The sequence below is a fragment of the Mytilus californianus genome, unplaced genomic scaffold, assembly GCF_021869535.1.
Source record: "Mytilus californianus isolate M0D057914Y unplaced genomic scaffold, xbMytCali1.0.p SCAF_3, whole genome shotgun sequence".
Taxonomy (NCBI): Eukaryota; Metazoa; Mollusca; class Bivalvia; order Mytilida; family Mytilidae; genus Mytilus; species Mytilus californianus.
In genome coordinates, this window is record NW_026262679.1 from 38870609 (window position 1) to 38942697 (window position 72089).

The following is a 72089-nucleotide window of genomic DNA, read 5'->3' on the forward strand; positions in this document are numbered from 1 at the left end:
CCTTTTAAAGCCGACTATACAGTATGGGTTTTTCTCATTGGTGAAGGCCGTACGGTTTCATATAATTGCTTACATCCACTTTATTTAAACTTTGATGGATAGTTGTCTCATTGGTTATCATACCTCATCTCATTATTTTTATATTGAAGATCAAAACCCAGTGAGAAATAAGAAAGTCGTTTTGGAAATATATAGAAGACATAATTACACAAAGTAGTAAAGCTGACAGCAGTTCTGACTGCATGACACAGTTTGGACCTATATAAAGCATAAAATTAGATTAGATTAGATGGGAGTAACATACCACGTTTATAAGAATAGCAGGATTACTATACACGTCGATTCATCAGACACAGATTATATCATAAATGCACAATTTAAATGCAACATGTCTGGTCACCATAAAACAGCAACTGCCGCCGGACTGCCTAATCAATTTTTTTTCAAGGCATTTGACAAGGTCATCCATAGTCTTCTTCTCCACAAGCTACATCACTGTGGAATGACAGGGAATACAAACAACTGGATCAAGAGTTTTCTTTAGGTTTCCCGTAGTTCGATTTTTATTAAACTGATTACTTTGTATAACAAAAATAAAGTAGGTCACTTGACAAGTATTATACTTTTGTCCAAATAACAACAATCATCACAATCATAATCATCAGAACATAGTTTTCATTCTCAAATTAATTATAAATAACTTTAACAAATTTTAGGTACACTCCATGTATGTTTATTGAATTTTTGTTTTTTTATTTATTCTTAAAGGTTATAAATATAACATTGTAATTAGAGTTTTGAATATTGTTTTTATCAGATCGCACATTGATTTTGTTATAAATAAATTAAAACATAACTTAATATTTATCCCTATACAGTTTTAACACTTATGATCTTATATCCAGCCGATACTTATATTTTGGTATTGCACAAGGTCATTTTTTTCTCGGATTGTTTTGACGTTTTACAATCAATCCAATGGATGTGTACTGATTGATTTTAATTGGGAAAACATGATTTATTTATACGTTGTAGTTAGCTTTTGAAATAGCTTTCAGTAACTGTGAAAACTCATAGATCTGTACTCTTTGTCTTTAGTGTTTCCTTTTTTTTCTGTTGTTGCTGCTTTGTGTCGATCTCATGAGTCGTTAAGCCTTTTTCAATTGATTTTTATAGTTTGTTCTTATGTTGTGCTCTTCGAAAGCGCTTACAAGCAAGTTTAACCCTGCTACATTCTGTATGCGCCTGTCCCAAGTCAGGAGCCTGTAATTTAGTGGTTGTCGTTAGCTTTCTCTACGAGTTTTGCACATCGTTGAAGGCCGTACAATTATCCGTAGTTGCTTACATCTACGTCTTTTGGTCTCTGGTGGATAGTTGTCTCATTGGCAATCATACCACATTTTCTTATTCTTATTTTGATAGTCAAACAACATTAAATTTCTGATTCATTCCTATACATATATTTGTAAAAAAATCTAAATTCATGCTAATAAAGTGATCAAATCTGTGTTAGAATGATTGGAAAAGTTGTGTGCATAATAATTTCATACCATATTTTAATCGTCTATTGAGATATGGCGGTGAACAAAAACATGATATATCGAGTTCGTTGCCAAGTTATTATGACGCAATCTTTTATCAAATAATCTGTTATCAGAGGTAACTGATAAAAATCAGTAACTATTATCATTGAAATATTCTACAGTTACGATTATCTTTCTAGTTATTGTCCATAAGTTACTATTATCTTTTTTTTGAAGTTACGATTATCTTCCTAAAATTTTCGATGGCTATTATTTTGGTAACGAGGCCATATATGATATTAATAACACACACACACGCACAACAAAACCGTATAGATCAACCTGGCGGCTGAGTAAATCTTGAAAACAGCACGTATACACGGGGAAATGATCAGAAAGCGATTTCACCTATTTCTACCTCCGCCATATTGGGATCGTGGTAACTGCAGTTACCACGATCAGTTTAACACCAGTGATATATAGTCCTCAAACTTTATTTAGCGAGATAACATCATGTATATATATAGTGGAACGTGAAGTTAAAGCTAGCTTCTTTTCACTCTTCGTAAGAAGCTCCTGTATGAAGTCAGCCTCATATGAATAAAGGAACAACTTCGGTAAGAAAAGGAGTCACAGTTGGTTCCCATGGTATTGCCGATTTTTGTTTAAAAATACGTCACCAAAACCGTTAACGTAACAAATATGCTGATAATCAAGAAATCAAGCATGTTGATACTAGTAAAGTCATTTCCAGAGAATATTTTGTTTGAATCAGAGTGATTTTTTTCCCTCCCTAAGACAAGAAGCTTGTTTCTAAATTGGCCCTTCCATTTTATAAAACAAAGCAGGTCCAGTCAGTCTTTCAATTCGTCCTTTAGTTTGGAATGGGGAATACTTGTGTACGGATATAAAAGTCAAATATTTTAATGCTTTTGCAAGACTGAGGAAAGAGACTTAGCCCGGTTGTATGTACTCTAACATACAGGTCTTTGGAATTTTTAAGTATCCATATCTGATTTGAGCCGCCTCAGTTATTCAATCACTTTGAAGCTCTGCTTTAATATAGCTGATAAAATTGAAGTTAATAATTTAGGAAGAAAATTCGTGAAGCACTTGGAAGACCCAGCAATATAACGTTGTTTGTCAGGACCACAGGCGCTAGGGTATATGATACATATATTTTTTGGGATTTTTTTGTTGTTGATTAAAATATTCAATTTTCTATATTTATACTACATATCTATCACTACTGCGCATGTCTCACCTAGTTTCGAGTGATTTTACCAACTCTGAGAGTGATAGATATGTAGTATAAATATAGAAAATTGAATGATTTTAATCAACAAAAAAAATTTTTTTTTAAAATATATATATCATATACCCAAGCGCCTGTGGTAAGGACACTTATGTAATTTTGAAAATTCCAATTAAGAAATAATTCACGGGACCTTGATTTTTTTGTGATTTTACCACGGGTTGCGGCCCTTTATGCTAAATATTTCACCACGAGCGACATATGAATATATTCGAATTTTACCACGGGTGTGTACTCAAAGCGTTTGAAGAACGTCAAATTAGAATTTGTATTAACGACCTCACAGCCTTAACCCATTCGAAAAGAGTATCTGCGTCTTCCGAGTTTTTCGCGTTTAGCCCATTGCCTGGCATAATCCTACACGTATTAAATGCAACCGTGTCATATTTTGATTACATATACGAGGAAAAAATTATGTGAACAAGCCAGTTAAATTAAATCACACAAAATATACATTCAATAGTTATTCAAACTGATGATGTCTAGAATAGCACAAACAGTACATATAACCTGGGACAATTATACTAATATATTATGTCCCAGATATAACTTTGGACGCATTCAAGTTAGAAAATAAGTGCGTTATCAGCGGTTCAAAAGCAAATGAATTTAACATATGTATATATGACTCTGGATTGGTATAAGTGCCTATTCCAAATTTCTAAACAGTTTTTCTTTTATTTCTTTTATAAGTTTTATTATATTTTTATATCTACATTTTCTGCATGAATTATTGTGCTGTTTCATTGGTGAACATGATCTGAACAGAACCTGTGACAGGTTACACAGACACTTGTTTCTGTCAATGGGGGGTTTACTATCCACACTTGTACGAAGTGTGGATTGTAAACACCCAATTGACAGAAACAAGCATGATTTGCCTTCCAAAAGTTTATTATTTTATTACTATACCAGTCGGAATTCAAATCCTGGCTAGTACAGTATTAATTTTGGAAGCCATATCATGCTCTCCAGTTACAACAGATATATCTAATATAGAAGACATATATGATCATATCTATATAGGAGAAATAACAACATAAATGAGATATCTATATAGGAGAAACAACAATATAGAAGACATAGTTATATAGATGACATATAAATATAGAAGACATATAGCAATATAGAAGTCGAGAATATCAATTATGGTCAATTATTTCCCACACTTATTATTGAAACCAGAAAGAAGGCCAAGTACTTGTTTCTGTCAATGGGGGGTTTACTATCCACACTTGTACGAAAATATTTTTTCGTACAAGTGTGGATAGTAAATTGTCGTACAAGTGTGGATAGTAAATTGTCGTACAAGTGTGGATAGTAAATTGTCGTACAAGCGTGGATAGTAAACCCCCTATTGACAGAAACAAGTGCCTGTGACAGGTTAACCTAAATAAAGGCAACAGTAGTATACCGCTGTTCAATAGTCATAATTCGATTAAGCAAAACAAATCCGGGTAACAAACTAAAACCTAAGTCATGTTTTCAAATGCACCTAAATTTTCATGAACTTAAGCGAACTTCAAAATCTGTGTCATGTGACGCTTGTATTTAAATTGAAAGTAAAAAATGTGTAGATGTTTGATGTTTTAAAACGTCTTAAACAAAAGTTGGCATGTAATGTATGTTTAGTTAAGTTGCTTATCAATGAACAGTTTGTATTGTGTTTTATGTCATTAAATGACATTACATGTGGAGACGTGACGGCCTTTTTTCTGGTTTCAATAATAAGTGTGGGAAATAATTGACCATAATTGATATTCTCGACTTCTATAAGCTATATGTCTTCTATATTTATATATCATCTATATAACTATGTCTTCTATATTGTTGTTTCTCCTATATAGATATCTCATTTATGTTGTTATTTCTCCTATGTAGATATGGTCATATATGTCTTAATTTATATTAAATATATCTATTGTAACTGGAGAGCATGATTTGGCTTCCAAAATTAATACTGTACTAGTCAGGATTTGAATCCTGGCTGGTATAGTAATAAATTTCGGAAGGCAAATCATGCTCTCTGGGTACAAAATTTGTGCCCAACGAAAATACCCATGATTTGAAGAAATACCTAGCCAGAGAAAGTATCAAAGATATCATCACAATTATATAATGACTCTTGAGGTGGGGTAAGTGTAGCAGTGCTTCCCCTTGCCTAGTAGATATATAACTACCCTCAATTAGCTGAGCTAGTGGAGTACTTCTATAGCTCAGTTGGTAGAGCGGTGGCTTACTGTGTCAGTGGTTCCCGGATCAGATCCCAGTTGGTTAAATTTTGGAGGGTAAATCATGCTCTCTTGTTACAAAATATTGTTATATGATATAACAACTTATATCTTCTATATTTCTATGTCTTCTTTATTACTTTATTATTGATATGTCTCCTATATTGTTATTCTTCTATATCGTTATGTCTTCTATACTGTTATGTCTTCTATATGGATACTGTAAATTCAGAAATTATTGCGATGTTTTTATTATTGCGAAAAATGCGACAGGGTTATAATCGCAATAATTTAAACTCGCATTTTGAAATTTTTTATATGAATTAAACAGGAATTTTCTCAATATCGCAAAAATTATAATCGCATTTTAGTCTAAAATGACAAAATCGCAATAATAAATGCACGCAATAATTTCTGAATTTACAGTATGTCTTCTACATTGTTATGTCTCCTATATTGATATGTCTTCTATATTGTTTTGTCTTCTATATTGATATGTCTTCTACATTGTTATGTCTCCTATATTGTATATTGATATGTCTTGTACAATGTTATTTTTCCTATATAGATATGTCTTCTATATTGTATTCATCGTTTTGCACACTCACACACACACACACACAAATCTGTTTCTTAAAACTAGGTAGAGGACCAGAACGCTTTGTTTGAAAAAATAGCAAGATACAAGAGGTTCAATACAAAAAAAATCCAATTAAACAAAAAAGAACAGACAAACCATGACAAAAATAAATTGATGAAAAGACAAAAAAGAACACAAAACATGACACTGAAAACTAAATACTGAGCATAATGCAATGCAATGAAATGTTAAAAAGTTGTTTTTTGTTAAAAATATTCATGCAGATTATAATCATGATAATCACACTAATGCTGGTTTAAGTAATTTTTATCTTAATTTTTTTTTTTCTTCAGAGTTTTCCAAAGACCTTCACAATGAAAACAACATTTGGACAAGTAGTGATAGGTCCACCAGGATGTGGTAAGACAACCTACTGTCATGGCATGTCACAATTCCTTACTCAGCTGGGTAGAGAGGTTGCTGTTATAAATTTAGATCCAGCAAATGATAGTCTCCCATACAACTGTGCTTTGGACATTTCAGATCTGATTACTTTATCAGATGTTATGGACACGTTAAAACTAGGTCCAAATGGTGGCCTGCTATACTGCATGGAATATCTTGAGAAGAATATAGACTGGTTTGAAAAAGAACTAAAGAAATTGGAGGGCAAATATTTAATTTTTGATTTTCCTGGACAAGTTGAATTATATACACATCACAATGCTGTGAGAAATGTTCTCCAAAAACTTCAGAAATGGGATTGTCGTCTGGTTGCAGTCCATCTGGTTGATTCACACTACTGCAGTGACCCATCAAAATTCATTTCAGTTTTATTAACATCATTATCCACCATGTTACAAATAGAACTACCTCATGTGAATGTTTTATCCAAGTGTGATCTGATAGAGAAGTTTGGAAAGCTATCATTTAACCTTGATTTTTACACTGAAGTCCTTGACCTTCATTACTTATTAGATGATTTTAAGGTTTGTATTTTATTGGAACATTCAGGTTAACATGGTCAAAGTTCAAACAGAATTGTTATGTTAAATTATAACTGACAATGCTTAAAAGATTTCATTTTTTTCCATAATAGAAAGCTTTTAATCAATTTGAAATATATAAGTTCACTATTGTACAATTTGTACATGAAATTGTAGCCATATAATTCAAAAATAAGTAATTCAAAAGATATATATATCTAATAGAATTAATATGAAGCTGGTATGTAAGACATTGCATAATGCTTTGAAAATTTTGGCATAGGGGTGATAATCAGTAGATATGTGGTTTTGCTTTTATTCATCTTTTTCTTTTATGTTTTTGTTTACAGTATTATTATAAGGATTAGTTTATTTATTTCAGGAAAGTCCAGATGTACAGAAATATAAGAAATTAAATTCAGCATTAATAGATATTATTGAGGAATATAGTCTGGTATCATTTGTACCATTGTTTGTAGAGGTAAGGGGAGATAACTGTAGTCTCATATCATTTGTACCATTGTTTGTAGAGGTAAAAGCTCATATCATTTGTACCATTGTATGTAGAGGTAAGGGGAGCTAACTATAGTCTTGTATCATTTGTACCATTGTTTGTAAAGGTTAGGGGAGATACTTATAGTCTGGTATTTTTTGTACCATTGTTTGTACAGGGAATGGGGATAAATAATTTTGAATAGTCTGGACTCATTAGCACCATTATTCGTACAGGTAAGGGGAGATGACTATAGTATGGTATCATTTGTACCGTTGTATTTTCAGGTAAGGGGAGATAACTATAGTCTGGTATTATTTTGTACTATTGTATGTACAGGTAAAAGGGGAGATGACTATAGTCTGGTATCATTTGTACCATTGTATGTAGAGATTAGGGGAGATAACTATAGTCTGGAATCATTTGTACCATTGTTTGTAGAGGTAAGGGGGATAGATATAATCTGGTATCATTTGTACTATTGTATGTACAGGTAAGGGGAGATAACTATAGTCTGGTTCCATTTGTACTGCACAACATTTGCAGAGGTATATAACAGTTAGTTTCAAATAAGTTATTTGTTATGTGCCAGTTAATTTCTGATTAGTTTATTCCTTTAAAAATTATAGTCAATGAAATTTTTAAAAAGTGGATGAATTCACCAGCATACATAAAGGCATCAGGTGCGGATCCAGGACTTTGAAAAAGGGGAGGGGAGGGGGGGGGGCTATAGAAAGCCAACTTTTCGAGTGATACTTGTAAAAAGTCTATGCATTTATCATATATGTAGCTCCATAAGGGGGGCCATGCCCCCTGCACCCCCTCCAAAATCTGCCTCTGTACATTACATGTATATCACACAATATGGAGAGATTGAATGTACCCTAATATTTCCTTTTCAGGAGAAGGAGAGTATGCTCCGTATGTTGAAACAAGTTGACAAAGCCAATGGATATGTATTTGGGGATACAGAAGAACGTAACATACAAACTCTATTGTCATGTGCTGTTGGAGCAGAGTTTGAATATGAAAAGATCAAAGACATAAGAGAGAAATACATGGACACTGAGATAGAATGTGATAGTAATGAACAAGATATAAATATTGATAGTTGATGTACATGTTTCATACTTGTTGAATTCACCACCCATTGCCAAAACAAAATGAGAAAATTGAACAATTCCTTTTTTCTTTGCCTGTAAAACATTAGGTACACATTTTTGTGATTTGTTTGAATTAAAGTAAACCAGAAACTATTAGTTTTTCTTATTTTCATAGTGTGTTGTGTGTTGTTGTATATTATATTTTGTTTTTATGCCCCCGTCGTACATACGTCTGTCCGTACGTCCCAAACTTGGTTTCCGTTATCTAACTTTAGTTTGTCTCTACCAAATGTTATGAAACTTATACACAATGCTAATTACCACAAAACACAGATCAAGATTGAATTTTGGTGGCATCACTTTAACTGTTCTAGAGTTATGGCCCTTTACAAATGGAAAAATTGCTGAATTTTTCGTTTCCATTCCCTTACTTTAGTTTGCCTCAACCAAATGTTATGAAACTTATACACAATGCTTATTACCACAAAATACAGATCAAGTTTGAATTTTGGTGGTGTCACTTTAACCGTTCTAGAGTTCTGCCTCTCTACAAATGAAAAAATTGCTGAATTTTTCGTTTCCGTTCTCTAACTTAAGTTAGCCTCATCCAAATGTTATGAAACTTATACACAATTCTTATTATCACAAAATACAGATCAAGTTTGAATTTTGGTGGTTTCACTTTAACCGTTCTAGAGTAATGCCCCTTTAAAAATCGAAAAACTGCTGAATTTTTTGTGTCCGTTCTGTAACTTAAGTTAGCCTACAACTTGTAACAAATTGTGGTAGAGTCACTTTTACCGTTTTTCAGTTATGTCCCTTTATAACTTTATATGATATGCAAGCGAGGGCATCATCTGTGTCCCATGGACACATTCCCCATTTATTGTTTATTGTTTTGTACATTAATCAGGCAGTTAGTTTTCTCTTTTGAATTGTTTGTCATTTCAGTGCCTTTTATAGCTTGCTATGAGGTAAGGGTTTTGCTCTTCGTTGAAGGCAACATATGGTGATCTATAGTTGTTAACTTCTACGTAATTTGGTAATTTGGTCTCAGGTGGAGAGTTGTCTCATTAGAAATCATACTTCATCTTCTTTTTTTTGATATGTCATATTTATATAAACAGCAAGTTAAGTCACAATATAGAACATATAAAGCACTTCTCAATTCTGCATGTAAATCATATCAGTATCTAAGGTTACAACATTTCAACAATCTTCCAGCAACACCTATATATGGAGTATATATCTCCCAGATAATACTACTATGGTATTCCATAGCATGATTTCCTTGTTAAGAGAGTTCTTGCTAACTTACAAGGAAGCTATTGAACCAAGGGTCCTAATTGGTAAAAATGAATTCATATTTTTGAAAGTTTTACGAACACCATCATGAGTTGATTCGCCGTTATGGAATATCTGTAATAGATGACCACATATATGTTTCAATTGTCATACCAACAATCCTGTCCTCTTTTCCTCAATTGTGAAGTCACCAACTGAGATTTATCATTGAATGTGTACTTACTATGGGCAACACAACAGGTGCCAGATGTGTAGCAGAATCTGCTTACCCAAAGAAAGCAACTGAGATCACAGCCTGTTTTTGTGGGGTTTGTGTTGCTTGCTTTTTAGCTCACCTGGCCTGAAAGGCCAAGTGAGCTTTTCTCATCACTTGGCGTCCGGCGTCGTCCGTTAACTTTTACAAAAATCTTTTCCTCTGAAACTACTGGGCCAAATTTATCCAAACTTGGCCACAATCATTATTGGGGTATCTAGTTTAAAAAATGTGTCCGATGACCCCGCCTGCTAACCAACATGGCTGCCATGGCTAAAAATAGAACATAGGGGTAAAATGCAGTATTTGGCTTATATCTCTGAAACTAAAGCATTTAGAATAAATCTGACATGTGTAAAAATGTTCATCAGGTTTTGATCTATCTGCCCTGAAATTTTCAGACGAATCAGACAACCCGTTGTTGGGTTGCTGCCCCTGAATTACTGTAAATTCAGTAATTATTGCAATTTTTGAAGAATGGACAAAAATGCGAGATTAATTATTGCGATGGCAGGAAACTCAGCATACAGATATATGTATAAGATATCAGAATGCAAGTTCTAATTATTGCAATACTCACCTAGTCGCATTATTCGCATTAATAAAAACCTCGCAATAATTTCTGAATTTACAGTAGTAATTTTAAGGAAATTTTGCAGTTTTTGGTTATTATCTTGAATATTATTATAGATAGAGATAAACTGTAAACAGCAATATTGTTCAGCAAAGTAAGATCTACAAATAAGTTAACATTACCAAAATTGTCAATTGACCCCTTAAGGAGTTATTGCCCTTTATAGTCAATTTTTAACAATTTTTAGTTTTGAATGTCCCTTTGGTATCTTCTGCCTCTTTTTTACAGCATACATATTTGAGGATGCTTTCAGTAACTGCTAGCTTTATTTCATATTGTATACTTTTATTATTTATGATATTATATTCTGTTCATTTCTTTGACTAGTTTTCTTTTTAATGTAGGTGTTGCTAATCTTCTAATTGAGATAAAAATTAAACTAGAGGCTCTAAAGAGCCTGTGCTGCTCACCTTGGTCTATGTGCATATTCAACAAAGGATACTCTCCAACATTGTAGACGAGAATAGACTTCATGACAAAAATCTCTATTTTGTTGATCCTGTATTCCTGATCATTTAGTCTGTTTAGTTTCTCTCTATCTTCTTAGTTTTTACTCAAAACACAAAAGAGGGTAAAAAAACTGAATCCTCATTTAAGGGCAATCACTCATATTAAGAGTGACAGTCTACTAACTATATCGGCAACATTTGACTTGTTAGTAGATCTTGCCTTGCTGATAATTTTTGTGATTTAAAGTGTCTATTTATCTATTATAAGTTTTACCATATAAGGCAAAACACACAAAAAATGGTAAAAATCGTCATTAAAGGGCAATACCTCCAATAAGAAGTCGTCGGACGATTTCCTCCATATTGTCTTAATTGTAGATCTTGTCTTACTGATAATTTTTGCTTTTAAAGTTTCTGTCTATCTTTTACAATTTTCAAGATATAAGGCTAAAACGCAAAAATTGGTAAAAATCGTCATCAAAGGGGAATAACTCTAATAAGAAGTCGTCTGATAGTTTTGACGTATATAGACAATTGGTAGAGCTCAACATTAGGAACATTTCTGCTCCTGACAGATTTCTCTATTTATAACGGTTTTCAAAATAATAATCATAACTGGCATTTTACCCCTATGTTCCATTTCGGCCATCTTGGTTGGCAGGCGGGGTCATCGGACACATTTTTTAAAACTAGATACCCTACTGATGATTGTGGCCAAGTTTGGTTATATTTGGCCCCAGTAGTTTCAGAAGAGAAGATTTTTGTAAAAGTTAACAGACGACGACGAATGACGCCAAGTGATGAGAAAAGCTCACTTTCCCTTTGAGCCAGGTGAGCTATAAAGGAGGATTTTTTTTTAGAATTTGGTTTTAATAGCAGATCTTTGATTGTTCTGTTTACTTTATTCATAGCTTTCACAGACTTGAGACGATTTAGACCTTGCCATACTAATAGTATGTTGCTATTTGGTAATTGATATAAATTGTCGCTAAACCTGCAACATGTACAATGTTTATGTAACATCATACTGAATAAAGTATGATAATCAAAACTCTGAATTTAAAAAAAAGTTGGACAATGCGGAATAAACATGGTCACCTTGCCTTATTTAGATAATCCATTAATCACAGTAAGTCAATTAGGGGAGGATTAAGTGCTCACAAAACATGTTTTGCCCTGCTATATTCTATATGTGCCTGTCCTAATTCAGGAGCTTTTAATTCAGTAGTGGAGGCATGCGTACTGAGCTACGTTTATGTCAAAACGCCCGGGCGTGCACATGAATTCTGAAGAAAAAAATATTTTAACCCAAATAAATTAAAAGAACTGATTAAAAGCACACGAGCCTTGTAATTCTTTCTTCAATGACTTATAATTGAAGATAAAAGATAAAAAAAGTGACGAACTTTTTAATCAAATGGGTTCATATTATTTTTAGGTACTTTTTGGTCATGTAGTTCTGCAACTGTTTCGGTTGTTATACATCCTCCGCTTTCAAATATTCAGCTCTGGGCGTTCCTGATGAAGGTAAATCCAGAAAAGCGCTTCATACGCATGGAATTAATAACGTGTTGTTTTCATTTTTTACAGCACTGGGTCGATACCTCTGCTGGTGGACTATCAGTCCCCGAGGGTATCATCAGCTCAATAGTCAATATAACGAACCTTTCTAAAATTGTCCGTTTATAAATTTTGAAATTATAAAAAAACTAAGGTTTCAACTCTCCCAGGCAAAGTTGACCTTAGATGAATTTGGTTGTTTTGGGTACTATTTGGTCATATAGCTCTGCAAATGAGTCGGTTCTTATACATCCTAGGCTTTCAAATATTCGACTTTGGGCGTTCCTGATGAAAGTAAATCCAGAAAAGCGCTTCAGACGCATGAAATTAATAACATGTTGTTTTCATTTTTTATATTATATATTTGTTCATTTTCTGTCAAAGCCTGAATCTACTGTGAATTCTACTAAGTTAACTATTGTTTAAAGCAATTCATTATCTGCTGAGATACGATGTGGCTTGCATTTGCATGTTACAGTTCGATCAATATATATTTTTACGTTACACCTGACCATCTATGAAAATTAATTAGGACATGTGTCCATTAACGAAACTTGAGTGTAAAAAAGTAAGTAAATAAGATAAAGTAAGAAAAAAATTGATAGAACAAAGAAGAACGTCAACATAGAAATGGAGACTTTCTTTTTTCTAGCTCTATAAAGTTTAGAATTTTTGTCGATTCATTGTTTGCCCAACATCTCCTGTTTTAAACATATTTTTAAGCAACTGGTTTGGACATTTTTCTCGTAAATAAATGACCATTAGATTCCAAATCAACACAATGAATAAATTTAAACGTATCATTAAAAAAAAAACAAATTAGACTCTAAAGGAGAGGCGAAAGATACCAAAGGGATATTCAAACTCATCAGTTGAAAACAAACTGACAATTCCATGGCAAAAAAACGGAAAACAATGAAAAGGCAAACAACAGTATACAAAACATAACATAGAAACAAAAGACTGAGCAACACGGACCCCACCAAAAACTGGGGGTGATCTCAGGTGCTACGGAAGGGTAAGCAAATTCTGCTCCACGTATGGCACCCTTCGTGTTACTGATGCAAGTACAAACCCAGTGATAAGTCTAATTCGGTAGGTCACATTCGACCAAAAGAGTACTGGATTGTGGGATATATACCCTGCCACGTCCTGTCTGTGTTTTTGTTTGATGTTTTTCTTTGTATCTGATGAGTTAAGCCTTTTCAACTGATTTTTATAGTTTGTTCTTATGTTGTCACAGTGCTGTTACACAACTGTCCCAGGTTAGGGGAGGGTTGAGAGCTCACAAACATGTTTAACCCCGCCACATTCTTTATATGCCTGTCCCAAGTCAGGAGCCAGTAGTTCAGTGGTTGTCGTTGGTTCATGTCTTATTTGTTTTTCGTAAATTGTTTTGTTATAAATTAGGCCGTTAGTTTTCTCAATGTAATTGGTTCATATTTTTAATGCCGGGGCCTTTTATAACCGACTATACGGTATGGGTTTTTCTCATTGTTGAAGGCCGTATGGTTGCCAATAATTGCTTACATCCACTTCATTTGAACTTTGGTGGATAGTTGTCTCATTGGCAATCATACCACATCTCCTTATTTTTATATTGCATATGTTTTTAACTTCAAGTGACATTTACATTTATTCTTTCTTTTGTTTTTAATTTTAAAATGTGTTGCATAATTGTTAGTTAAAACATTGAATATCAGTATATCTTATCCAAGCCGCGTTAGATTATTGAATGACATTTATATACAGGTGCTAGATATACATAAAAACATCTTTATAAAACATGTAAGAAATACCAAGTTTGATGCTTACAGTTAATATGGTCGAACACACATATCTAATATAACAAATTATTTAACCAATGACTTAAACTACATTATAAGTTGTCCATTAAAGTTGGAGTCTATGGTGCTAATCTTACTTTTGTAAATCCATTGTATGTTTGAGCCACATAATATTATTTTAATCGGGAAACGGACTAGTCTGTCTGTTAAACATTAATAAAAACTGAATTTTCTATAGAATCTGGTATACTTTAACAGTGCTAGTACTGTCCCTTTAATCACTATTTGACTTTTTAAAGTCATATTGTTATTTATAACATTCACATAACAGTGTTGTATGAATTTCAACTAACAGGTATCCAATGACGACAACAACAAAAAAAAAAAGACAGAAAAAAAAAAAGAATTCCAAACGCCAAGTAAGTAGATGGTTAGTTCAAGAAACCTAAATAACTGTTGTATTATACTTACATTTTACATGTACTGTTAAACAGTACTACAGTAGTACATATAGCTACACAATTTGTCCGAGCTAATAATAATACATGTTTGTCTTAGTACTGAGAGTTTGCTTTGAATAATTTCGAGCGTTTGTTTTTTTTAAAGTTACTGCAACAAAATAGTTTATAATCATCTATATGCAATTTCGTCCTGAATATGCATGACATATTTGCCACTGGACGTTTAGCAACCAACAATCAATCAATCTATATGCAATATATCACATATCATTAACGCGCAAATCTGTGAACACAAGAAGATGGATGGATGGATGGCTGTTAAACGTCCCGTTATAAATTAAAAGCATATTCAGGACGTGAATAGGATAATGTGATATAAGTACTAGATATCGTCCAGGGCAGTAATTAAGAGAGTTTGTACTAAACCGACATGCTGAGTCGGATTCTTTTACGAGCTATTTCACAAGGTTTCAGTCCGCAGGAAGGCGGACAGGCTACCACGAGCCCGATGAGACGGAACTTGACCAGTGTGAACTTCTATATAAGAAAACAGAGGATAAGTATAACTTGCTTTTCGCTTGGCACCCGTCGTATGTAGTCAATAGTTTGTAATATTCAGTAAAATTTGATTTAAAGTGTAAAGATGCCCGATTTCTTCTTTTTTTTTATGTTGCTTGCATACGTCTTTTATTCATTTGCTGAAAGTTAATATAATGAAAAATGTCTTAACTCGTGATGGTGACCATAAAATTTTTAAGAATTGCTTAAGCAGAGATACTCTGTTGGTATCAGTTTTTTTAAAAGTCAATTAAGCCACATATTTACCGAAACAAAAGCATTCATTGTTGTATTCTATGTATATGTAAGATAATGATAATCCCTTTCTTCGTGATAAAGTACGAGCTTTAACGAGTACTTATCGCGAAGAAAGGGATTATCATTCTCTTACAAACTTATAATATTGTAAAGTGCTCAAGGCTCAAATGATATCTTGATTGGTTATAATTATTCAAGAATTAGTTTCATTCTTAGTGCGATGTTTATAATAAATGCATGACTTCCCTCTTCAGTATTTCATTTATGAATTAGTTTTAGTGATGTAAGGTCTTTCTATAATTTTGGAAAATATAATAAATTGTGTTTTAGACATTAGATAACACAACAGTGCAATGAAATGGTAGGAATTGTATACTAGTATGTTTCCTGATAGTGAGTATGAAATTCAATGTAATTCATGTAATGTTTAAGTGAGGAATTATCGTTTTTGTTTATCTACAGTTCAAATCAATAAAATCAAAATTTAAGTTACGACTAAATTTTAGTTCACAGCCAATATCATAGTCCCGATCTTTACATCAAGTACTATTTCATTATTTCAGGGAAATGTTAAAAATAAAATGCCTTTAAAAAGTTTTAAATATATTCAAAAATTAACATTAATATTGGAAATTACTATTTTTACCAAACGCAAATCCAGTAATCCGAGTTTTGGTAACCGTAATAGCTAAAGATTTATGTTATATTTTATTTCAAAACTTTTATTTTATTTTTTTTTATTTTTTTGCTTTGCTTTGCTCTGGTTTAGTTTATTTTTTTAGTATTTTTTGTTTTAATATTCTGCTTGTTTGAAAATTAAAGTTTTTATTAGTCATTTTCAATCACAAATCCTTTCAAACTGATAAAAGTGATTCGGGGCAGTTGTAACTCATTTATAGAAACAGTTTGTTTTTGAACTGTAAACAGGCCTTAACAGTAGGAGTATCCCTTACTAAGAACATGATTTACATTCATTCTTCACAATTAAGAAACACTAAATTCGTCAATTTCATTGGTCGAGAACACTTTGCTATATTCTATATTCCGGGAGAAAACAATATATCTAATGACAATTATTTACCAAAAGCAAATTGAACATAACTTTTCTTCAGGCAAATATGTTGTTTTATTCAAAATCTAATGCATAAAGAAGAAAAAAAAACTACTAAAACGATACTGAATAATAAAATTCCATAGGGGTAAAAAAGTTATATTGACTACGACCAGCATAATAAAAACCACCACATTATAAATTGATTGTAGATAAAATATAAACAATATATCCAGTTAAAGTGGGTACGTACTGTTTGGCAGCGGAAAAGAACTTACGATATCAACTATATGGAAACAGACGAACGAACGAATGGATATATAGGTGATGGCTCACACTTGCCTTTGGCTGCGTATTAAACAAACATCGTGTAAAGGTGAGCAATACTCATGATACAACATTATGCATGATTCTAAGTTTGTCAGTGAATAAACTAAACAAAATGTCTTGTTTCATTTCAAAAATACAAACTCAGTAGGGTAATTGTTCGAGGAACATGTCACGTTGTAGATACGGTCAGTCGAAACCTTCTGCGTGGTTATGAATTATTAAAAGAGACAATAATATCCCTCTTACCAGTGACTTTAAACAATAATGCAAGCCTCTTGTCCTTTTTGGTTGCAAAACAGTCAATTACTTAATAAATGTCAATGGGCGTCTCCTTGTATGCGTGAAGGATACATAGACCCGAAAGTCGTTCTGTTGTCATCGTAGAACCACAGGCGCTTGGGTATATGATACAGATTTTTTTTTTTTTTTTTTAATAAAATATTCAATTTTCTATATTTATACTACATATCTATCACTACTGCGCATGTCTCACCTTGTTTCGAGTGATTTTACCAACTCTGAGACAAACCCCCATTTTACTATCCACACTAAGAAACCTTAGTGTGGATAGTAAAATGGGGGTTTGTGTGGATAGTAAAATGGGGGTTTGTCTCAGAGTTGGTAAAATCACTCGAAACAAGGTGAGACATGCGCAGTAGTGATAGATATGTAATATAAATATAGAAAATTGAATATTTTATTAAAAAAAAAAAAAAAAAAAAAAATCTGTATCATATACCCAAGCGCCTGTGATCAAAAACACACTAGTTTATTTGGTGGGCATATTGCATATAAAAATCGACTTCGTTTTACATGTAAGTGAAAGTGGGATATTTAACTATGAAAATCGGTTATAAATCTTCATGCTTCCACATAGTTATTACTGTATATATGATCATCAATCTTTTATCAACACTGTTAACAATTTAAATTCAAGGTGTTCATAAAACTATAAAATAGACACGCTTTCAAACGCATTCGGAAAACTTTGACTTTAAATTCTAAAACGAGCAATTTATCATTTTAGAAGCAATTTAATAATTTTTTAAATGCCAAACCATGAAGACTTCCTTGTAGTTCTTTTCCTTTCGTGGAAAACTCGGTAAAGTGCAAACCAGAACTTCCTAATGTCAATCCATTTAATTAAAGTAAGTAAATTATAATTGGGAATAATAATTTTTCCTTTTTATTTTAATTTTGAACCAATCCAACAAGATTTCAAAATTCCGAACTTGGCAATGTTTCAAAAAATATAATATTTAAATCATTGAACGACCTAATGGATCTATGTTTACCTCTATCAAATGAGAATGGACTTCTCGAATATTGTATTTTACCATTTCCTTTTCTTTTTCATGTCAGCGTATGCAGGTAAGTGCAAACATTAAACCATGATCTTATTTATAATGTTTGGTTTAAAAATTGTATAAATATTCCTACAAAGCATTTCCATCAAAATTCCAAATAAAATCTTTGAATATAAGAGTTAAACCGTTTGCAAATAATCGATCTTCATATTTTGAGAAATATACGTATTGTTATGATGTGTCGATGCTTATATACACAAAGAGATGCGCCTCATTTACAGATCCTTGTACTAGCCATTTTACGATACAAGACCAAGAGAAGCGCTCAGCTGTATATCAATACGAATTTGGCGTCGATACTCCAATCAATGATGTTATGCTGACAGATGGCTGGTATAGAATTATTAGCAGCAAAGGAGATGACATGCCTACAGACCCACCGGATGTAATGAAATGCGGAACATGGTATCCAATCTGGTTGAACGGTAATGGATTTGTTTATTTCGTATGCTTTTAGTTTTGCTGTTTGAAGGTTGTCTTTTAAATCTTAACATGAATATGTATTCTAATGCTCCCATGTTCCATGTCTGTATTTACTTTTAAAGTGATTAAAAAGGAGAAAAGCAAAACTAATGCGATTTTTGTAAATTATGTATTCATAATGATAGTGAAGATTTTATTTATTTAAAACTATGTAAAAAATAAAATAACAAAAATACCGAACTCCAAGGAAAATTCAAAACTGAAAGTCCTTTATCAAATGGCAAAACCAAAAGCTCAAACACAAAAAACGAATGTCGTATTCTTGACTTGGTACAGGCATTTCCTTGTGTAGAAAAATAAGCAATTATACTTAAGTTTTCTTTCATAAAGATATGGTTCATACATGTTAATGCTTTCTTTAAAAGTCAATTCATAACAAGCTAAAATATGTCTAGCTTATGAATATTAAACAGCAGTTTTCGTCACCGTACGTTATTTTAGATTTATTAAAATTGACAGACTTCATTCAAAATCCTGGAATTTCAGATTTTCGTTTCATCTTATTAAAAAAATTCTGACGCATATTTCTTCGATACTACTACCGGGATGTCTGGAAATAATGGTGAGGTAAGCAGGCACAAAACTTCTTTGCTTTTTAACAATTTTATGTAAGGAACACTCTATAAGTTAGATGCGTTTAAATTGCTCTTCATCAGATCGTTCAAACCCCCAAAAATTAAAAGCCAAAGATGTATAAATGTTTGAATATGCGAGGAGCAATATCACCAAAAGGGACTTAATCGAAAGCACCTAAATAGAGTAAATTGTTTTACACTAGTCATTTTGTCATTTTGGGGCCTTTTATAGCTTGCTGTTCGGTGTGAGCCAAGGCTCCGTGTTGAAGGCCGTACTTTGACCTATAATTGTTTACTTTTTACACATTGGGACTTGGATGGAGAGTTGTCTCATTGGCACTCATACCACATCTTCTTATTTCTATATACTTGAAATTAAATGTAAATTATGATATGTTATTCAACATGAACTATATTTGATATTGTAACCATGTGCCTAAAACGTGTTGTTTTCTGTGGAACAACTTAAGGATGTTCGCTCCGCCTCCTCTGTTTCAACTTGAATAACAAGCTTTTTAAACGACTGTTATAAATTGATAGTTTATAAATAACGGAAAATAAAAAACGGAAAACTAACGGAACATAAAAAGCGGAAAAAATGAAAAGTCCGTGTCTTTGCTTTTGAGATATAATCAATTGAAAATTTGGCGGGAAATGATTCTCTCTAGATTTTTCTCACATTAAACATTGGCACCTTTTTTCTTTCAAAAACATTGAAAAAATAACAAGGATTTTATAAGATTATCAAAAATGGCTTTTTAAACTATATGTTATAAAACTATGGAAAAAAAGTAGAGGTTAGCGGGAAAATATTTTATTGGCACTACATGGATAAATTTAGAGGATTTTGAATATCTGACCAAAAAAAAAAAGAAAAAAAAGTAGCGAACATCCTTAAGAAGCCAACTTTTACATAAATAATTTGGAGCATCAACTGCCGCACGCTCGGATATAAAACATAGCTGTAACTGGCTACCTCTGTCAAACACGGCAATACTACGTTCGATTTTTTAAACGAGAGAAACGACTGTATACTCTCTACATATTTTCTTCTTATTGTCCTTTTACAACAGGAGAATTTTTATGAATGATATTACGCATTGAAGTTTACAGTTTACCAATAGTAATATCGACCAAAATACAGTATTTAAAAATCAATATAAAGATCATTGATATCAAACGATTTATTATATAATATATTTATTGAAAGTATCAGTGCTCCTTTTTAGATACCTTGCCAGTGGTTAATGATGGTATAGTGAGTAAAAAAGTATGTGTGCGACATATCAACACCGAATGTTCAAACAGCTGGAACATTCAAATAAAAAACTGCGACAATTACTATGTGTACAACCTAGTTAGCAGCGACATAGAAAATTCTGCGTATTGTATTGGTAAGCATAAGTAATAATCATAAAATAATTATAATGTGGGTTGAAACAAATAAATTATTCAGTTAATACTTTCTCAAATGTATTCAGCAATGATTTCTATCCAAATATACAGACCACAGTGTATGCAACACGTGTTTCTGAGACGACATTCATCAGACACAGACCACATTAAAGACAAATCCTTAAACAAGTTTAAATATTTAAAAGCGTCAAACGAAAAAAAGAACTGAATTATGCAGAAATGCCAAATTCGTCTAAGGTTTTTGTCATATTGTGTTAAATAATCTTAGTTTTAAATACAATCAGCAGTTCATTTGTTCTCAACATGTCAAAAGCTTCGTTGAAGCTATTTATATGAAAAATTACAAAGTGTATTTTTCATTTTTTTTTATGTATAAATAAGAAGATGTGGTATGAGTGCCAATGAGACAACTCTCCATCCAAGTCACAATGTATAAAAAGTTAACAATTATAGTTCAAAGAACGGCCTTCAGTACGGAGCCTTGGCTCACACCGAACAGCAAGCCATAAAGGGCCTCAAAATGACTAGTGTAAAACAATTCAAACAAAAAACCAACGGTCTAATCTATATAAAAAACGAGAAACGAGAAACACCTATGAACCACACCAACAAACAACAACTACTGAACAACAGGCGCCTGACTAACATATGATATGACAAAAATGCAGAAACAAAACGACAAAAAAAAGGACATGGTCGTCATTGTATAAAAAATTCCAAAATTATAAGGCGTTATTATTTTATCATGTCAATGCCAAAGTATAAATATTGAACTGTACTTTTGATTTTATTTAAAGATCACATTGTATTATTTTCCCAAGTACACAATTTCTATATATTTCCAAATATAATTTTTAGGATCTATACCTGTTCCATGCCCATATGGATATTCTTCAGAAACAGGATTTTATCCGAATTGTACCAGTAAGTTTGAACTTCTTATATAAACCTCGTTTTCAAAAGAGTTTTGATGTATCTTAAGAAATTGTTTCTCTATGTGTGATATCTACACAGTGGTTTCCTATTGTTTTGAAATTAACTTCGAACCCAAAAAACAACGATATTAATGGCAAATTTATTTCGATGTGTAAACTTTATCTAGCAGCTATATAGAACAAGTGTTAGTTTTCAAATTCCCTGCAACAGTTTATATTCTTTGGAGTGAAACGTAACTATATATAGTTGGTGGAAAACAGACAAAATCATATAAGAAATTACATACAAATTTTACAAAAATATCTGATCACATCTGAAAGGAGACAATGAATGTATAATTATATATTTCCCTTTTTCTGTTTAAGTGGATTTCCCAGACAAAAGCATAACGACAGCAGAAGTTATTGTAGATTTAGTTCCTGGTCCTGTTATTTTACCATGGTTTGGATACAGTTTAGTAACAGAGTTTATGTGTAAATTTGACGAAGTATTTGGAGACGACGGGGGTGAATTTGTGTATGATGTATATTGGTTTATCAATGAACAAAGTGTAATTTCACATAATGGCATAGCTTTCAGCAACATTACAATTACAAATCTTACAGAGAGTGATTGGATCGGGAAACATAGACTCAACATGGTCGTAAGTTTAAAGGACTTAAGTCATTACAATTACAAATGAAATGTATGATTTATATATGATACAAGTTACAAACAAACATGCATGTGCCTGTCCCAAGTCAAGAGCTTTGTCAGCGCTTGTCTTTTGTTGTATTATGTATTTTTGTCTTTTTAGGAAATTTGGTGCTTGTGGTAGATCTTTTATAAGTCTGTAAGATTTATTTTTGATAAACACAAGGTAGAGCCTATCATACTGTTTAGGCACATGCCGTTTTGTTAACGACCGTATGGTGCCTTCTAGATGTCTTTTGGTTTTCTGTGTCGTTGGGTTGCTGTCTCATTGACAAATATCCCATAATTCTTTTTATTCGTATTAGCTCTGTTCAATGTATTGATAACCTCTAAATATACCCGTTCATGTCACATTATTTATTATTATACTGTATAAAATTGAGTTACCAGTCCTATAGATGTAACATTACAGCATATTAATCAGTATAATTCATAATTCTGAAATTGATGTTAAATATACCAAGATATATGAAGGAAAAGTCATGATATAAACAATGTGAGACACTTGTAATCCTATTTGTACTACAGATATTTCTTAATTTAATTACCATATCTTTAATTAAAGGTAAGATGCTCTGTACGATTGAGATATAATGTGGGATTGACACCAGGACATGAAGTGACTAGTCCAAGTTATTCTGCGGGAATATATGTAAGTTAAGAAGTAATTCATCTATTGTTTAAACCAATGTAAAAAAAAATATGCATGAACAGTGACTCAAGTTCATACCTCTGTGCCTCTGACTCAAGTCCATACCTCTGCGCCTCTGACTCAAGTCCATACCTCTGCGCCTCATAGCATTGTTTCCTGATGATACACTATAAAGTAGCTGACTGATTAGTCGTTAGAACGAATATTTGGTACACCTGTCCATATCACGTTATAATATGGTTGATTTTGATTTTGATTTTCTATACTTTTGATAGTGTATAAATCATTGAAAATATATATGAATCTCATGAAACATGGTTGTTTCTCGGTAATCAGGTTGTTTGATGCATGTCCCTCAGGTCAACTGAACAAAAATATCATCAAAACTTGACAAGTACAAAATATCCAGTAAAATAGTTCACAGAAAAAAAAGCATTTGAGAGATTATACCTTTGTGACGAGTGATTTCCTTTACGTCACATAACTCTCTTTTACTAAGCCTGTACTCACTGTGATCAAATGATGTTGAAAACGTTTTATGGTGAGTATTACTAAGTTTAGGAATTGTGTTCGAAGTATGTGAAAATACAAAATGAATCACTCTCTTTCTCTAAAGCTACAATAAAAAAAAATTAAGCTTCTATGCGTGAATTTTTCTCTCTCGGAACCACTTATTAAACAGTCAGTGATAAAGTAAAATACAAATTATAGGCCTTATCTTACTCATATTTATTTTGAAAATTTTCCCTCAAACAAAAGAAATAACCGTATTGATAGAAATTGTTTGATATCCCCAGAAATGATGGTTTGTTTTTATAAGGACACATATGATTGATCGCACATACCTACCACTAAATGATGACACTTTTAAATTGGAGATTTGAGAAGATTTTTGAATTATGCAAATGCAAGGACTTTTCCTTTCACGACTTTTTGTACATTTACAATCATTTAGAAAAATAACAATTTACTGAAATAAAGAATTAAGGTAATATTCTTTATACCATTAAAAAAAATAAAAGTCACAGTTTTGACGGAAGTAGATATTTGTTATTAGTTACGTTAGCCTTATCGCTAGGACACCAGATGGTTCATTGCCATCATGACCAATAGCTATCTCAATAACTTACCCTGCCTAATAACCGACTCGTTTCTTTTATAGCCTGAAAAATATGAGTACCAAGTGAAAGAGAATGAGGAGATAGAAGTCAGACTAAATAGTACAATGCCTGTAGGGTGTATTGGTCATACTGATAAAGACAAAAAAGGATGTGCATACAAACTAAGATTAGCTCAACCTAATTACCAACAATCTTGTGATCAGAACAATTGTGATATTTGTGATGGAAATGTACAACAAGGTGATTTGTCATTTAAAAGGGCCAAATGCTCCTACAACATCACATCTTCAACGTGGGACCAACCCCTTACCTTAAAAGTTACTGGATATGTCAATGGACAGTACGATAACGCTGACAGAACTGTATATCTAAAAGTTTTATCACAGCCCACAAATTATTATGCAGGTGCTGGTCTATTTGCTATGGATGATATACAGATACCAGAGATTAAGGTACTTAAGAAAGAATGGAATATAAAAGTTAAATTAGTCTAGCTTGGTAAATGAGAAATAAGTTTAGGAAAACGAAAAAAAAAAGCAAGCGCTCGGTGACGTGTACTGCACTCAACCATGTAAATAGCAATACAAAAGTCTGAATATTTGTGAAACTATATTGATAAAAATATATAGATATAAATACGATGATATAATATCGTATCGAAATATACACCAAATGGTCAATGAGACAATAACCGCACAAGGTTACCGTAACCAAAATTAGCACTTGTATATAAAAAGTAAGCAGATGATGTATGATTCAATTTGCCAATCAGACAACTAACACCAGAGTTCAAATGATAAAGATATATTAAGCAATTATAGGTCAACGTACGGCCTTTAACGATGAGAAAAACCATACCGTAAAGTCAGCTATAAAAGGCCCGACATGAAAAATGTGAAACAAGAAAACTAACGGCCTAATTTATTATACAATTCATGAAAAGCAAATATGACAGACATTATCCAACGACAACCACAGGCTCCTGTGTATCATGTAGTCTACAACGACGAAAAGCACACACATCATATCATGCTATATGAGATATTTTTGAAAAAACCCAAACTTTTATTTCGTCTATTATTGAAATTTCTGGTCCTTCTTTTTGCATAAAAAATAAAACTTAAAAAATTAAAAATTTTAGAAACCATCGAAATAAACAAACAAAAATCCGAACAAATTATTTCAATTCCAATCATCATAAAAGTCAAAATGAAACTAATATTGTAAGAGTATTCAAATGTTATAAACATTTAACCAGATTCGAGTGACTGATGATGAACATCAAATGGCTGGAAGAATGTGTCGGTCGTGGAACGACCCTCACTTCTTTACATCAGATGGATACCGATGGGATTATTACAAACCAGGGGAATATGTTCTTTACAAACATAAAACAAAACCATATCAGGTATGTTGTTTGTCATTTCTAGAATTTCAGAGAAAATAGACAAATTTCCTTTAAATAAACGTCATTTTGCGTCATATTTCATTTAGCATCCGAAACATTTGACATTGTGGGTCTCTGTATCCCAGTACCCACCACACAAAAATTTACGAATCATTCATTTAATTGGATGCTTCATTTATTGTAAATATTTAGTTATCTAGTTAGTTATCTAGTTATCTCTTTGTAGTTTGCCAATATGAAAGGTGACTACGTTCATTTAATTATCATTTAATTATCTATTTACTATATATATATATATCTTAATTGTTTATCTAGTTATAAGTGTTTATAATTGTGTAGTTTGTAATAAAGCTGTGGCCAAATACTGCCATTACCGTGTTTCTGATTATTGCGCATCAATAATAAACATAAACAACGCTATGTATTTATCCATTCCTGAAAATACATAGCGAAAACTAACTGGCAAAATTTAAGACATAAAAATTAATCGGGGTTTTTTTTCGTTGGAAATTTATAGGTAGGATCAAAAGAGGAACAATTTCTGTAGCTAACATTTACTTATATTATAGCTTAGAAACTAGCAGTGAAACAATTTAACATATTCAATACTTAATCATAACATTGATTAATGTTTTGAAAAGGCCGATATGAAAAGAAACTGTCACTTTCCTTTTAATAAAAAATAAATCGCTAAAACGTCTGTTCTGTCCATATTTTGTTATATATGGACAAAGAAAAAAAAAAAAAAAAAAAAAAAAATTATAGGGTTAATTTGATTAAGAAGCTGTTCCATGTGAATTATGTATCTCCGATATGAAATACAGCCAATATTTAACATAAAGAGATGTGGTATGATTGCCATTAAGTCAACTATCCACCAGAAACCAAAGTAAAAGGTTGTAAACAACATCGGTCGCCGTACGGCCTTCAAAAATAAACAAAACCCATACCACCACATAACAGACATAATCATGTACTTTTTGTTTCAGGTGAACGCTTTGTTTGGAGTTTGCAATGGTATTGCCAGTTGTAACTGTGGCATAGCAATAAGGAGTGGTAACTCCATGTTTGTTCTGAGAACTTGTGATGTTATAACACAATATGAAACACGCACACATATCCTCCTATAGCAGAAATGAGAAGTTGTGATGATTCATCGATGATCATTGAGGAAAATGGAGAAGATTATACGGTAACTGTATAATTTGAATGTATTTGAGACAATTTTATTAATTTGTAACTACTACTCCCTGTAGTTGAAATAGTAAAGGTTAACTACACAGTCCATATCAATGAATTGAAAACATACTGTCATATCAAATATTATCTAATCTCCAAAGATACTAGCTTCAGAACAAGGAGATTATTTTTTTTGTTCTTGGAGATTTAACCTAATATTAAAAAACCAGATCTGAAATGATATAATTGTGCGAGAAAATAACGTTCAGTTTGCCAAACTCTCCTTTCAAGTCTCTTCCCAAATGCCCATTATCTAATTTATATACTTTAGATATATAAATTTCATATTCATATTGGAAATATATGATTTACATATATTTTCCACTTTTATGTTAACATGAAATATCATTGATATGTTCATTTTCTGTAAATTTTCTGTAAATTTACTGTTTATAAATTATTAAATTATTCAAAACACCAAGATTTTTCTACCTCAGGCAGTGATTGCTTCAGCCGTATTGGACACAGTTTTACGGATTTAAAATTTTTTTTAATGCTCTTCAACTTCGTAGTTGATTTTGCATTTTGGTATTGTTTTGATTCGAGCGCCACTGGTGAGTCTTATGTAGACGAAACGCGCGTCTGAGGTTCGAAATCATAAGCTTGGTAGTTTTGATGAGTTTTTATAAGCCAATCGAAACCGGCATTCAGATCTATTGTGAAATTGCATCCTATAGGGGAAGAGTGTGAATAAGATGTTGATTCTAAATAATTTCCAAAGAGCTGTTAGAGTTCAAGAAATGAACCCCCGGCATTCACCAGTGCATCCATGGTAAACGTAATGAATTTTTCCAGCCTCGAATCATATAATGCATGTCTAACGTAGATACCCACACATATAGGAGTGGAAAAAAGCATTCTTGATTAAACTGCTCGGATTATAACTAATATACGTAGTTCTATAAAGTTCACATCATCGAGATGTGCGTATTTTAAAGATATCATATTTGTGATGTTTGGGAGACATTTTAAAGGTATTTCTATGGGGATCAACTGTCCTCCCTACCTTTCTATTTAATACGTTTGAGGCAAACTTAATGCATTGGTTTCTCAAGAAAAATAAAATCAAAGTACTGAAGTACTGAACATCGGATGACCACAAGTTCTTGAGGATGGTCAAAAGCACTTGTCTCAGAAAAAAACAACATATCTCTTTACCTAAAACTGAGGTTAATGTACAGAGATATATTTTTTTCTGAGACAAGTTCGTGCGTGGATGATGAATAAATGACAGGAAATTCAACTTCACCGTAATAACTATTATATTGTAGTGATACAAATCAGTATACACTGAGTTGTTGTTTATATTATATTAAAATAACAGTTACATATATATATGATTTGAATCCATTTGTATATCATTCTATTCTACTATTCTAAAAATAGTGCAATGCAAGTGCATGGTGGACACTTTTCTGTAAAAATTCGATTTTTCTAAGATTGGATACGAGTAGGCATTCATATTTTCCCGCAAAATCAATTACAGAGTTACCGGTCCTTGACGGTATTTTCACAAAACGTTCTTTGAGATATTCTTCCGCATGCTTTAACACAATTTTTCGGTACGTGTGCATTGATATTATCAATGATTTTTTACTTATATATATATATCTAACTACAAAACATTTTCATATTATTAATTTATGTTGTAAACAAAAATATTTTTATTAGTATTCATTGAAGAGATGTATTTATATCAAACGATAAGGAATGTTATTTTGCACTCGTTTATGTGCGCGTATTTATCATGTTTATAGATCGGTTACAAACCCAAAACTAATTTACATAATGGAAATCTAGGCGATAGCAATACATCGGGATGACCTCAAGGTCATCGCGATGTAAAAAGTACTTATGTTAAAATAAAATTTCTCACAATTTCCCTTCACCTTTTACTGATTAATTCAACGCTTTGTGACTAAGGCTATATTAATCTCGTCATCCGATTGAACTTTCCATTTAGAGAACATAAGACAGAGCTATAACTGCTTTATACCTTTACCTACCCCAAAACACAGAGAACAAGGACAGTTTTTTTTTGGACAAAATAGTTAAGTTCGATATTTAGCATTGTGAATTTCCGTGTTTTAGCAGCATTAGTGTAAGTAGATTGAGTACATAATTACCTTTAACTAATCCCAGAGCGTGAGTGGCCTATCCGAATTTTCTTAATAGAAGATTGCTGATTACAAATAATCTATAAATAGTAAAATCGTTTCTTCCAAAAATTGACGACTTGTTCACAGATGACAACGTATAAATTTCATTCAGCGTAGCCATAACTTTGTCTTCCTTTCATAGTTCATGACTAATCACCGATTTTACATATACTAAGCAACATGGCAGGTGTAACTATTGAAAGGTATATGCTTACCCTTCCGTTTGAATACATTCCTGTTTTTTTCTTTGCTTCGTGTTGCTCAGTCTTAAATTTTCTTTTTATTGCTTTGGAAACTGTTGTTTGTCTTTCCGACTTATCATTACCATAATGTTGTATGGCTTCCTGTGTTTACATGAGTACTCTTTGGTAACGAAATAAACCATAGAGAAGTCTATCTACAATGAAAGAATATGTAAAGAGGAAAGTAGTAATCAATTTTACGTATACAGGGTCTGCGAAATCTTATTTCCAACTCTAAATTTATGGCGAGCTCATCACATGTTGAAAGATTTAATGTAAAAATAAAGTAAAATCTCGGAAAAGATACCAGGCTAAGGATGTTTTACACCAGTCGCGCGTTTTGTCTACTCAAGACTATTTATAGACACTCGAATCGAAATAGTCGGAATCTGTAGTGAATTGGTGACATTTTTTATCTATATTGTTCACAGAAAATCTATATTTACAATTATTTGGATATAGGCGATGTTACCTTATCTATACAATTAGGGATTATGAGGAGGATTTTAAATGTAACCAGTTTTCCTGGTTTCGATAGGCTTAAAGCATTCATTATGTTGGCATGTCAGTAACTGCTAGTAGTCCTTTGTTAATTAATGTATCATTGCCATTTTTGCTTAGTTTCTTTTGTTACCTATTCTGACATCGGACTCGAACTTCTTTTAAACTGAGTTTTACTGTGCGTATATTGCTGTGTGTTTGTTTATTCCACATTGGCTAGAGGTATAGGGGGAGGGTTGAGATCTCACAAAACAAGTTTTTTGCGCCTGTCCCAAGTCAGGAGCCTATGGCCTTTGGTAGTCTTGTATGTGTTTTTTTAGTTCATTTATATGTTTTGAAGTTTAGTGTGACGTCCATTTTCATTGAACTAGTACACATTTTTGTTAAGGGGTTAGCTTATTTTCTCGCTGTGTTGAAGACCCATTGATGGCCTTCGGCTGTTTTCTGCTCTTTGATCGGGTTGTTATCTCTTTGACACATTCCCCATTTCCATTCTCAATTTTATCAATAAAATGTGACTCAATGCAAGTTTGACTCCATAAAGAAAAGTTGAAATCATAAATAAAACAAATAAAAAGAACGAATGATTAAAAGGGTAATTTAGAATTCCTTTGTGAAAATTGTTTAAACAATAGGTCTAGATTTTTGTATGGATGCATGTGTCGTGTGAATGTACAAAGTATAACAATATAAATTCGTATCAGCAAAAATTATTGCATAAGAAATGTTAACTCCTTTTTTTAAGGTGACCTTACCAATAGGGACTGAAATAAAATTTTCAACTTCATCGGGATGGGGACATAACAAGTTCATAGGTTATATACATGTTAAACCATCGATATTAGATGTTGAAAGTTCAGAAGGACTATGTGGATATGTTAGTGGTGGTTCCGTGAATACAAATGATGATTTCGCATTGAGAGATGGTACCACAATATCAACTACAATGGATAATTGGGAAACTTTTGCAGAAAACTGGAGGTATAAGTAATATGATTGTTTATGCAGAAAATTATATTTACAAGTATTGTATGTTTCATGTGTGCCTCTATTTGCCTTACCTTGATGCAATTATTACAATTAATGCAACTGATTTAGCTCGGTTAAAAAATGCTTAATGAAATTCAGCAGCATTTTTATTTTACTTTGAGTAAAAACAATAATAAAATTAAGGCATCGTATCTTTGATATGATACCCCACAGAAATGATAATTTGAACTTTCATACTTTAGTACCCTAATTTTGTTAGTGGAAACTTACGAATTTCATGGACATTGTTATGCAAGTTTTATTTCATCGTTAATGTAACAACAACACACACACATTTATAAAATAACAATGAAATAAAGTGATTATTATCCTGGTGTACAAACCATTATTTTTGTTTTACAAATATCAAAAATTTAGAATAAGGACAAGAGTTTTGTTTTAAGAAAGAACTTAAATCGTTAATAATGACCAGATTAAGAAAAAACCTTTAAGTCATTCAAAATGTTGTAAAAGTCGATTTATGAGGCCAGACAGCTGATTACTATTTCAGCTTTTTTGATAAATTGTACAGTAAATATAACAATTTATAAATTGTATGCGTACCCCCGGAGAGTGATAATCTACCCGCAGATGTACCAAATTTGAGAAACTAAAACGTACTATACCGATTTTCCTGTACGCGACAAGTATTTGCAGTTGTAAATAAAGATCTTCATTAGGCCGTTATATATTTATTTTGTTCTTTGTTTTTGTTTATCGTTTTATGCAGAAAGACTTATATAAACAAATCCATGTTACCTAATAAAGTGATAGGGCTATATAACACAACTATATACAACTGTATACAACTACGTATGTGTGCTTTTTCTCTTCAGAATATTTGTAAAGTGGAATGAATTGAGATCATTATATTCATTATTGTAATGTTTACAGTGTGTACGGTAGATAATGTTTTTAAAAATAAGCAATCATAATAACGAAAAGGACAAAAACCATAATTTTTATATGATTCCTAGGTCTCAAAATGAGAATCGATATTTTTTTTGTAAACCACCCCTTTCGTGTACTTAGTGATTACTAAAAATTCATACATGATCTGACTAGTCTTATGATATCTTTTCTTTTAGGGTACACGATGATGAAAGATTTTTTGTAGACTATCCTTTAGCCCTCAATCAAGATATCAATTTTCAACAATATTGTATTTGTGAAACGGAGGAAACGTCAGGAACGCCATTAGATGATTTTAGGTACAAGTGTGGTTTGGAAGGTCCTCTAAAAAACTGTTTATCACAATCAGCAAATGCTGCAAACTTTCATACAACATGTTCATCATCCAGGGAAAGAAGGGCGGTTGGTTTACATCATATAATAACAAAAAGCTTAACAGACAGTGATGACATAATTGACAACAGAGAAATTTACATAGCTCCTGATAGTGAGCTTTCTGCTGTTAACACAACACATGTAAGTATCCATTTCTTATTATTTCTAATATGATATGACAATCAACGGTGAAAGCATTTGTATAAGATGTGTAACACAATGTCTAAATTACCTTGAAACACAAAGCTTTTTTTCGAGGGAAATGTATTTAATTGTTGGAGAAAATGTACATTTGCATTGATAATCCTTATTTGTATAATAGTGATTGAAGATAGCTATACCCAATATCAATATAAACTGATGGTATGCTTAACTTTAAATTTATGTAAGGCTCAGTAAATAAATTCAGAATTAAGACAAACACTACAAATTATAGTAGTTGTTAATTTTTCTAATTCCCGAATATATTATTTCAAAAGTGTAGTTTTGGTTAAAGAAAAAATACATTATTCTAAATCCATTGTGAATGTATAGTTTAAGATCACTTTGTTAATTGTTATTACCATATCAATGACAAAATACTGCCACGTTTGAATTCCAACATTTTATTCGTTAAATTTGTAAGTATTTACTTTGAATGTCGAGCAGATAGATGAATGGCCTGAGGGTTGGACAGAAGCAAAAGCACAAGAAGTATGTGAGTCTAACATCATACAGGCAGTCTCCGAAGACATCTTGGAAGCATCGCATACAAGTACAGATGGCTATATCGAAACATGCAAGTTTGATATTAAGGTACTTCATTGCTTGTAGGATTCTTATAAAAATTATATACGATGGAATTGGAACGCTATTATTTTATTTTCTTTCATCTTATATCTTATCGGATCAAACAAATTTGAGACTGAACATGCATTGATAAATTAATGAATGGAACAACATTTTCTATACTTTTTTTATTAGGTTTTGGATTTTCCAATATTTCAGCCTCGAGCGTCACGGAAGAGACTTTAACTGTCGAAATGCGCATCTGGTGCCTTAAAATAGTACCGTTAATTTTATAAAACGTATCAATTGATAATGTATATTAATTTGAACACATGTTATATAAATGTGCATGTATCAATATGGCCAGCATATAGTTTTAATTGTTTATACTTTTCACTTATTTTGAACTTTGATATTTTGATATTTTCTTTTTTTCTAAGGTCGGAGGGAAGGCGTCTTTCGATCTAAAGACGGCTATTCTCTAAGAATGGAAATATTATAAAATTGCATGTGGTATTTTCAGAGTATGTTTCATTAATATCTCCCTTTGCAACCTAGGTATCAAGATATCTTTTAAAACATATCAAAGATAGCAGGTTTATGATTTTATAATAGTATATCAGAAGCTCGTTTCGTTTACAGTGGCGACCGAATGAAAAAAATAGGAACGCCCCCCCCCCCCCCCCCCCAAAAAAAAATAATTACGAAATTTTAGAGCATTTAAGCAAAAAAATAATACAGTAAAAATGTTAAACCAATTACAAATTTGAAGAACATTCAAAACAGAAATTCTGAAAACATATGCCAAATATGACTAAGTCAATCTATCCATGGGGCTAAAAAAAAATATTGAACAGAAAAAAGCCAAATTAAATACGAAGTTGAAGAGCATTAAAACCGAAAATTCCAAAACGTTGTGCCAAATATGGCTAAGGCAATCTATGCCAGGGGCTATGTAATATATATTTGTAATATTTTCACTGACATTCAGTAGATGATGAACTGATCGTTTAAAGGATATACCGTATTATACCAGCGGACAGTGCTTTTTGAAGACATGAACTATTTTATGATTGAAATATTGAAAAAGTTACAGGCAATTGAATTAAAATCCTTATTTCTTTAATTTGACATTTTTCTGGATAAGCGTTCATATTTTGGCGATTTAGAACTTTTTATCAGTCGTTTCATAAAGGAGCAAATCTATCTTCAGTTGGCTGGTGACACACGGTTCTTAGAGGCTACTATCAGTTCTTTGCAGGAGGTTGCAATATCTGAAATCTCAAGAAATCGTTCTTTATTCTTAAAAGAAAATGAGACTGAAACTACAAATACAAAGAAGTCATTAGGAGAGACACTACTGAACCGTCTGTGCAGAAATAACTGCAGTAACAATGGAGTATGCCAAGCTGGTAAATACTACATGTACATATAGATCGATTACAGGTTCTTGTCGTTTTATTTCAAATTTAAACGTTATGCTATTGCAGGAGTTTACGTGGATGTTTAAGAATAACTTTTGTCACTATATTGTACTTAAATTCAAAAGATGGTAAACTGGTTATCGCAAGAATATATTATAGCAGTTGACAGTGTTTCTCAACCATGAACTATTTATGCATTTAGATAAAGATTAAAAGTTTAACATTGCAAAAAAAAAAAATACATTCAGTTGCTGTTATGGTGAACTAACAAAGACATTCATTGTTAGAATCACGTAATTGCCAACATATGTAAGACATATACACTAACAGAAGCCTGATGTTCAAATAGCCAGAATTTTCTAAGAAATCCGTTTTAGAACTAATTCAGACAACCCGGCTATTAAAGGTTTTAACTCCATCCTTTCAGCGTTTCAATGAATTTGACTTATTCTATATAAAAATTATGAGATGTTGTATGATTGCCATTGAGACAACTATCATTTTGAACCAAAGGACAAATTGATGTGAACAAATATAGGTTATTGTATAGTCGTCAGCAATAATCAAAACCAATACCGTATAGTAAGTTATAAGATAAAAAGTGAAATAATGCGGTAGGAAAAACCAACGGACTGATTTATGTCAAAACAATAGACGAAAAACAATTATGGCATGTTTTTTTCATTCATTTTGTATGAAATATATATATTTACTTTGACATTTCATTCTGCTGTCTTTTTGTTTTGAAGGCGTCTGCAGCTGCAATATGGGTTTCGGAAAACAAGACTGTTCCGAACCTATATCATTTCCACCAAGAAACATAACTATTCCGATGAATGGTATCTGCGATCCAAGAGAAAGATTGTGTGCTAAAACAAATATACAAGGCGTTTTCTATTCTAGAAATATTACATGCCGTTTACGGCATTATGAGGTGAATAATTTCCCACATGATTTTTTGTTAAAACATTAGGATTTGCATGATTTGGTAATTATGCTTAAAAGAGCCGCTGATACCGACAACACGTGTTTTCAAAAAATATTCTCACGTATTCTTGAGACCTAAAGCTAAATACACACAAAGTGTGTATGAAAATCATATCGGTGCTAGCCTAGATAAATTATTTAATGACTACACAGGTTCATTTGCATCCGGCAAAACATGTTTTCTTTCAAATCCTTATCATCTTTAAAATAGAGGGAAAAACATGACGAAGGCACGCAAGTTGCATGGTTATTAGAAGACATATTTTGTGATCGCTTTCCTCCTGAGTACATAAAATCTAAACATGAGATACCATAGGGGCAATTAAGAATCATCGCAAAGACAGACAACATCAAGCTGAAAGGCAAGAAACAGTTAACAGAACAGTGTCATTCCGTAATGTTATCCGTATCTCGATATCTCACTGGTTGATACACTTTGATTTATAATAATTTAGGACTTTGAAGACGATGAATTAACATTTGTTAAGAGAGATATCTCAATAAAAAGCATGAAGAAACATTTGAAGGGATTACAATAACGAGACCCTGAAACAGAATTTCCAAAATATGTACCTTTTTCCAAAATACCTTTGAGAAAAAAAAGGAAGAAAAATAATGATATAGCATTCCGTTTGCTTTAAACTGCTGAAAGTTGATTCGAAATAATGTGCAGTCGTCAATATTTTATACGTTGGTAATTTGCAAGTATGAAATGTGTAATTTTTGTTCAAGACAATGTATTGTTTTTTAGAACTTAATTCAAATGATTTAATCACAACAAAAATGCTTTGATGTGTGATAAGTATGATGGTGAGATTTACGATTTTTGTTTTAATTACGCATAGACGGACTAAAGCAAACATACATTAGCCCTCTACTCTTATTCAGATGTTTTCCATAGAATAAATGGCTGAATATAAATTTATTCAATAAATAGATAAATTTATGTATGAACAAGATATCAAAATTAAAACATGATTTTTTGGTAATTAACCTTTAACAATAAGTCATACGGTCAAAATTGAAATAAAGAAATAAACACGGCAAATTACTATGCATTATTAATTAGAAAAATCTGATTTTGGACCCACAGCGCTTAAATGCCGCTTGTAAATCCAATATTTTCTTTAATTCATATGTAGAAAATAAGAATTGCATTTTGACCTAAAAGTAATATTTGAACAGTTATATTGCACACACTATACATTCAAAATTTTTTAAAAGAGAAGCGAAAGATACAAAGGGACATCCAAACTCATATAAGTTGAAAAAAACGGCCAAAAAACTAAAAGACAATCAACAGTATACAAAAACACAACATAAAAACTAAAGACTGAGCAACACAAATTCCTTCAAGAACCGGGGATGATCTCAAGTGCTATGGAAGGGTTAGCATTTCCTGCTCCATATGTGACACCTGTCGTGTTGTTCCTATAAAATACATTGATAACATATATTAAGAAATATATATTGAATTTGAATAAATTGATGATCTAAGAAAATAAACTTTTATTGTAATGGTATTATTCGAATTTATAAATTTTTTCAGATATTACAGACCGGAAATTGGAGATACACATCTGATTATCAGGCATATGAGGGGCAATATAGAAATTCCTTGTTGGTTTCTTGCGAATTACCATCAGCCCGAAGGAAAAAACGCTCAAACTCAGAGTCAATTATAGCTGATGGATATGAAATAAGTCTCTCTAATGACGGAACTAATTTTGGCGAAAACGTCAAAATACTGATTTACGACCAAGAGTGTTTTTCTTGTTATTTGGAAAACAATACATGCATTGAATTGGTAAGGGTCGACATTTTCAACAAAAGAACTTTAAAAGAACGGTTTAAAATGCTTTGATGTAGTCTGCGGTAAAGAAAAGAATTATTCTATACTGTATAAAATTGAAGTTATGTATTTTTGTTTTAAATAAACACACATTAATTTTTCGCAAAAGTTTAGAATATACTGCTCTGTTACAAAGAATAAATTATTTGGTTTTTTTTGGTCAAAGTGATTTAAAGATGAATTTCTGTTGTCTATTTTTTGTCAAATCCTTTTTGATGAAGTAGCAGTAACTTTTGTAATGATTATATGTTTATGAAATGTTTGGTTAAATGTCCATCTATAAGTTGTACAAGGTATTAGCAATAAACAGTCTTGTTATATGGTTAGTAAAGGAAGCCATTACTTATAAAACTTTTCTGTAACCGTAATATGTTGGATTTAAACTCAAATATTCGTAAATACATCATCTTGTGCGTAAATCTTTTGTAGGATGAATGTTCCGTAGGAACTACAACTGAAACTACAACAGAGCCTCCCACTAGAGTGAGTCAAACCTCAATGACATCTACAACCAAACCCATTACAGTTAATTCTGCAACATCGTCTATGTTGGTAGAATCAGAAACCACAAAATCAAGTTCAACTCTCCCAATGGCTTCAACCGAATCAACAACTGAAACCATTACAACCAGTCCTAAAACGCCAACAGTATCATCTGAGTCCACTACGAAAGCCAACAATGTCACAACTTCGAAAAGTAAGATTTGAAAATATAATACAGTAATTCAAGTCACTATGGATATTTTACAGAAATTTTTAGTAGTTGTCATAGATATTTATAGTTGCATGAGTTGAGAATCGTATTAAATTCGACTATCAAACCTGGGAACAGTATATCTAATATATATATATGTTCCTGATCAAACCTAGAAGGTGTTGATGCACAAGAATTTATTGAAAGATATTTTTGATTAGAATAATAAAGCTTTGATGTTTCTTTTCAGTTATATAATTAATATTATCAATGTCCTTGATATTATTTTATCAAAATAGATTTGTGACTCAGTTTAGAATTTATTCGTTTCGTCAATAATAAATCTTTGTTATTTGCTATGTATTTTACAGATGAAAACACCGAAACATCAATTGTTACTGTCATTTTAGCAGGAGTTATAGGAGTTTTATTTATAATAATCCTAGTTCTTAGTGGAATTTTATACTCTAAAATGAGTATAAAGAAAAATGGGTATGTACAACTCACTACACATATCTTATTTAACTGCTTAAGTGAACAAATTAGTAGGATGTTTAATTAAAAAAATCGTTAGAAAAAAGTAAAATAAAAAAAATACCGAACTCCAAGGAAAATTCAAAACGGAAAGTCCCTTATCAAATGACAAAGTCAAAAGCTCAAACACATCAAACGAATGGAAAACAAGTGTCATATTCCTGACTTGGTACAGGCATTTCCTTATGTAGAAAATGGTGGATTAAACCTGGTTTTATAGCTAGCTAAACCTCTCACTTGTATGACAGTCGCTTAATATTCCATCAAATTGACAATTTATAATAGATATTTGCAAATTCGTCTATACATCATTGTACATTAAGTGGATATAGTTATATTTTTAACACATATATTTTAGGAAAACCCCAGTTACAATGAGAATAATGATCCTTATATGTTCACTCAAATTCTTCTTATATGTATCGGCCATGTCTCTAGTCTAAATTGCATTATCACATCATTTTCAATGAAACCGTTTTCTTTATTTGCATTTGACATACACTGAATTTTATCTGTTGCTGTATGGATGATGTCTTTTTATAGGAAATAGTTAAGAGTAAATGAACTCCATAAGATCACGATTCCAATCATGCTTGTGTTATATAATACAATCAACAGCAAGTTCATGATTGCAAATTTGAAAAAGAAAGGCGGAAGATACCAAAGGGATACTCAAACTGACAACGCCATTGCAAAAAAAAAAAACGAAAAACAACAGTATACCAAACGCAATATAATAAACTAAAGACTTAGCAACACGAACTCAACTAAAAATATACATCGATATATCTAAGGCAAAGTATGCCTGAGCGAGCTGGAATCTTATTTTTTCTAAAATTAAGTTGTGGTTGAGATCGGTTTAAATATGACCGCATTTGCAAATTAGTTATGTTGAGTGTTCTCAATAGTTTTATCTTGTTTATATATCAAAAGTGTTTGAAAAATGATGTCTGTTTTGTTTTTTACATTACAAGTGTTCAAAACATAAGTATCTTGTTTTTACGGATGACGCCCGTATTGTTTGTCTGGATTGTATTGTAAATGCTTCCAAAAAGGTTCATTGGCGTTGAACATGGATGATTATCCATCAAGGTATCACTGTGATATGCATGGTTAAACTGTATTTTGTGCTGTTCTTTGAGTGTAAATATTGGATTGGTTCTTTTGTTTTCTCTGTCTATCGTTAGAGTATGGTAGCTTAGTACCCTTTTAAGTATCCTTCTTAAATTTGAACTTTAATGTTACGCCAACAATTCAACCAATTCGCATTGGGAATATATGTAAAAGTAGCCCTTCTCTATCAAGACATATGCTTTTTATATTGTGTTTGCTTAGACTAGCGAATAGATTAACATGAATGATATTTTGCTAAATGAAAAGTATATTTAGACTTTTTTTAAGGCCAAATTTACTTCCACGCGAGTTTGAATTTGCATGACAATTTTAGGGTACATATGTTATATCGTATATCCCTTGAAGGTTTTCCGCAAATCAGAAAGTTATTTTTAGTAGGAGGTGACTTCCTGAACGTCATGTTTCACTTCTCACCTTTAAAACATGTTTTTAAAATTGGCACATAGAAAGAAGAAACATGTACAATAAAGTCTATTTCTAAGTTAAATATATGGACAGCTGTGAAAATTGAAAATTTGGATGAATTTATCGGGGATTGAATTTGTGGTATGCCACATAACTTCTACCCAATTTCGGCGTTAATAGTGATTTCATAGCTACCAAAATATGTTTATAATTTTTACTGAGGTCACCTATTAAATTAACAGACATTTACCTCTGTTTGAAGGAAAACAAACGGTTATTCTTGACTTGAGGGTCCCATATATTGCTGGTACTATATATAATGTACTTGTCAACTTCATATATACTTTTATATCCTTTAAAATCGGATAGAATTGCTATTTTCACCTTGAAATATAAAATAATGAATGTAGTGTTAATGTCATTTTAAACTACCGGATATAAATTTAGATCATCTTATTTTTTAATTTTTCAGGCATATTGAAGACAATTTGGTCCATCAGTTTCAAAATCCTGCTGAAAATACAGGCACAAAGTCTCAATACACAGACAAATATTACAGAGGGAATAGTAATTCTTCTTTAGGAAATGTATCGCTAATAAATCTTGAAAACGACAACATATCAAAACCGAGAACACCTGCGGAACTTTTTTTCGTTTGAAATGATAACAAATAGATATTTTACTTCTTAAATTTTATTTACAGCATTATTGATATTTTATATGACAACGTCTGCATTTGGGAAGATAGTCTTTCAGAATTTGAAACCATAATATGTGCTCAATTGATTCATGATTGTTAAAGTCATATGATACGAGTTTCTTGAAATTATAATTTTAAGGAAATGTGAGCCAAGGCATGTACATATACAAAACTAAGTCCTCTATGCACGATTTCTTTTACATTTATTACGAACCTGTAACATAAAATCGACAAAAAAAAATCATCCATCTAAACCTTTGCTTGCTAATTAACTTTCGGGTTACCACAGTTTACGAAAGTTTACCGATCGTGACCTTAAGAAACAATCAACACAGAATCATTGAGCACGTAACAAATATGTGAGATGATAGAGATGCAATAGAGGAGTATAATTTGTACGCAAGACGCACGTTTTGACTACATAAGACTCGAATCAAAGAAGTCAGAAGGCCATAAGTCAATGTGTATGTTACTTCATCATTTTAATATCGTTAATACTTTTAGATTGAACATTTGAAACCTGTCTTATAGTCAAAAGTTTGTCAAATGATTTGCACACTAAAATAAGAATCAATACTGTCCTGCATGCGTTATTGAATTCATACATTTTAAAAAAGAAGAGTTGTTGAAACATAAGAAATAGTCATCAAACAATTAATACTTTGATCTTCAGCTTACTTGCAGAAAGCTTTTGTCAATTTATATATCTGTTATGTTTCTATTGTCGTTTTTATATTACTATACTAATAAATGTTTATGTTTAAAAGTTTATGAAATACTCTTTATATATTTTTACAATTGTCTATTTTTTTAATAAATAAAGAAATTAACTAACTTCTTGTTGTCAAATACCCATAAATAGCTAATAATATGATGTGTTCATTTTAGCCCTTTAAAGTGTCCAAAAATTATGTCAATTTTTATTTTGAATTGAGAAAATAATAACATTACAATATTATTGACATCGTGTACATTAACTATGTCATTCTACCTACCTGATGTATGTTTTATTCTAAAATAGGACCACATTTCTTAAAGTTCACATATTCGACTTCTGACTGTTGGAAAAAATAATTTTTGTTTATTGCTTTCCACTTTGACCTGGTTCTACTTACATGTTTTGCTTCGTTTATCCTTTTTGAATTTTAATGAGCAATTTATCAACCTTAATCATGTTAAAACATATTGTGGTGATTGTAATTATATAACGTCCATTTGTACACATTTTCAAATAGAAAGTATTTTGTGTAGCTTTACAATAGACTACACCAAAAAAGCACCTTTCATTATATAAAAATGACAAGAATTTTTATATTATTTCAATAGATAAGCTTCATCAATGTGGTTAATAAGTGTTCAGTGTCCTAAGGTATCTTGTATGTTTGGTATAGGGTCCTAACTTACAAGGATAAACAAGTTTTTTTTAACATACTATTGAGTCTTTCTGTAATTTAAAGGACGGCTCTTTCTTCTTTGAGCCTCGGTAAGGTTTAGTTTTACAACTCCATTACAAAATAGAAGCGAGGGTGTTATAACTTCAATCTTTTTGTGACCAAAAATTGTATGCTAGTGCCTTGTTCTGAATATTAACTGTCGAAACCCCCGTATTTGCCAATGGGCTCCCTGAGTCCTCTTATTGAAAGTGACAGATCCACCAATGCATGCAATAAATAAGGATTATCAAATATATTTTCATGTAATCACATTAACGGTACAAATTTTATTGCACACGATACGTATTGTGACAATTAATGTCATTACAGTGATGGTCGATGTCAAAATTGTGAAAAACCAAAACCTAAAACAAACGTTGAAGAGCTGTTAAAACCCAAATTGACATAAAGAATCGCCAAATCCGGACAAGGAATCAGAGCTGTACATGCGGAGATATATTCCTTATCTTGAAATGATAGTAAAAAATTTATAACAGCAAATTTTAATTAAACAATACCTGTATTGTCATGCCCGTGCCGAAGTTAAAAGGCTGACTTGTGTTTTAAAATGAAAATGATTTATTGTTTTTGATTGGTCGCTTTGTATCATTTTCTTCTTTTTACATAGTATTTCCTCTTATGTAGACCATCATTTCCACATTAATTGTCAAACATTTGTTTGAGGGTGAAAGAATAGGGAAGTTTTTCCAACAAAAGTGATGGGTTAAAACATGTTTTTCAAGACGCTAAATCTACCACTTGTATAACAGCCATTTCAGTTTCGATTAATTGTCCCCCCCCAAAAAAAAAATGTCTTTTGTTGCTCTGTCGTTAATGCATCACACATAACCAAACGGACATAGCTGTATGATTATGTTTATGTTTATATATATTCTGCAAAATCGAACGGCAGCCCTTTGGTCCTTGAAGATTGGCTTCGCGAGCTTTCGGCGTCCGAAGCAAGGCACACTCCAAAATAAACACGTAATTTAACATACCCAATTAGTTTCAACTTGCCAACGTAATAATACATACTGTAATGCCAAAAGGATGCCATTGACGAGAGTTGTTGAATGTCAAACCATTTCATGCAGAATATTAAATTCACATATTCAAAATATATACCTACATAATTTCGGATAACTTGCACAATAAATAACTAGAAAATTGTACAAATGAAATCAATCACACATTTTGAAAGCAATGATTTACCCCTCCATCCCCCCCCCCCCCCCCCCCCAAAAAAAAGAAATTGTACATAAAGAAATAATTAGTCTGAACGAAAGAAATTTGTAAGGAACATTTACAGCACTGGGTATATAACGCGGCTAGTGTTCTATCTGTCCCTTAGAGCTCAGTAGTAAATACTTCGTTACTGACATGATTCATAACAAACCTTTCTTAAATTGTCCCTTGATAAATTGAGAAATTATAAAGAAACTAGGGTTTCGACTCCATCAGGCAAAGATGACCTTAGATGGATTTGGCTATTTTTTTATGACCTTTTTGGTAATATAACTCCTCAAGTATTTCTGTTCTCACACTTCCTTGGTTTTCAAATATTCGGCTTTTAGTGTTTCTGATGAAGGTAAATTAAGAAAATCGCTCACGGCGCATGAAATTTATCATTGTTGCTTTTTTTCAAATGAAATTGGACTTTTAAAATATGCATTGTATATTTTCCCAGTCAGTGAATCATAGAAAATTGTTCGTCTATTATTTAATGTATTGAATTAATGTCAAAGAATTTCTTTGAATTACCAAATTGGAGGAGTGCGAATCATATGCGAATGCGAATATTCGCGAGTATTATGTGAAACTACATTCGCTTTCCCTACATTTTACATTCTTTTACAAAAGTATTACTCATCACAAACGTGTAGACAGCTTGGAAAAATAAGTCCAATTTTGTTAAATAAAAAAAGAAAGCCTATGGTAGACACAGATACCTTGTTTGAGGGATAGACAAATCATACTCTGTATAACATCAATTTAATTTTAAGATAGATTTATAAAAAAACTGACTTCAAGATGTGTTTTTCAAGACAAACAAAAAAATGGTAAACGTTTTCATCAATTGATATTTGTACAAAAACTCACAGACAAAAAGACAGAGCATCCTGTCAAGGTTTTTAATTTCCCGTTCAGATGTATTGATGGTGTCATTTCACGCAATAATCCACATGTAAGCGATTGTTTGCATCACTCATTTTCTAGTAAACTGAACATTATGGATACTGTGGAAACTAGAAGGTATACTTCATAGCTAAGGAGATTTTAAATTCTAGGCAATAGTATGTAAGCTATGTTAAATTCTCATAAAATATTTGAGAAAATACAAATCAATAAAGTCCAGAAAAAAAGAATCGCATGACATTTATAAGGTTCTAGACCGTTGCATCAATAGGACAAGCGTCTTGATATTCACAAATCACCCACAATGCAAATCGATAATAAATCAAAGGGCAATCAGGTTTAGGACACAACCAGTTAATTGATAGATCAGACGACCATTTTGTCGATTTCATTTTCCCGTTCATAGCTCTGTTGATGCAGTTTCGTGTCAATAACATCTCTTTTAATGAAGTCCCTGTAGTGTAAAAATACACAAGCGTAAAATATTGAATGAAATTTGTAAACTTTATTCGATTGGGCAGATATTTTGTTACTGCTGGATATCATCAATATATCTGAAAGTGAAATTAAAGAATTTTTCATGATGCTATTTCTTTTTGCCATTAAACAAGGATCTATGAAAAACGTCACATTTCAGTATCTCATCGTCAATCTAATATATTTCAGTAACGTAAACTCTGTCCCATTACCAATCCCAATTAATAGGAGAGTGCTGCTATGCAAAAACTGTTCGAGGTGTTAAAGAGTTTATCTATTTTGGTATTTGACTATCCATCCTACTAAATTCTGGTTTGATTATATCAACTGAAATGGGCGATGACACAGGAAGTGTGCATGTGGTTTAAGGACATTTGCCGAGCCCAACATTCAAAATATTTACTAATGCCACTATATTCCTCGTTCCTGTCAAGAACAAAAAGGCTAAATTGCCCAACCGATTTATAAACCACTACCGGTTGGGGAAAATTAATAAGAAATGAACATACATTGTTGTATTCTTCTTATACAATAGGCATAACATTGCGAAAAAGTTAAACAAGGTACCAAAACACAAACTGTAACACTTCATTATTTTATATTTTACAACAAAATATTTCAATTCATCCTTCGACTAATAAACTGAGACAGTGAATCATTTGACCAACAGCAGAGCACATGCGTAAAAATAAAAGAAATCACTTTCCGTAAAATATTCATGGTTTCAAATACTGAATTATTATTCAGTATACATCCAATAGATTTACACCGAAAGCGTTATTAACAGTCTGAGAAATGACCGACCTTGTGCGATGCCAAAATATAAACCGGAAATCGTTACGTGTGTCATAGTTTCTAGTTTGAATTTGTCAATCTGTGTCAATATATGCAAACGATCAAGATATGGCGCCGCCCTTCAGGTTTCAGTAAAAATAAAATTGAGAATGGAAATGGGGAATGTGTCAAAGAGACAACAACACGACCATAGAGCAGACAACAACCGAAGGCCACCAATGGGTCTTCAATGCAGCGAGAAACTCCCGCACCCGGAGGCGTCCTTCAGCTGGCCCCTAAGTAATTCATTTCACGTTCCCAGGAATATATAAGATGCAAGCACTCATTGAAATATCTGTTATATAGCAACTAGATGCTTTTTCTTGTAGTCCTCAAGAAGGTTTGGGATGCATTTTGTGGTCAAGCGTACAAAACAAAAGGAATGAAACTTTTGTTGAAAGAGAAATATATTTAGACCATTTTAAGCCACCATTTACCTGTCCATGAGTTTGCATTAAAAACTGAGGATTAATGCGCTCCATAGTATACTTATTTAAGATTTCCAGAAAACCAGGGGTTATTTTTAGCAGTACTTGTCTTCCGCACGTTAGTACTTTGCTAGAAAACTTTAAACATAGGTTGAAAATTGTCATGTAGAAAGGTGATACATGTACAATATAGGATATACCTGGTTTCTATGAAGTTAAACTTAAGGTAAAATATTTAGAAAGCTGTGAAAATTGCAAAATTTGGTTGAATAGATAGTGATTTTGAATTGGTGGTCTGACACCTATATATTGCTTTTCTAAGGAGGGTTTGGTACCCAGCATCAAGAAGGAAGAATTCCATCGTCCTTTACATCTTTATACCGAAGGAGAAAAGGACGAGTTTGTGATTTTATAATATCTCTTTTTCATAAATGATCAGGAAGTATAAGTAAGATTCTCAGATTTGCTGGGAATTCCATGTTCTTCTGTAAGGCAATCCAAAATAAAGATTTTTGCATATAAATCAATACTGTTTGAGACTTTCTTATCGGTAACCTTTATGAACATAATTCAAGGTATCTTTGTTGACTTTGTAAAATAACTTGGATTGTCTTTTATTGCTATGTTATTGCTCTTTCTATTTCTTTTGCGTACATTGTTTGCTCGTTCATAATTTTTAACTTTCTCATTCTGACATTGTCCTCTGAATTTTCGTGATTGATAATGTCTTCAATATTCTACTGTTTATAATTTGATACTGTGATTGCTTTGTATTTTTGTATTAAGTATACATTGGGGGAATAGAGTACGTGATAAGGTAACATACCATAAAATGAAGAGATAACATCACCGAGAAGAAAAGCACACTTCAGTCCAGAATAACATTATTTATTAATTAGTTGTTTTTGGGTTTGAACATTCAGCAACTCTGAGTTTTCTTAGATCGATAGTTTGTTTCTTTTATCTTTATGTAAGTAATTTGTAATGCTTCGTGCCGTCTGATGAGTCAAGTTATTTGCATTTGATTTTTAAAGTTTGTTCTTATGTTGTGCTGTTACACCAATGTCCCAGGTTATAGGGAAGTTCATGTTCATTTTTCAAACATTCTTAACCGATCACAAGTGTTAATTTCTCGATGTACGTGAACTTGAAAATTAAGTTATATTACTCGATGATGGAGCAATTTCATTGCGAATAGTAATGAAATTCTACTCCGTAACAAAGTTTTTTTTGTATGTGTATACGGGTAGTCAAGATTTAGGGGTCGCCGTTACGTTCCAAAATCACAGTAAAATAATACATTATGTATATTAGCATGACTTGAAGATGACAAAGTCACAAATAACAATATGAATAATTTAATGTATTATATATACTAACAGTATAAAATACATATAATCAATATCGGTAACAATGATATATTTCAAAACAAGTAATATGTTTATTTAAATATTACTTTTTAGACGGTATGTAACTGATGTAAAATTCGGACAAAATAACTAAATTTTCTTGACAATTTTCCTAAAATGTACTCAGAATTAGCAGATATAAAAAATGATGATAACACGTTGTAAGTTTTAACATGGTAAAAATACATTGAATCAACACTTATATGGAATAAACAAATAGTGAAAATAGAAACAGTATGTTATTTACAATGTAAAATTTGGACAGTAAATAAATATGTTAAAACTATGGTCATCATAGGTAAACACGTGTAAATGACAGAATTGTTCACTTTTACCTGAAAAATATATGCTATGTTTTTTTTCAGTCAATTAAATTTATTTCGAGTCCTTCACCATAAAAAATGTCTGCTGGTGTTAAGCTGGTTCTCGGCTGACTACTACACTTTGTTCATTGAGCATACTACTAGAGTAAATGCAAGTGGATTTCAGTTTATATTGGTGTTAGTTTCCTATCTGGAACAAAACTTCCGATGCTGGCGACTGATGGTTCCCTGCTCAGATATTGAGGTGGATTGTCATAACAAGTCCTAGACTGGAAATTTACATATGAAGGGTCACGTTTATATAACGGTGGACTGTTGCCAGTGTTGATGGTTTTTCCTGAAAATGTTATTCCAGTGCTGTAAAATTTAAATCAATCTTTTGAATGTCTATTGAAGTAATATTAAAATCAAAAACGAAAAAAAAAACAATAGAATGCTGACTGCTAGACGACATTGTGTACATTAATTCAAAAAGAATCTCATTCTATCATCTAAATAATAGGTAGAATACGATAGAAATCAAAACAAATAAATTTAAAAAACAAATCTGAACAGCAGCTTTTTGTCAGTTGTGAAAAACATTACTTCGTATCCGAGAGTACATGGTAGTTGTCCTCTTCAACAAAACAAATGTTCACATTCCTATGTAAACAGAAGTATTAAAAACAACAGCTGAATTATAAAAGGTCAATTCTAAAACAACATACCCGTTTATCTCTGATCTCTTACTTTTACGACAAAACACTACCAATAAAATGGACAGAATTACAATGACTGCAGATAGTACAACAATAAGTGCTATAATTGCATGGTCTGTAGTTTGTTCTTTCTTTTCATTTTCTGAATTTTCTGTAAATATATTACAAATTAACGACTACTAATAAATAATTATTAGGTATTTTAAAAATCGTTTGCATCTGTTCATTAGTTGGGTTGTTAATCTTTTTATTTAAACATATTTTATTTGATGACATTACAAACATAAATATGATTGCAGGCAGTTAGTACGCAAAGGGATTCGAAAACATTTATATTATATTCATACAGAAACTTTAATTTTTCAATATGTAAAATGAAAAAGGAAAATATAAAATAGTCGAACTAATTGCACGATACATATTGTCGGATCTTATCTATATCACCAACGGATGTATGAAGTATACTGCAGCTATTACTTAAGGACGAGAAGCTGCAAGTATATATTGATGCCTACCTATCATCGGTATTGTTAAAAATTGCAAAATCACTGTCTCTGTATTCCAACATTTCAAAGTTCTCTGGATACAATAGATTGAAAAGGAGTTTTTAAGACCATTAGAATATATGAATGTGTGTTAACAATATAAAAATAAACAGGTTCAATGAAGATCATATTCACTCATGCCTACTCGATCCAATATAAAAGTTACCTTTTGGGGGTTCAGATTCATCATCTCCTTTTTCTGCACACATCTCTAAAGTACCTTTATTAAAAAAAAAGCAATCACATATAATTACCCTTTTTTGGATCTTCTAATTATATAAAGCTGTTATATCTTATTTAATGAAAATAACATTAAAAATAATTTCGAGCGTCCGAGGCACCTTTCTGGATTGCTATTCATCAGGAACGCTAATTACCCCAAAAAAATAGAATATTTGTATTTGCTGAATACATATGAAACATATCTTGATATTGAAATTAATCTATTCTAAATCCTATAGTTAACAGATAAAATTCTAACAGGCCCCAACATCAAGGTGTAGTGTTATTCTGATTTTAAAATTCTTTAAGAAATGCAGGTTAGATTTTCTAGAACTAACAAGGACTAAATATGTCTTTACCAAGAAAATGTGTTGATGCATAGATTAAATTTATACTATGTAGCTATTGCTTATATTTTTTTTTAAAGCAGAGTATCTTTTTTGTTGAATATGAACGAGTTCATTCTTTAAAATAATATAAACTAAGTATTTTAAGCAATTGATAGAATTGTTATATATAATCATATACAGAAACAGCACGTGATTTCGACAATTGTCTAGTTATTCTTATTGAAAAATCTCACTGCTAAGAAAAAACATATCAATTTCTATAAGAATCCTCCAAATCAACCCAGCGGTTCAACAAGCTTACCGAAGCAGTAACCTGATAATGACGTCGTACTCGTCGTCAAATTGTATACAAAATAGTCTCCATCGCACAGCTTTATGTCTACATCCCACGAATATAAGCATTCATGAGTAAAACTTTGCATGCACATTGTCTGTCGTATCTGTTCTCCTTTAGCTGTAGGTAGTTGTCCTAAAAGATACATTTATCATTCATTTCTTATACTATAATGATAACATGCATGTTATAAAAATCCATGAAAATAGGGTTATATGTTTATATGTAATGGGCTATCATATGAATCTTGGCCAATAAATTAATAAAAAGTAGAAGCTCTAAAGAGCCTGTGTCGTTCACATAGTATCACATCAGGTATATGTGCATTTTTAACATTGTAGACTACAGTTTCTCTCTATCTTATTTTGTTTTTGCCCAAAACACAAAAGAGGGTAAACAAAATTGCCATTTAAGGGCAATCACTCCTATCTAATAACTTTAACGGCAGAATTTGACCTGATTGTAGATCTTGTCTTGCTGATCAATTTTGTTATATAAGTATCTATCTATCTTTTTTAGTTTTCAAGATAATAGGCAAAAACACCAAAAATTGGTAAAAATCGTCATTATAGAGTAATTACTTCATTAACCAGACAACTGAAGAATTCGGCCATAAGACATTTTTGTAAATCTTGTCTTGCTGATCACTTTTGGTGTTAAAGGTTTCTATCTATCTATTGTAACTTTTAAGATTAAAGGCAAACGCGCAAATAAAATGGTAAAAATCGTTGTTAAAGGGCAATAACTCTATTAAGAAGTCGACTGACGATTTCCGCTATTTGACTTATTTAAAGATCTTGTCTTGCTGATCAATTTTGCTGATGAAAGTGTCTCTCTATCTATTATTGTTTTCAAGATAATAGGCAAAAATGGAAAAAAGTAGTAAAATTCGTCATTTTAAGTCAATAACTCCCATAAGAAGTCATCTGACAGTTTTGACGTGTATAGACAATAGGTAGAGCTCAACATTTCTGTCCCTCTTTTCATAGCGGTTTTCAAAATAATAGACAAAACCTACATTTTACCCCTATGTTCTATTTTTCTATGTTCTATTTTTAGCCATGTCAGCTTGGTTGACAGGCGGGGTCATCGGACATATTTTTTAAACTAGATACCCCAATGGTGATTGTGGCCAAATTTGGTTAAATTTGGCTCAGTAGTTTCAGAGGAGAAGATCTTTGTAAAAGTTAACGGACGACGACAGACTATGGACGCCAAGTGGTGAGAAAAGCTCACCTGGCCCTTTGGGTCAGGTGTGCTAAAAAATGAATATCACACTATATAAATTGTATGCGTCCGAAGCGCTTTTCTGGATTTACCTTCATCGGGAAAGAGCCAAGGATGCATAAGAACCGAAACAGTTGGAGAGCTTTTTGACCAAAAAATACTTAGATATAATAGCCAATTCCATCTAAGGTCAACTTTACTTGAGGGTGTTTCAACCTTAGTTTCTCAATAAGTTGTGCATTTTATTATTCGTCAGATTTCGCCATTGGAACAAAATTGACTAAAAATAAGATTTTACTGTCATAATAACAAAGATTTACAGATAAGTGTTACAGACTACGTGAAGTGAACGCAACGCTCAATTACCCCCCCCCCCCCCCCCCCCCCCTCGTTTCATTCTATTTTTTATATTCATTTATTTATTTATTTATTTGTCTAAGAGCTTCAGAATAATTTTGTAGAGATAAAGCTTACTGTAAGTGATTTTCTTCGTTTATATGGTCAAACATTCAAATATTGTTATGGCGCAACTAAAGAAATTGAACCAAATTAGATGAGAATATTACCGTTTAACCAAATTGGATACCATGTTCCACAATGAAATGGTCCTGGTGCTGATGTAGGCATTTTCTCACATGTACTTTTTTCAACTCGGTACCACCCATTGTCAAGAAAATCATCACTGATTGCTGTTTCTTCTCCAAAGTTCAAAATTCTCGTAGCAGCTCGTCTGTCTGGATACTGTACTAGGTTGAAGTCATTACAAGGATCAACAGTGCCTTTTTACAATTTTTAAAAAGAATCTGAATTAAACATTTTTTCAAACCTCTACATTATTGAAGTTTACCAGAGACATGTATTTAGGGTACGATATATGTCTATGAGTTTATGTATACTTTCAATTTTATATAAATGGAAATTTCTCATCCTTTTCAGAAATACAAACTGCATTAAAACTAAAATGTAAATGAATGAATAATTTTGTTTAAAAATTTCTGTAAAAAAAGTTAAATATTAATATGTATTTAAATATACTCAAACTGTGGACGAGCGCGGAATACATGTATTATTTGTTTGAGATATATATATCTTCAAAAATGACTGTGATTAAAAATCTGATTTTTGAAGTACATATGATAGATGAAGGGTAATGGAGTAAGAATTCATTTAAAATATGTCAATTATGTCTAATATTAAAAGAATATCAAAAAGGTAAATGAAAGGTGATTGAGTGAACGATTGATAGCAAATGATCAGGTGGTATATTAATATTTCAAAACAACATAATTTAATCTGGGAAGAGTATATGCTAAAGTTTTTTTTTTCCTTTTGTATTTAAATAAATAGAACTGCTAAGGACAATTGAATGGCTGATGTAGTCACACGTTCTGTCGCTCTGTCTGTGTATGTTGGACTATGAAGAGTTCGTACTATTAAGATTACAAAATAATATGGGATATGAATTCAGGTACCACATATAATATTTAGATTTTTTAAAAGTAGGTCGTTTTTGAAGATTTATAGAACTAAAATGGACTATCAATATCAAACGGGCAACCGAACAACACAAGTGGCATGTTAAATGAAACGTAAGTATAAACTGCACTCACTTCGTTTTGATACAACTTTACTGACAACCTATTATAAGTTATATGGTTCGCTACTGACCCCCTACGGGTCCATAGAGGGTTAGTAAAATCCATAGGGGTGAGGCCGAAGTCATAAATACCTACCATTTGTTGGATTGTTGGTATGTATAACTCCTGATGTACTTGTTGTTTCAACTGTTGCTCTCGAAGCTTCTGTTCCTAAAATGTAGACATGATGTTGTATTGTTACAGTATATACATTTCTATTCAGGAAATTTTTATTGATTCATAACCCAGAGAGTAGACTGAATGATTATATGATTTTTCTGAAAAATATAATTCATTGCCAATTCAAGCCAGTTGCAATAAAGACACCAAACACTATAAAAACGGAGTTTGATATCATTATTTACCAATTGAAATATCAATTATCATATATCGATATATCGGTCAGTAAATTTGAATTTTAACTCCATTCCAATACAGCAAAAATACAGCAATGATAAAACAATGTTTTAAGTGAATTTAGTTTTTAACGTCATAAAAAATTGGAATGTATGTGTTAATATGATTACTTGAAATCCAAATGATCCTTGTGTACATTCATAGGATTATAAGTCCCACACTAATTATCGTTTCCGTCAAGAATGTTCAAATTTTATAAAAATTGTGTAGAACGGACTATGGATAGGTCTGCTGGTTTACTGTTTTCCGAAGACATTTAGAAACTTATCATCTAAATAATTAAAGGCAAACATTTTATATCTTTTAGTGATAAAAATACGTGTAAAATAAATTTATTATTTTAAAAAATAACTTGTTTTTATAACGATGTATACAGTTCTACGGGAGGCTATTTACTATTCATACTTTTGTAATACTAGTACTTACCAAAGCAATAACCTGAAGAAGAAGATATAGATGTGACAAGATTATATACCAAGTAGTTCCCTGGACAGTACTTTATGTCAATGGTCCAGCTTTCAGTACAGTTGTCGTCAAAGCTTTGCAGACACACTCTTCCAACATTTTCTTCTCCAATATTTGTTGGTAAAGATCCTAAGGCGAAAATCGTCTAATGTAAAAACATTCATATTTCAATATTGTGTACTTGTTTTTAGCCCTATTATCATTTTAAGCATCGCCTGATCACAATATATAGGTTTTTGTAGGCAAAGAAAACAATAACTAGTCAATCGATCAATAAATTATATAGAGTATACATTATTTATAATAATCTATTTTCCTCCCAATATTTTGGTTCAACTATCCATAATTACATGTATTTAAAATTTTAGCATTTTCTTTTTCCTTATTCTTTTTTTTTTTTTTGAGAGAGACTTTACCATTAAGCCATATCGGATACCACGTTCCACAATGAAAAGATCCGGGAGGTTCAGTTGGCATATCTTCTCCAGCCGCACTCTGAATTCGATACCATCCACTGTCAAGAAAATCGTCACTTATTGCATGAGCATCGCCATGGTCTAGTACATTTGCTACCGCTCTTCGATCTACATATTTCATTAAGGTGTAGTTCGAACACGCATGGAACTCTGGAGAAAAAAAACCAATCTTAATACTTTTTTGTTTAACTAAGTATGAGTATTTTTAATACTTTGTTTATATAATACTAAGTTACTAACCTGTTAAAAAAATCTTTTATTAAAGCAAATTAAATGATAATTGAAAGAAATGCTATTTAAGAAAGGGAAATAGTGCATGTTCTCTGTTTTGTTCCCCCACCATTTTGATTTGTAAAAACGTCTTAATCTTTAATACTTTATTCAAGAATTTGCTCTTGTGATGAACAAAAAAAAAAAGAAAAAGAAATTCAGATACTTCAATAAATGATACTTACCAGCATCTGAAAGAGATATGTGTATAATTGATATGGCAAAATATATTTCCTTAAACATTTTGTACGTCCGATAATCTTCGAAAGAGAAATAAATATGGTTTATGGAGTTTTCTAATTGACAAGATGATTGACTGAAAACATTTATGGAATTGGAGTTTTTCCACATTCAACAAAATACAGATCAATGCTATCTATCACTTCCTTGTTTTGGTCCATAATTACAAAAAAACCTTTATATTTAAATTAAGTGTTTAAAATTTAAATGGAAAGAAAGAAAGCAATCCTATATAAAATTAAAAGGGAATAAGTAATTGCCAGTATTTTCCGCGAAAGCGGATTTTAACTAGGTAAATGAACTATATTAAACGGGAAGTCTTCCTATACGCATTGATGGTTTTTCAATATTAGACTGACACAGTGACATTGCCATTTAATCATGACAAGTACACCAAACTTGAAATAAGTACGTCTGTACGTTTTATCTATATGTTTATCATTTAAACAACCATGTATTATTATACCCCTCCCCCTCCGTTTTCTAAAGCGGGCAGTTAAAAATGTTAAGGGAGTCTGTCCGTCTATCCGTTTGTTCGTCCTTATGTAGCACCTTTGTATCCGCAACTGCTCTTAAACCGCTCTACAGAACTGTGTCAAACTTTCACTTAATCTTAACCGACAGCTGATAAGTTAGTGGCTTAAATAAAACGTTTGATTGTTTTACTGGACACACTTCAATCAAGCACTCTCAGGGCCAAAACTTTGGGAACCCAAAATACGTGAAATGTCAGTAGACTGAGGCCTATTTGAATTGACATGCACCAAACTATAATCTATAAATACAGTAAGATGTTGTTAAAGTTTAAAATGAAGTTTTTTGTTATAAGAAACTTCATTAAGATCTGATTTGGAGACATAATAAAAACTTACATTAAGGTGTTAGTTCAGAGACAATCATGCAATTAACCCAACGAAACAAGTGTAGGTTAAGTATATACAACTTATCTCTGAGTCAGTATGATTTTTTTTTCAACTTAGTTCTTCAAACATAATGATGTAATTCATACAGATGATTTTTGTCAAAACAATTTTGATGAATTATGATTAGCACAAGGTAGGAGTCTAACAATACAAAACTTTGTAAAGGTAAAACAGCATACAATATCTCAAAACTATTTGAAATATCCAAAGCAAACACAACAATTGATAGTTTGATTACATTGTTTTCTTTGAAAAAGTAATCATACGAATCATTGCAAAGCAAATCTGTCCAGAATTCAATGGTTCATTGAAGTACGAATAGAGAATAACAAATCAACTATACTTCAACGTATATTCTAAAAATAATATTAAAATTCGGATTTTCTGGCTTTGTTTGGAAAACATTCCTTAAAATAAATAAAGCAATTATCGGTAAGGTAAAAACCAAATGAGAGTTGTATTCGAATTGTCAAAAAGCAAAAACAACATATACAGTTTAGTTCATTTCTGAAAATTTTACGAAAAGATTCACCATTGTTAAAAAAATATGTAACATTTGTGTTTCAGATGACCACATTCGATTTTTTTTCGGTTATGTTGTTTACCGAGCTCGGAAATATAGATACGATCCGGGTAAACTTTTCAATCCTTGAAGTAAACTTATTCTAAAAGGTTACTAATTCAACACTGTAATTAGATCTTTGAATATTGTTTTGATTGATATAAATTTGGATTATGTTATCATAAAATCAAAATTATACTAACTATTATTGCTATACACATATGCCCATTCACAGTTCTACAATCTGTCGATACCTCTATTTTGGCATTTCTCTGACTGTTAATGGTGTCTTTACACTAAATCCATTGGATGTTGGATGTGTACTGATTTATATTTTAGTCTTAGATACATGATTTTTTATTAGTTGTTACTGGCCTTGAACTAGCTGTCAGTAAATCCCAGTGCTCTCAGATCTGTTCTTAGTGTATATTTTTTTGTGAGGGATGTATAAATTTCCTGCCACGTCCGGTCTGTGTCTTTGTTGGATGTGTTTTATGCTTTGTATCGATCTAATGAGTAATGCCCTTTTCAACTGATTTTGATAGTTTGTTCTTATGTTGTACTGTTACATCACTGTCCCAGGTAAGGGGAGGGTTTTAAGCCAGCAAACATTTTTAACCCAACCATATTCTATATGTGCCTGTCCCAAGTCAGGAGTCTGTAGTTCAGTGGTTGTCGTTGGTTCAAGTCTCTCATATTTATTTTTCGTAAATTGTTTTGTTATAAATTAGGCCGTACGTTTTCTCTATTGAATTGTTTCATGTTTAAATTTTACATGTCGGGGCCTTTTATAGCCGACTATACGGTATGGGTTGATCTCACTGTTGAAGGCCGTACGGTTGCCTATGCTTGCTTACATCCACTTCATTTGAATTGTCAATCATACCATATATAAGGATAAAATCTCCAGGAAAACCAACGGTTTAATCTATATAAAGAAACGAGAAACCAGAAACACCTATGAACCACACCAACAAACGACAACCACTGATTCAATTCTGGACTTCAGATATGTGTATAAAGACAACCCCGTCATTCCGACACACCTATATTACGCCATACAGTCTAATATATAAAGACAAGGGTTAATAGTTGTGTCATAAGAATGCCAACATATGTTTTAGAAAAAAGAACCACAATTTCAAATTTCCAAAACTAGAAAATTAAGCAGTTCATGAGTCGTCCTGAATATGCATGGCATATTTGCCACTTGATTTACTATTGTTTAAACAAGGCAGTCAGTGACTTGCTTTTGGGAAACCAAACAGGCCTTTAATACCAACCATAAAACATAAAACATGGGATGCAAAATGTCATCAGATCTGACGATCCCACGACAGTGTTGTGAAAACTAAAACATGGAATATGGGAAAACAACAATTTTTTTCTGTCAACATGCATGTTCTTTCTGAATGAAACTCTTCAATATTAAATGCTAATCCATATCATAATTTAAGAACAAAACCAATTTCTGAATATAAATTGCCAAAATGTGTGGATGACGCTTTAGTAATTTGCGTCCATCTCTCCTAAAATTGTAATAACTGTGTTTGAATACTAATATCAAAGTTTAGATATTTAGAAAAAGTCGAAATTTTGAGATTTTAAAAGTCGAAATTTCGAAATTAAAGAAGTTGAAATTTTGAGTTTTAAAAGTAAAACTTCAAGTTAAAATCAAAAGTTCGATATTTTAAAAGTTGAAATTTTGAGTTAAAAGTCGAAATTTTGAGTTTAAAGTATAAAGTCGAATTCTCAAGTTTTAAAAAGTCAAAACTTCAAGTTAAAGTAAAAATTTCGAGATTTGAACAGTTAAAATTTCGACTTTGAAAAAAGTTCAATGCCAATTTTATTTTTACTATATCTCTAATACGCTTCTGTAATTTAACGAAGCAGATTTTAGATAGTTCAATTTGTTTATAAATAATAAAAGTGGATTTATTTTACTTTTAAAACTACTATTAAAGAGAGACTGTAATATTTCATGCACATAAAAGTACAATAATTGCTCTGTTGTAAGTTTAAAGTCCTCATTTGAATATATTTAGTCTTTATAATACTATTTAGAAAAATCAAATTTTGTAAGCATGAATAAATTCTTTGATATCATACATGTATAGGTATATTTACCCCATACGGTTATTATTATTTGATCATTGATTAAAAATTGTTGGTTTTTCCACAAATTAAAAGAAGCAAATGTCTGTTTCCCCAATAATGACGTTTAAAAGAATATACAACTTTTTGGAATTAGAATGACTGCATGGAATTTCAAATTATTCAAATGACCTTCAGTCATTTAGTGGCACATTTATTGGACATGAACTTCTGCATTTTACTTTTGACAAAAATCTAGCTATTTCATTGGATGAAAATGACAACTAATTTTCTACAAACCACTTCACATAAGGTCATGTATACTCATGTATAGGAGTAACTGGGGTCATTTTGGTATACATTTACCATCCTTGGTACAAAATAGTGCAAAGTAAATATATTTTCTAAATATACATATTCATTAATGCAAAGTTATTCATTTTCGTATTTCGTTTTTTGTGATGACTTTGTTGGTCTCTATTTGACTAATGATTTTGATTCTTCCTTCGGCATCTTCCACCTTTTATTTTGCGAAACATAATATGGATGCTAGCTAGACTGTTTCGACCTTTTTTCCAAATCCAATGTGTGTACTTTCTCCAATGCTAAATATTTGCCAAATAATTGTGAAAATGGAAAAACTAGCTTAAAATTTAAATCTCAGAGTATAAAATTGCAGAAATGGTGAACTACAGTAATAACGTATAGAATAATGGAAACTAGTAACAATTGATCTGTATGACAGGTGGTATTCTTTCTTTCATTTGAAACTAAATCGCCAATACCAAAGTAAAACAACAGGACGATCAACTTCACAGACTAAACAGATACATGTACTTGTATATCACTGTTTTTTGTGTGAATTGGATTGAAATACAAGGATTAATTTATATCAAAATAGCTTTATTTCACAAAATTCGAAAAATTAAATGAACTTATTCTTTTTATCGAAATATGTCAGCCATGAGTTAAATATCGGCCTTGTTATTTGTGTAAGTAATGATAGTATATCTGAATGATTACCGGGAATTCATTAATCATTAGATTTTATATTCAGTTTGTTATAATCATTTACTAGTAATCAATGTTTTTCTAGCTTTCCTGTAAAATTAATGTGTTGTACTAAGAAGCTTATATTTAATTAATAAAACGGTTGACACAAATGCATGCATCAGTGATTTTGTCCCTTGACTTGGTCCAGCTCCCTAATACTCCACTAGTTAACCTCTTGAATTGGTGTTTAACTTTGAAGACACTTTCAGCACTATTGCGATATTTCGTGGCGGTCAGTTTTTATTGGTGCAGGAAGCCGGGGTGCCAGGAGAGAACCACCGACCTTCGATAGGAAAACTGACAGTCCTAGTCAATTAAGATTGGAGTCGAGCGCACTTGCCACGTGTGGGATTCGAACTCACAACCTTAGTGTTGACAGGCTAGTGATACAGTTGTTGGACTACTTAGACCATTCGGCCACCGAGGCTCAACTACCCTAAGGGAAGATAACCTACGCATATATATATAAATAAATATCATAGATTTTTGCAAAAATGATTCACTCCTGCACAATAAGAACTAATGTAATGGCATATTACGTTATAAATGAAGTCCAATGCCAATCTTTAAGCTTACAATTAAATTGGTGAAATTATGACGTCAACATAAAAAGGTTGAAATCAATTTTACAAATTTGAGCTAAAATTACCATTTTACACATAGCTTTTTTTTGGTTGGAAAATCAAGCCTTACACTCTAAAGAAATTAATCGCCGTTAACTTCCATGTACAATGCATCTTGCAAATGTCTAGTAGCAAAGACTTTTGGGAATATGGCAAAAGCGTGGCTGCGTATTTATACATCCAACACAGCCAATCGGATGCCCATCTTCAACATGGGTTTTATTGATGGATAGAAGTCTAATGATGACCATGTTTTTATACCCCTGTTCACTCTATGGGTCAAAATGCCCTCTATTACATTATGTTTCTTAAATAATTGTTTATCAGATGACGTATTTGTTACTTCATGCATAGTTTAAGGGCATACGATACAGTTACAGGGGAGGCAATGACGTTGCTAACGTAAAATGTTATTTTCGCGACGTCAAACTGCGACATACCGGGAAAAGATGCATTTTTCGACTGAGTTTTATCATTCAGACTGATTTAACTTGAAAACGAGTTCATGGACCCCTCTTTTTTGAAATGACAATATGTTTGATTACGTATGAAGATTATTTGTACCAATTTTTATGAAAAAGTCAATAATGGAATTTTTTCAAATTAGATAAATAGACAGCAACAAATGCCGTTTTTTTCCTAAACCCATGGAACTTTGATAAAAATAAATTATTTCCAAAAAATTTTTATCCAAAATTAGAGCATACTAATGTAAAAAAGATTTTCTAGATGCTTTTACAAAAATCCGCGTGTGTTTATCTTTTGAAACAAAAGAGTAAGGCATGTCTATCCAAAGGATAAAAATATTAAAAAAACTTAATTTTTGGTAAATGTCTAAAATTTTGACCCCATTTATCTCCGAAATTAGCACATGAAGGTATATTTTTTATTACATATTTGAATTGACTGGGTGAAAAATAGCTTGTAAGCAAATTTTCGTAAAAAAATCAATATGGGATCAAAACTGTATCATATGCCCTTAAGACGTTGAATAATAAATAGCATACACTACGTGCACAAAAATAAACAGTATAAGGGAAACAAATCTTGTATTTATTTAAACCTATTCTGTAAATCCCTCATCCACAAAGGAATAAACACACACAAAAACACTATCAATAAAACAATACACGCACAAAAAATCGCTACAAAACATAAAAAACCCACAATCAATATAGCACAAGAACGTGTACAATAAGACAAATGTTACCAAATGAAAAGAGGGAAGAAAATAAAAATAGGTCGCACTTGATACATACATATCAGAAAAATTAGTAACTTCAGAAACCATTTCAAAACTTTAAACATTTTTTTTAAATTTTTGTGTTTTATTTTTAAATGCGTTTTAGTCCAATATTGGTGGTGGCATAAATACATTTTTTCTATCTTTAATAAAGTTATATGTTTTCTTAAACAAATCCATTCTTTATATCATCTACTATGATTTGGTTTTATCTAAAAATACGTTTTGGTCTTATCTAATAATATGTTTTGGTTTGAAAACTGACAGATGTTTTAACAACTCGTATTAGATTGTTCAACACCTTTGGTAACTAGACTTGATTGATAGTGAATATCAATTATAATCCATTGAAGTACCATGAGTTATGAATATATAAAGCTTGGAGAACAGGACGCTTCACATTTATAAAACATAAATGTATATATTCATTCCCCATCAGTATTTGAATATTATTGCTTGAACTGATTTTTTTTAATTTGATATTTATAATTTTAGGAGATGAAATATGGAATTTTCTTGCCTTTGTATGTAGAATTTATGAAAGATAATTAACTTCATTTCCAAAAACTGTTTCATAAAATTTAAACAAGAAAGATTGTGATTGGTGGTATAGTCAAATATGAATTTATAAATTCTCATGAATAAGATATAAACGAAATTTTGATGTAACATATGCGCATCTAATAAATTAATTTCTGATTCGAGTGGCGCTTGAGACCAAATATTGGAATTCCGAAAGTATGAAACGACAAAGAACAAACTAAACATGGGTGGTTCACAAGTATAAAACAACAAAGAACTATATATGTTAACATCCTTGTGTTCATCTTTTTTAGTAGACAGCTGTCTCATACCACATTTTTCGTATTTTAATACATATGGACGACTTTAAACTAAGACACATGAAAACGTGACGATTTTAGTTTTCTCGTTTCTATTCTTTAACAAAACCTCAGCCACATCGTATGATTAATTCATATCTTAATTGATGAGATATGCGGTTACATATTCAGACTACTTGGACACCAATTAAAGGGGTTGTGCCCCTTACGTGAGCTTTCTATTTCTATGTAGAAACATTTTAGCATCGCCTGCTTATGAAGTGTATATCTCCAATTTGAAATACTATTATATAGCATGCGTCTACTATCAATATTGCTGCTAACAATATAGCCATTGAACCTTGGGTTCTAGAAAGTAAGACTGAAGTAATCTCTTCGATGGTTTTATGGACGATATCACGAGTTGGTTGACCGTTAAGGAGTATCTGTTCCACAGATCATTCCTTATATGCTCCTATTGTCGTCGCCATAATCATGTCTTCTTTTCCTCGATTGTAACATCACCGAATGAGACTTATCACCGAATTTGTACGTACCATGAGTAACATGATTTGCTTTGCATTCCAGAGCACCTGAGATAACCCACAGTTTTAGTAGGGTTCTTGTTGTTCAGTTTTAGATTTATATGTGGCGTTGTCAGTTTCTATTCGACTTACGAATAAAGGAGGAAGTTTTGTTATCTCTGTTAAGGACATTTAGAACAGTGCGAATAAAAAATATAAGGTAAACACGAACGATCACAATATAACAAAACACCACATAGTTAATCACTTAATGTTAGCGTCCACTCGCGTAATAACATTATCGGTACGAATTTTCTTCACCAGATGCGCATTTCTTCAATTAATGTCTCTCAGTGACGCTGGAAGCCAAGTGAAAGAAAATGAAAAAAACCTAATGCAAACGTTGAAGAGCTGATTAAACTGAAAAAGACCAAAAATAAAGCCAAACCTGGACAAGGAAACTATATCATTGTCTGCATGAAGAGATACATTCCTTAATTTTAAATGATTTCAACTTTTTTTTTATAACAATTAGATATATACTGAATTCTGAATCTTATCCACAAATACTTCGGTAATGCTCAGAAAACTCTGGAAATGAAGTATCATATTGAAAAATTACGAAAATCGAACGAACTTTACTGAGTCATTAATGAAGCATTTTAACAGAACACCTGCAAATCCATTGTAAAATGTCGCTGTAAGGCATGCTGCAAAATTGTTTTACAAAACGGAAATGTATTATTTAAATGTTTGAACTGTAATTATTACTAAAAAAATACATTTGCAGAAAACAAGTGTACAGGAAAATAGGTTAGAAAATCCAGGGCGTAATGTTTTCCTTTGAGAAAAAGTATTAAAAATGTCCGTAATATGATAGAAAGGCGGTATATACAAAGAAAATGATTCATAGAATACACAAAAGATAATTAAGTAGACAATATTTAACAGGTAAGCCGATGAAAAACATTGGTTTCGTAGAGTATTCTGGGTTAATGTTATTGTTGAACATTGACAGAGCAGATATTTAGTCTCCTATATTATAGAAGAAAGGTAAGCGTTATTTTGTTTTTACTTGAAAAGCACATTTAATTTACATTTTTACAAATCTTATTATAATAATCAAAAATGCGAAACAACGCAGGTACTAAAAAAAAACATTTATCAGCTAATAGACATTTACTGTTCATCCATCAATTCGAGAAGGATTATGTATATAAATATTTTTCCAATATAGAACAATGAGCATAAAAAGTATAGGGAAACATGAATGAACATTGAAGTCTGAGTTCAAAACGGGAGTATTAATGATCACACACAGAAAAATGTGATAAGGAAGAATATCGGACAATTATGACAAATGAACATAGTTGACTGAGTCTATAGCATAGCATTTTAATATAACACATACAAATCGTTTTGTTATAAATTAGGCCATTAGTTTTCTCAATTGAATTGTTTCAAATTTTTCATGTCGGGCACCTTTTTAATTTATAGCCGACTTTACGGTATGGGTTTTTCTCATTGCTGAAGGCCGTACGGTTGCCTATAGGGAAAACGGTACTATTATATTTTCCCAGCATTAGGTTGGCCTTTTGTGTACCCAAGACAGGTGAAGGAAGTCAACTTAGGAGCGCTGTGATTGGATGTAAGGGTACAATATATTTTTCTATTTATCTATGAATAACTGCAGTGTGTATATTTACAATATAAATTTTGAAACCTATTGAAATATTTTCTAGAGAATTATTCGAAAAGACTTCCAATATTTCATAAATTTGGTGTAAAATGACGGTGGGCATGGATAACATAAACAAGCTCCGTGGGAAGTTGGTCATGATACTATTTGGCTTTAATTTTCAAAACAGAATAATAAAGTACTAACACCACACATAACTGTTTTATCCATGTTTTTATTATAAAAATTGGTAAATTTAGAAAATGTTAGTATTGTCGCCTATGGCAGAATAAATAGTACCGTTTTCCCTATACTCAAGATAGCAAGGGAAATCAAAATCAATCAGACTTCAGTTATATTATACTATTATGAAGCTTTTGATTAGTACATTTGATTTTTATCACAAAGAATAGAAATTTTTCGCTGAGAACATTACTGTGTTAAGAAAAGTGCTGAGTCATCATAATAAGTCAAATTGTTGGGTACTGATATAAAACTTTATTCTAGGATTTCAATACTAGCTCTATTGTATAAAATGCACCAAACTATAGTTCTTTTGTATTTATTTTCACCTTTCGCAATGATTAATTCAATTGGAAACACCAGAATTCAAGTCGCAACAAATATTTTTAACTGAAATATTTGCCTTTTTTGCTGTGTATTCCCTAAATGTATCACTTTGGTATTTCTCTAGACATAATTTATTGAAATGGGAAATTGTCTGGTTAAGTTTGTACTGTTTATGGAGTAAGGCAATATTTGGTCATACTAGAAGCAATTTCAGTGTAAAAATTGTCCATCTAAGAAAAAAAGAGGCCCACTTGAGGCTAAATTTAGATAGAATTTATACTCTTCTGTGTAAAGAATTGTCCACATTCTTGGCAATTCATGCAGCAAATATTTCAATAGTGCTTCATTTTGTAGTTTCTATCTTTTATTATATCAGGCATATATAATTTTTCATTTTCTACTGCTTGAAAGGACTTTTATTGGAATTTAATACTTCCAAGGGACATACATGTAATTCAACTTTTTCATAGAATAATACAGGCAACAAAGGCAACTTTACAGCTGAATATTTTGCATATTTAATGTTTTAAGTGTTTAATATCTTTGTTTTTATCATCTCAAGACAGAATTTTAGATTTTATAACAAGCTCTGAAATTTTGAACCACAATATGGCATATACTAAAGCATGGAATGGAGATTAGTATGAAAAATCTTGAATATGTGCTTATGTTGTAAATTTTGGATAAAATGAATACAAATTGAATTGAACTGTCATTTTTATCTGTTTAAATGTAACTGTTTATTATTTTTTTTTAAATAAGATAAGATATGAGTGGATACAGGCTGTTTATTAAGCCCTATCTGAAAGAAGTAGAGAAAGAGGTAAACCAGCATGTAGGGGTGGGGACATAAAATAATCCATGTTTCTTTAAGTAATGGGGACATATAAGTATTTATTATAGCCAAGGTTTTCACAATTACCCAGTATTGCATTAATGGTGTCATAAGAGTTCTTTATATCTTTATGTCACAGTATAATTGCTTACATCCACTTCATTTGTATTTTGGAGGATAGTTGTCTCATTGGCAATCATACCACATCTCCTTATTTTCATATTAACTGTAACTGTATTGAAATGTTTTAATTTAGAATAATTTAATTTGTGATTACTTCCGAAAAATTATGTTTACAGTAAACAGTCTTTTTTATATAGATTAAACAGTTGGTTTTCCTGTTTAAATTGTTTTACACTAGTCATTTTTGGGGCCCTTTATAGCTTGCTGTTCGGTGTCAGCCAAGGCTCCGTGTTGAAGGCCGTACTTTGACCTATAATTGTTAACTTTTTATACATTGTGACTTGGATGGAGAGTTGTCTCATTGGCACTCATACCACATCTTCTTACTTATATTAACTGCATACTTTTATGAGTAGTAAACCCGTAGTAAAATCGTAGTAATATTTGCGTGCAAAAACAGTAATAAAACGTGCGTATTATGAAAATAAAAATGGTGGTGAATTGCAGAAGCGGATCTAGGATATTTGAAAGGGGGCGTAAATCCCGATTAGTGAATATATCCTGGCGAGCGGAGCGAGGCGAATTTTTTTTGGACGAATTCATACTAAAAATTTATATATATCGACATGAGATTTTAATTTGATAGCCAATCAAAGGGGAGGGGCGTACGCCCTCTACGCCTCCCCTAGATTCACCACTGAATGCAAAGAAAATAATCCATAAAAACACTGAAAAGAGACTAAGTTGATGTGAATAAAATGAGTAAGTTAGTGAAAATAGTTGTATCTTAAGGGACCCCACTGGAAATAAGTTTTAATAACTTTTGTGGGTCATCCTAAGATATTAGGCTACAGTGAAAATCTAGTCAATTTAAATTTCACTCATTATTTAATCTAGTCTATTCACATTATCAAAATATCATGAACATTTTCATAATTTTAATTTTTTAAATTAAAATTTTTAGTAAACATGTAAATCATTTTAGTGTCTATAAACTATGTCTAGTGCTATATCTGTGTCTTTGTAATATATTGTATCTGTCAAATTCATGCCTTTTATCTTGAATAAATATATATATATATATATATATCTTAGAGTATGATAGGTGATTGTTTTTGTTAGAAAACTTTGATAAACAAATATTTAGTTTTTCTCTATTGATAAAAGGTGAGTATTTTGCCAGTAAGCTGTTGAAAATGTCTACATCTTACAAAAGTATTTCAGAGTTTGAAAGTTCTGCTATAGATTTCATCTGAAAACACATTTCATATAAACATTTAGCTTATGTTTTTTCTTGTCCTAATTAAATGAACTTTTCCCCCATTAAATGCCAATATTATGTACAGTTTCTTGCAATAATTATGAAATATATTCATGGTTTATATTTTTAAAAAAAATCGTTGTTTAAAGACAAATATGAATTTTTACAAAAAAAAAAAAATTATACAGCTTTAAAGGTAAAAAGATACTTAGTTTTAATTTTTGTATATAAATAATGATTTCTCTATTTTGAAATATAATAAAAATATTTCACAATAACCCTAACAACTGTTCATATTTCTGCGTTTAACAGTAAATATTTCAGCAAAATCGGACTTCAGATATGTGTTTGTCAATGTTTTAAAAAAGTGTTATTATAAAAAATTATGAAATATATTAAGGAATTTCCGAAACTCTTTTGACGTAAGGCTGTAGGTTGATGTTTTTGTAAGAAAAACTTTGACAACAAAATATTTAGTCGCTCTTCGTCTATAACACGAACAATACATTTAACTTACAATCTTACAATTCTACTTGTGATTGTCAAAAATATGAAATAACGTCTGTACTAAAAGTAGTTACTTTCACAATACAAATTGGATAATGTTCGCAGTTTGAATTAATTTCTTCAATGACAATGACAATGACGACGACGACGACGACGACGATGATGATGATGATGATGACGACGATGACGATGATGATGACGATGATGACGACGACGACGATGATGATAATGATAATGAGGAGGAGGAGGACGACGACGATGATGACGACGATGATGATGATGACGATGATGACGATGACGATGACGATGTGAAGTAGGAGTAGGAGGATGTACACGTAGATTAAAATAATCAAGTCTGTTGTCGTTGAGTTCGGTAAATTTAAAAAAAGCATTGTTTGAAACTTTAACTATAAATAGTTTCATTACATAAAATCTTACATCGTTTATAACAATCCTATCATTTTACAGAAGGAGACAGATATGGAAAATGGGTTGATAGACGAGGTAAAGTTCTATTCTATGTGTCTCAATAATAAAAATATACAAATAATAACAAAAGCAACAAAGTTGCGGTGGGTATAATACATTTTTACATTAAGTTCGTTTATCAGGATAAATCCGATGTTTCTTTTTTTTTTGTCAAATTTGTATGAAGCTTTCCGCTCATTAAGCACCAGGAGAGTTCAATAATAAAACAAATCAAAATTAGGGACTTGTATCAGGAGGGGGGTTTGTAAAAAATATCCCTTATTAGATATTAAAACGCCTGTAAAGCGGATTGAAGTTCATTTTATCAGATCTTCTTCAATTTGGATTAAGTTTAACACTCATCAAATACCAGATAATCAGAAAAAATGGAGATAGGCTTCACTCGATCAGGAGCTGGATTTGTAAAAATGTATTTCGACTTATTCTTAGTTATTCTGGCTACATTGGCATGATATCATGCAAAATAAAAAAAAACTCTCTGAATTCAGTACAGAAAAAAAAACCAATCATACCTTAAAAAAAGAAAAAAAAAAGTTAGGTCTTTCTCTAATGTTAAAGGGGAGGTAGGGATATGAAATTGGTAGCAAATGGACATAACTTCGTGCAAGACAATATTATTATCTGAAACGATAACGATAAAGGATGATGCCTAAATGTATACCGAATATTGCATCATGTAACTAAAAGCTCTTTCTCTTCTAGTTTGAATAAACAAATTTCTGATAAGGTTTACATATATCTTTATCTGATGTATTTATAATGATCATGTATAACAGCATCGCCAACGATTTAGCAACTATCTATACCAGTACAAAAACTCTGATTGCAACAGCCAAAAACAAAACAAAATAAGAGAGTAAAATTGGCAACAACAACAAGAAACAAATACAAAAAAAAAAGAAAACCTGCAGTCAGACCATAAAAACAATTGGCATTTACATCAGCTTATAAGAAGTAATGATAAATAATGTTGTGTTGTTACAGTAGTTTTTATTAAACACCATATCGGGACTACATCTTTAATCTTTAGGTGTGTTTTTCTTTTAAGATTATTGCTATGCAGCAGACTATTCGTGGATTGAATAAGACTCAAACAGAAATATTGCATCGTATGACATTCCATTGGTGATTATCGTTTTTTTTTCTGCAACATTTCACCAATAATTGTGTTGAAATAGAGAATGATTATAACTATATTATTATTCTTTTAAACGACTTAGACGTTAATTTAATGCCTCGTTCACACGTACATTTAATTCGAATTGAATTCGAATCGAATGCGAATCGAATTCGCTAATCGCGTTCACACACTTTTCTTTTTTAATTCGAATTGATTCGAATTGGCTAAATCGCATTATCCAATTCGCATTAGAATTGCGTTTGTGTTAATACGAATTAAAAGTTAACGTCGTTTGGACAGTAAAGCGAATTTGACGCGCATTGCAATTCGAATTAGAATTTACGTTTGGACGTAAAACGTTTCGAATGCGAATTAAACTAATTCGAATTAGTTAATGCGAATCGAATTCGAATTACGTGTGAACGCAGCATTAAAGAGTTTTAAAGGCGTTTGAATTACATATTTAGTGAAAATGTACTATAATTGTACTTTAAAAGCAAAGTATGATGCCTTTGAAATAAAAATAAGGATATGTGGTATGATTGCCAATGAGACAACTATCCACCAAAGTTCAAATGAAATGACGTAGGCAATTATAGGCAACCGTACGGCCTTCAACAATGAGAAAACCCCTTTACCGTATAGTCGGCTATAAAAGACCCTGACATAAATATTTTGAAATTCAATTGAGAAAACTAACGGCCTAATTCATAACAAAACAATTTTACGAAAAACAAATAAGACAGACATGACTCAGCGACGACCACTGAACTACAAGCTCCTGACTTGGAACAGGCACTTAAAGAATGTGGCGGGGTTAAACATGTTCGTGAGCGCTCAACCCTCCCCTAACCTGGGACAGTGGTGTTACAGCACAACATAAGAACAAATTATAAAAATCAGATGAAAAGGGCTTAACTCACAAGATTAATACAAAGCAGAAAAACATTAAACAAAAAAACAAAAAACACACAGACCGGAGGTGGCATGGTTTTCATACATCCCTTACAACAAAACAGACACAAGGTACAGATCTGAGAGTACTCGCAGTTACTGACAGCTAGTTCAAAGCCAATAACAACTAATAAAAAAATGATATATCTAAAACCAAAATAATCATACTGGATGAGTGATTAACCTTAAATTAATCTTTTTTTTTTTATATAATTTCGTATAAAATTGATATGCAGTTGTTTGAGTGAGTTTTAAATAATGTTTCAGCGAGGGTTTAGCTACTGCTTCAAATAAAATCCAATGTAAGTATATATTAATTAATTTTGAATAAAAGATATATGCTGAAATATCATCTGACTGTCATTGAAAAAACATTTTCCAACGACAGCAATTTTAAACTGGATTCCAAATCGCTTGAAGATGACTTTTAATAATTTAAAGTTTACGTCTTCAATGTATTAAATATATTTGAACAAAAATAGCTTTGAAAATTAAATTTAAAGATCGTTTTGTTGATTATTTTATGTAAGCAAAATTGTGTATATTTTAAGACCTACATAAACGTGTGCAAAAAGAAGAAACACAATGTTTAAATGTATAGATAAAATTTATAAGTTGTTATTTTCATCATTTTATATTAACACAATTTTGTATGTTTTAGCGCTACAGAAACATGTGCAAAAGGTAGAAACAGAATTTCTAGAAGATACGAACAAGTTAAACGAAGTAACCAATCAGATCTCTAAATTGTTGAAGATAAATAATATATCATATGTACTTGAAGATAAGTTACAAAATGAAGCTACTTCTGACAGAATCATTGATGAAAAACATAAAATTACATCAAAAGAACTTTCAACCAATATAACTAACCGAAAATGCACACCAAATGCAATAGAAAACCATGCATCAAGTACACTAATAATAGATAACAAACATAGTAAAGATAAAAGCCAAGACGAACTCTGTATTGAAAACGGCACCTCATCAGAAGAGCTTTCGCCTGGCCGTACATCTAATAAGAAAAATTGTAAAAGGTTGAATATACAAGAAATTCAAACTAGAAAATTGAAAAGCCAAAATGGGTATAAAAGTACAGATGCTTTGAAAATATACCAAGACAACCGTGTTAGCTATCACAATAACCAAGGATGTTTCGAAGGAACAATTGATAATAACTTTCATAGTATGGACCTTCAAACAGAAGAATCCATTGTGCCAAATATAAAACTAAAACAAACACCACTAATAACACAACCAAGGTAAGTATAATGTCTAGAATAGACGATACTGTGCAGATAAGGAAAAAAATTATATAAGTCTAGAGATTTGCACAACAATACTAATATAAGATGGTATTATACGAAGATGTTGTTAATAAATCGTGTTGACAAATATTTCGGCTTAACAAATAGCCTTCTTTGGTGTCAATTATTTTAACAATACTGATAATATGTATAAAAATAGCTCAATAATACAGGTAAGTTTTGGTCTATTGATTTAATCCAAAATCCTGAACATCATAATATAAAACAAAACTCAATACTCAAATATACGTGACTGTGTATACATATATATATTATCTCATATTCACTAGGTGTCACATTTTCATACAAAGAAATTTATTTCATAGTATACATGAAAATAAAATGTTGTTCTGATCAATGTAAAATTTAAAATCACTGTCAATTTGGCGTCAGATTTATCTTATTAGGTATCGACAAGAAATTATAAGGTATTGTTTATTGGTACCATACATGTACCTAGTGTCTGATACATTTGAACAAACTACATCAATCTGTCACTGCAATGTTTGATAAACATAATTCACATTTTTACAATACCAATGTACAAAGTTTCAGTGTTTAATGTCTTGAAATAAGATCCTCTAATTTTCACCTTGTTGGCAACATTTTGTTGTACAAATGTCTCATAGGTACAAAACGGGGCAAGTGTTGAGTTTGTGCGATTTAACAGCAGACAAGCAGTAGTTCATACTTTTTCTTACAAGAAAAATCATTTAATTGTTTGATTGTGAAATAATATTTGATTATCACATAAATTTTCTTGTATCTCAATTTATGTAGCCCCTTTTCACTCTGCAAACTCTTCTTCTGTTTTCTTTTGTGTTAGACATTATTTTGTCTTTGATTAAATCAAAATAATAATACGTGTTAACAATTAACTTTCTTAGATGGGAACCGTAAATACAAAGTCTTTTTTTAGGTAATGACAAATTTTACTTTGTGATGAATCATAAAATATGATGGACTTTTTTATCTACGAAATATTTTTTTAGTTTGAT

General features: G+C 31.6%; 3 protein-coding genes across 4 annotated transcripts; 2 read left to right on the plus strand and 1 right to left on the minus strand.

Moving 5' to 3' along the window:
• Positions 1 to 4365: 4365 nt before the first annotated feature.
• On the plus strand, positions 4366 to 8384 carry LOC127734533 (GPN-loop GTPase 2-like). Of its 2 annotated transcripts, none has more exons than XM_052244454.1 (4): positions 4366 to 4455; positions 6003 to 6638; positions 7018 to 7116; positions 8031 to 8384. In XM_052244454.1, the coding sequence occupies exons 2-4, from the start codon at positions 6024 to 6026 to the stop codon at positions 8241 to 8243; spliced, it is 927 nt and encodes a 308-aa protein (XP_052100414.1). In that variant the 5' UTR covers positions 4366 to 4455; positions 6003 to 6023; the 3' UTR covers positions 8244 to 8384. The 2 variants fall into 2 exon arrangements, with proteins under 2 accessions (XP_052100414.1, XP_052100413.1); XM_052244453.1 differs by having other exon boundaries at positions 4368 to 4460.
• Positions 8385 to 18171: 9787 nt separating this feature from the next.
• LOC127733473 (von Willebrand factor D and EGF domain-containing protein-like) lies at positions 18172 to 41254 on the plus strand. The gene is made up of 19 exons (XM_052242828.1): positions 18172 to 18248; positions 18466 to 18669; positions 20532 to 20696; positions 21577 to 21642; positions 22020 to 22297; positions 22913 to 22999; positions 24162 to 24572; positions 25379 to 25528; positions 26518 to 26657; positions 28859 to 28868; positions 30415 to 30650; positions 31787 to 32126; positions 32634 to 32780; positions 33967 to 34165; positions 34927 to 35111; positions 36714 to 36971; positions 37446 to 37713; positions 38082 to 38202; positions 40256 to 41254. Exons 1-19 carry the CDS (start codon positions 18182 to 18184, stop codon positions 40440 to 40442), a joined length of 3519 nt encoding a protein of 1172 aa, XP_052098788.1. The 5' UTR covers positions 18172 to 18181; the 3' UTR covers positions 40443 to 41254.
• Positions 41255 to 47203: 5949 nt separating this feature from the next.
• LOC127733547 (uncharacterized) lies at positions 47204 to 54521 on the minus strand. Its single transcript, XM_052242894.1, has 9 exons — positions 54350 to 54521; positions 53835 to 54044; positions 53380 to 53547; positions 52633 to 52707; positions 51466 to 51678; positions 49640 to 49807; positions 48933 to 48986; positions 48231 to 48372; positions 47204 to 47880 (listed from the first exon to the last, which is right to left on the minus strand). Exons 1-9 carry the CDS (start codon positions 54513 to 54515, stop codon positions 47691 to 47693), a joined length of 1386 nt encoding a protein of 461 aa, XP_052098854.1. The 5' UTR covers positions 54516 to 54521; the 3' UTR covers positions 47204 to 47690.
• Between the last annotated feature and the right edge of the window lie 17568 nt (positions 54522 to 72089).

Excerpts from the sequence above, each read along its gene's own strand:
- LOC127734533 (XM_052244453.1), top strand. The coding sequence starts at position 4,416 with ATGTTTGATGTTTTAAAACGTCTTAAACAAAAGTTGGCATGTAAT. Across the intron at positions 4,461-6,002 it reads AACAAAAGTTGGCATGTAAT|AGTTTTCCAAAGACCTTCAC; the intron begins GTATGTTTAGTT and ends TTTTTTCTTCAG. Across the intron at positions 6,639-7,017 it reads ACTTATTAGATGATTTTAAG|GAAAGTCCAGATGTACAGAA; the intron begins GTTTGTATTTTA and ends TATTTATTTCAG.
- LOC127733473 (XM_052242828.1), top strand. The coding sequence starts at position 18,182 with ATGAGAATGGACTTCTCGAATATTGTATTTTACCATTTCCTTTTCTTT. Across the intron at positions 18,670-20,531 it reads GTATCCAATCTGGTTGAACG|ATACCTTGCCAGTGGTTAAT; the intron begins GTAATGGATTTG and ends GCTCCTTTTTAG. Across the intron at positions 22,298-22,912 it reads AACATAGACTCAACATGGTC|GTAAGATGCTCTGTACGATT; the intron begins GTAAGTTTAAAG and ends CTTTAATTAAAG.
- LOC127733547 (XM_052242894.1), bottom strand. The coding sequence starts at position 54,515 with ATGTGGAAAAACTCCAATTCCATAAATGTTTTCAGTCAATCATCTTGT. Across the intron at positions 54,045-54,349 it reads CATATCTCTTTCAGATGCTG|AGTTCCATGCGTGTTCGAAC; the intron begins GTAAGTATCATT and ends TTTTTTCTCCAG. Across the intron at positions 48,373-48,932 it reads TGAATCTGAACCCCCAAAAG|AAAATTCAGAAAATGAAAAG; the intron begins GTAACTTTTATA and ends ATATATTTACAG.